The 72,089-nt window shown below is 42.4% G+C and overlaps 1 protein-coding gene and 1 pseudogene across 1 annotated transcript; one reads left to right on the top strand and one right to left on the bottom strand.

The window, feature by feature from the left end:
* Nucleotides 1–12,969: 12,969 nt before the first annotated feature.
* On the bottom strand, nucleotides 12,970–52,219 carry LOC147609339 (Transducin/WD40 repeat-like superfamily protein). The gene is made up of 4 exons (XM_086787909.1): nucleotides 51,761–52,219; nucleotides 51,521–51,670; nucleotides 13,772–14,262; nucleotides 12,970–13,379 (listed from the first exon to the last, which is right to left on the bottom strand). The coding sequence occupies exons 1-4, from the start codon at nucleotides 52,113–52,115 to the stop codon at nucleotides 13,008–13,010; spliced, it is 1,368 nt and encodes a 455-aa protein (XP_086644035.1). The 5' UTR covers nucleotides 52,116–52,219; the 3' UTR covers nucleotides 12,970–13,007.
* Nucleotides 52,220–59,587: 7,368 nt separating this feature from the next.
* LOC147609340 (uncharacterized) lies at nucleotides 59,588–60,414 on the top strand (annotated as a pseudogene).
* The last annotated feature ends 11,675 nt before the right edge of the window (nucleotides 60,415–72,089 follow it).

Raw genomic sequence — 72,089 nt, forward strand, 5'->3', positions numbered from 1 at the left:
AAGTTCATTCTTTTGGAATAAATTGAGATTTATCAGTAATAGCAGCGGAGCTATGGCGAAATTTCTGTAAAAATTACACATAAAACATTTTCATTCAAAGTATGAAAAGAGGACTTCCTACCATATTCTAGGAATTATCATCCTAGATAAACTGATTGATTCTCATTGTAATCATAGAAATATTGATATTTAGGTTTATGCAAAATTAATGAATTTTTAAATAAATTTGTTTATCTATGAGAAATAATTAAATGTTAAAAGAGGAATTCCCATTACATTTGGAAATTCATGATTGGATGGGAAAAGAGAATTTCCTATCATATTGGAATTATAGGATAATTCATTTAATCTCAAAAATAAATTTTTAGATAAATTTATTTATCTATGAGAAATAATTAAATGTTAAAAGAGGAATTCCCATTACATTTGGAATTTCATGATTGGATGGGAAAAGACAATTTCCTATCATATTGGAATTATGGGATAAGTCATTAAAATTCAAAAATAAGTTTTTAGATAAATTTATTTATCTATGAGAAATAATTAAATGTTGTAAAAGGAATTCCCATTACATTTGGAATTCCATCATTGGATGGGAAAAAGAGAATTTCCTATCATATTGGAATTATGAGATAAGTCATTAAAATTCAAAAATAAGTTTTTAGATAAATTTATTTATCTATGAGAAATAGTTAAATGTTAAAAGAGGAATTCCCATTACATTTGGAATTCCATGATTGGATGGCAAAAGAGAATTTCCTATCATATTGGAATTATGGGATAATTTATTTAATTTTAAAAATGAGTTTTTAGATAAATTTATTTATCTATGATAAATAATTAAATGTTAAAAGGGGAATTCCCATTACATTGGAATTCCATGATTGGATGGGAAAAGAGAATTTCCTATCATATTGAAATTATGGGATAGTTCATTTAATTTCAAAAATGAGTTTTTATATAAATCTATTTATCTATGAGAAAAAATTAAATGTTAAAAAAGGAATTCCCATTACATTTGGAATTTCATGATTGGATGGGAAAAGAGAATTTCCTATCATATTGGAATTATGGGATAATTCATTTAATTTCAAAAATGAGTTTTTAGATATATTTATTTATCTATGAGAAATAACTAAATTTTAAAAGAGGAATTGCCATTACATTGGAATTCCATCATTGGATGGGAAAAGAGAATTTCCTATTATATTAGAATTATGGGATAATTCATTTAATTTTAAAAATTATTTTTTAGATAAATTTATTTATCTATGAGAAATAATTAAATGTTAAAAGAGGAATTCCCATTACATTTGGAATTTCATGATTGGATGGGAAAAGATAATTTCCTATCGTATTGGAATTGTGGGATAATTTATTTAATTTAAAAAAAATTAGATAAATTTATTTATCTATGAGAAATAATTAAATGTTAAAAGAGGAATTCCCATTACATTGGAATTCCATGATTGGATGGGAAAAGATAATTTCCTATCATATTGGAATTATGAGATAATTCATTAAATTTTAAAAGTGAATTTTTAGATAAATTTATTTATCTATGAGAAATAATTAAATGTTAAAAGAGAAATTCCCATTACATTTGGAATTCCATCATTGGATGGGAAAAAGAGAATTTCCTATCATATTGGAATTATTGGATAATTTATTTAATTTCTAAAATTAATTTTTATATAAATTTATTTATCTATGAGAAATAATTAAGTGTTAAAAGAGGAATTCCCATTACATTTGGAATTTCATGATTGGATGGGAAAAGAGAATTTCCTATCATATTGGAATTATGGGATAATTCATTTAATTTTAAAAATAAATTTTTAGATAAATTTATTTATCTATGAGAAATAGTTAAATGTTAAAAGAGGAATTCCCATTACATTGGAATTCCATGATTGGATGGGAAAAGAGAATTTCTTATCATATTGAAATTATGGGATAATTCATTTAATTTCAAAAATAAAATTTTAGATAAATTTATTTATCTATGAGAAATAATTAAATGTTAATAGAGGAATTCCCATTACATTTGGAATTTCATGATTGGATGGGAAAAGAGAATTTTCTATCATATTGGAATTATGGGATAATTCATTTAATTTCAAAAATGAGTTTTTAGATAAATTTATTTATCTATGAGAAATAATGAAATGTTAAAAGAGGAATTCCCATTACATAGGAATTTCATGATTGGATGGGAAAAGAGAATTTCCTATCATATTGGAATTATATGATAATTTATTTAATTTTAAAAATGAATTTTTAGATAAATTTATTTATCTATGAGAAATAATTAAATGTTAAAAGAGGAATTCCCATTACATTTGGAATTCCATCATTCGATGGGAAAAAGAGAATTTCCTATCATACTGGAATTACGGGATAATTTATTTAATTTCAAAGATGAATTTTTAGATAACTTTATTTATCGATGAGAGACATTTAAATGTCAAAAGAGGAATCCTTACGACATTTGGAATTCCATCATTTAGATGGACAAAGAGAAATTTCTGGCATATTGAAATAATGGATATTTTAAATGAATTTATTTTATAAGAAATATTTGATGGGAAAAGAGGAATTCCCATGGTAATTGGGATCCTAGAAATTAAATGGGAAGAAGAGAAATTTTTTTTGTATAAATTTGATTTATGATTATTTTACCATAAGAGGAAATATGGGTAGAATTGATTTGTACAAATCCCAAAATTTATTTTATTCAAAAGAAGAATATTGAATATAATTCAATTGAGGAATTGAGAAGGAATACGGAACTAGTTGTCAGAAAAAGAATCTTTAATTAGGCCAAGCAATTGGCTGAAATTTTAAAAAAAAGTCCTATTATCGGTATCAATCTAGAAAAAGCTATTAAAGGGTAATAGCATGTGCATGGATGTGGATGTGGAAATGGATGTATGGATGTAGATGTGGATGTGGATGTATGGATGTGGATGTGGATGTGGATGTGGATGTATGAATGTGCATGTGGATGTGGATGTATGGATGTGGATGTGGATGTATGGATGTGGATGTGGATGTGGATGTATGGATGTAGATGTGGATGTGTATGTATGGATGTGGATGTGGATGTGGATGTATGAATGTGGATGTGAAAATGGATGTGGATGTGGAAATGGATGTATGGATGTGGATGTGGAAATGGATGTATGAATGTGGATGTGGAAATGGATGTATGGATGTGGATGTGGATGTGGATGTATGAATGTGGATGTGGATGTGGAAATGGATGTATGGATGTAGATGTGGATGCGGATGTATGGATGTGGATGTATGAATGTGGATGTGGATGTGGATGTGGATGTGAAAATGGATGTATGGATGTGGATGTGGATGTATGAATGTGGATGTGGATGTATGGATGTGGATGTATGAATGTGGATGTGGATGTATGGATGTGGATGTGGATGTGGATGTGAAAATGGATGTATGGATGTGGATGTGGATGTATGGATGTGGATGTATGAATGTGGATGTGGATGTATGGATGTGGATGTGGATGTGGATGTATGAATGTGGATGTGGAAATGGATGTATGAATGTGGATGTGGAAATGGATGTATGGATGTAGATGTGGATGTGGATGTATGGATGTGATATGGGATGTGAATGAATGATATGTGATGTGAATGAATCTGATGTGACGAGATGGAAAATGATGTGATTGGATGAGAATGGGTACACATACGAATTGGATGAGAATGGGTACACATACGAATTGAATGTGGAATAAGTAATGTGGACTGAGTCCTATGTCACTCTCATTAAAACTACACCCAAAAATAAAGCGGTTGAACACCTTCTTCATAAAATTTAAGGTGCTATTCATAGAGCCTTTTGGTGAATTCGAAGTTCGGAGAACAATTGTGGCAACTCCTGTTTCCAAGTGTTCCAATGTTCCTCCACTCCCATATGTGTTTCGCGTTGGCTCATTTCTTTTCAAAGCTCCTCATTGGAGATAGACCCAAAGGATTCTAGCCTTCTTAAACTAGGGATCACTTTACCGAGTGTTGTTAGTTGTTTGTTGGGATTGAAGACTTGGTGGGTTTGAGGAGGCCTAGTTTGATGAGTTGCAATTAACTATATTGTCATTTCCAATAATTAGTCCAGATTGGGTTCGCATCAAAGGTCCCTAGTGCTTGTAGTGGAAATTTTAGCTAGTACACATTGTATGATAAGAATATCTTTCAAGGACATGGGTAGGTGTGTCCATACGGGTTTTTATGGTTGTAGTAATTGATCCATACTATATTGGATATATCTACCTCTAGACTCATGGCTCATGCGTTGAGGCTTATATCTCCCATGTCCAGGCTCATGGCTCATGTGTCTAGGCTCATGGCTTACGTCTCCAAACTCACGGCATATGACTCACGGCTCCCATCCCTTACCCGAGAGCTGGTTTGGCCTGGTTTTTGGTGGTTTTTATAATATTTTAGATTTGATGGGTATGTTTAGTTTTACTAATCCTAATTAACAGTTATGATACACGTAATTACATATTTTTGATTATTTTTAGATGATTTAACATGCTTCTACTCTAACAATTCAACAATGCCTAAACAATTTATGAAATATTATGAAATGCATGAACTAAAATTGGCAACTTTACTCTAGTTAAACTTAATGGAGCTCAATGCTCAACTTCACTCTAACATAAGCTCAATGCTCATGTTTTCAAAGTGGATTCCTTTCCAGATTCCACTCTTAATTACAATTGCTAAGCTAATTTTTAGATCAAATCAATGAAATCTAAGCCGCTCCAATTTCATGTAAATCACCAAGAAACCAAGGTTTTTCCCTACCAATAGATGAACTTAGACTGTATTAATGCAAAATAAACTTCAAATAAAAATAAAAAGCAACAAACAAACACATCCAAGGCTTCAACTTTCCTAATCAACATCGGGCAATATTAGGTGATCCTAATAGCTTGGAATGGATGGAAAAACAAAGCTAAGCCCTCCTAGACTAGTCGTCGATAGTAGCAGAAGCCGCATGCTAAATATGTTTAAGTCAAGATCTTACCTCAGCCTTGCCGAATCATGTATCATTGGGTCTTACCTCAAGCCACAAATGCAACTTCCCATTGTGGGTGTTCTAGCTTGTTCGTTCCGTCCTCACTCTATTGTCACACTAGAATGCTCCTTTGCCAAAGGGGTGAAGGGAGAGCTCTCAATTCCTAGTGGAAGAAAGCAAAGATGATCATTCACAATGGTTCTTTCCCGCAAAAGAGCTAGGGGAGAAGAAGCTAATTGAAGAGGGAAGCCTAAAATCAAACCTATTCAAGTATGCATCCATCTATCAAGCATGAATTCAAAAGCACACAAGAAAGCAAGAGGAGGAAAGGACGAGAGATCACAAGAAAACTATTGCAAGGGAATGATTGTGTATTACTTAATATCAAAAATGACATATATAAATGACTAGTTTTCACACTAGGCGGGCCAACTTAAAAATGCTCCGGCCTCTCTTCCCAAGGAGCTCAACTTGCTCCAGATAAAGTTGTAAACTATTGAAGCATGGGGCAAGAAGGACCTATCTACCCAATTTGAATCGATTCTCACCACCATGGGCAATAGGCAAGTGTAAAGAGCAAGATCCTACACCACCTCTTCTCATCTATTTGGAATACATTTAAAAATTAGTATGAGCGTACAGATGTTGCATCCCAAAGTGATAGTGCATAAACAACTCACAATAGGATCATGGGAGAGACTCAATCATTAGCCTCTCTTTTTCTCTTGAGGAATGGAATGCTCTAGTTGATCATGTTGTCATGGTCAAACTTGCAATCCCAAAGTCTCTCCCTTGTTATAATGTTATTGTCATTCTTCCTCCCACATGAAGGCCTTCTATCACCACCAATCCTTGCTAGCTAACTTAACACTTGTAGAGATTTCGAGCAAAATCTTGCAAGAGGAGGTTATGTGTAATTCCTTCTCTTCCCAAGTGCCCAACCCATTGAAACTGGTTGCCTGCATGATAAAACCTTTTAGACAACCTTTTGGGTGTGCCCCAATAGAGCATCATACCCTTAATCTTATTGGGCAAGGTTCTCTCCTCCCCCCACAACCAAATGGCTCGAGACCTTTTCGGCCAACTTATGTCCCAAACCCATATCACAATAGGAACCATAGGACCAATTCTTATTGTCCTAGAACCCAAACTCGCACACCTTTCAATTCAAATGCCCATTGTGCCTTTTGTAATAGTGTGGCAGGATTGCTAAACAAAACAAAGGGCTTCCCAATCATTTAATTGGTCTAAAGCATAAGTAAATGTGGCTCTTGGAGATGATATGGAACCTCTTTCAAATGCAAGCCCTTCTCCCGTCATGTAACTATTTGTTACTTCCTTGCAAGATAAATGTACAAAATTTGATATATAGTATTTTGACACCGATGCTACTAAGCACAACATGACTCATACTAGGGAATGACAGACTTTCAACCCTACCTTCCCCATGCAATGTATGACTTGGTGAAAATAGCATTCAACAAGCCATTAGTCATGGACAAATCACCATCTGATGGACAGACACTGCACACAAATGCATAATGCGTGCCACGACTTACCTCAATAAGGGATGAGGGGTAGATTTGCCATAGAGGCAATCTTCATAAATAGCTATATGGGATGCTTGAAAACTTAGACCATGTGTTGGATTATGTTTTTGCATGTGTTTGATGACTTGAACATGAGGATGCCCAAGATGATTATGCCATCTTAGGGTCTCTAATTGTGATGTAGTTTGGCTAATGGTGGACATGGCATGAGAGAGGACCATAGTGACACCTAGAGGATAAAGGCGGCCATGTTGTTTGCATGTGAGATGAATTTTTTTTGGCCATTAGCCATAGTAACTTTAATGACACAATGATTATGATGGAATTCAATAGATGAGACAACCACCACAAAACATCTTTAATTCATTCACTGTGACCTTTGTGGTCAAATGCCCACTCCTTCCCTCAAAGGTTCTACTTACTTTCAGTCCATCGATGACTATACTAAGTTTACCATAGTGTCCATTAAACATAAGCATGAAGTCCTAGATCGATTCAAAACTTTAGTTGAAAATCAACTTGACTTAACCATTAAAACGCCATCAGTTCACAATTCCCTATACTCCACAACAAAATGGAGTTACTAAAAGAACAAATAGGACTCTTCTGAATGCCATAACTTGACTTAACCAAACGCCATCAATTCACAGTTCCCTATACTCCACAACAAAATGGAGTTTCTAAAAGAAAGAATAGGACTCTTCTGAATGCCACAACTTGACTTAACCATTAAAACGCCATCAATTCACAGTTCCCTATACTCCACAACAAAGAAAGAATAGAACTCTTCTGAATGCCACAAGAGCCCTTCTCCAAACTTTTGGTCTACCCAATTCCTTTTGGAAAGAGTCCTAACGACTTCTTATTATTTGAAAAATCGTTTATATAACTCCACCATACATCGTGCCACCCCTTATAAACTATGATTTGGAGCCAAATCCGGCATCTCACACCTTAGGATTTTTTTGGTTATCCAATTTACTCTTGAGAAGCACCGTTAGATTCCCAAGCTTCCAAAATGCTCGTGTGGGTGAGCGGTTTGGCTCGAAAGCTTACCATCTCTACAACCCATCGACCCGCACATTTTGCGTTAATCGTAGTGTATTTTTCAATGAAATGGCATTGATATCTCATGAAGCCAACCTTCCCACTACACTTATTCAACAAATGATCAAACCATAGTTCTAGATGCCTTTCTTAACATGGTTGAGTATATCTTCCATTATAACCATGCACCCTTACCTCCTCTAAGTAACCATGCACATTTACCTCCTCTAAATAACCCTCTACCTCCTGCTCTCTACCCACAATGGTCGGTTTCACAATGAGCTTGGAGTCATCCGTCCTCTATTGTTTGTCACCGCCATACTTTCCCTTGAATCCTCCTTATCCAAGTAGTCCCTCAGTATACCTTGAGATTGCCTATCATCTCTCATACTCTCGCCCCCATCAACCTATACCATTGTGCCCATCTCTTGATGATCCTCCTCTCTAAGTGACGATACACATGAATTTTGAGTCTTCATCTTCTATTGTTTTGGCACGAAATCCTAAAAATCATGAAAGAACAAGCATATGTGTATTTGAAGTTTCATTTTATCAGGTTGTTTTGGCATGAAATCCTGTATTTGAAGTTTCATTTTATCAGGGAACTAGTTGAAGATGACAAAATCTAACATTGGTCAACACACACTAATTAGGCATATGTCTTAAGGGAGTAAAGAAACTAATTGGGTGAGTAAAGAAACTGTTTCGGCGAAGTTAATGACAAAAGCATTTCCTTGTTCGAGTCTAGAGACGGCTCCGACTTCCCTGACCCAGGCTTGAAGAACAAAAAAACTAATCAACCAGACTTTCTCGATAATGTGGTTACTCTAACAAAGCGTGAGTTGTGCTACTCTAACATTGCTCTTCCAGATACAAACACCTTTATAGAAGGGCAACCTTGATTTTTGACGGGCACCCTTGACCCTCAAAGTTGACGGGTTTGGTGAAATATAGCAAGTTTTTATGCATTTTAGTATAATTTTTTATGGGCATTCAAAAATTTTACATGTATTTTACGGCCAAAATACTTAAAAAACGGGCACAATGCCTATCAAAAAGCAACTATATAGAAGGGGGTGTATAAGTGTGAACACAATAATGAATGAATAAAATAATTAAATTACAAATGAACATGACCCTTGAAACAAATGCCATCCCAATGGGTGCATCATCTCTATATAAAGAAAGGCTATCACTTGCGTAATTTATTTAAAAAAACAAATTACAGCATCGACTACTCTCTTGGCTTGTATCTATTGTGTTTTGCATTGAAGTACTATGATTAATTTCCTTACATGATTTTCATGCATACTTCTCACAAATTAGATCTAATGGAAGAAGACTTGGATAAGCAGTTGGAAGATATATTAGAGAGTGGGTTTGTTTAGGCGAGTCACTTTTTCTTTGGTGCATTAATCTTCTTTGTTAAGAAAAAAGATGGATATTATATGTTTACATTATCAAGCTCCCCCCAAGTTGATTGAGAAGAGTAAGTTTTTGATGGCTTGTGTTAGTACCTCTTTGTGCCAAAAATTTTGCCTCTAGCTAACAAACAATGTGCTCAAATACAAATGAACAAAGAGTAAATATGCTTAATCCATAACAAAGCTCTAAGTACTCAAAACAGAGCTCTAAGTTGTATATTCCATGTTACCAAACAAAGAGTACATATTTTTCTAAGTACTCAAAACAAAGCTCTAAGTTCTATAATCTATGTTATCAATCCATGTTACCAACAAAGAGTACATATTTTTCCAAGTCCTTAAAACATAGCTCCAAGTTCTATAATCCATGTTACCAACAATACACATATTATCCCAAGGAAGGGCACATTCTTTGGTCTTGTAAATTTTTTGGAGAGGAAGTGTGCCAACTCTCTACCCACATAAAAATACGATCATATATATATATAGTGCAAGAAAATATTTTTATATGCACAAACCAAGTGCTCAAATCCAATAGCTGAACAAAGAGTACATATGCTTGATCCATAAGCTTATATTATCAAGAACACACATATATTCCTAAGGAAGAGAAGATTCTTTGGTCTTGTTAAATTTTTTTGAGAACTCTCCACCCAAATGAAAATGTGGTAATATATATATATATATATATATTGTAGCACACTAATAGTGCAAGGAACTATTTTGTATACACAAACAAGGTGCTCAAATCCAACATCTGGACAAAAAGAATAGATGCTCAGTCTAGAAATCCAAATCCAACAATTCAACAAACAAAACATGTGCTTAATCTAGAAGTTCTTATAACAAACTTTTACCTCTAGCTCAAAAAAAATTATTTCAATAATCCCTTTATGTCCATCTCACATTGCATTTCACTAGCATTGTGTGCAAAAGTGTTTGTTAACCATTAATCCTTCAAAGTTTAGATTTTAATTTTTCAACAATTAAGGTTAATGTCTTCTCACTCAACTTGGAGGCCTAGCATTGATAATATATTTTCTCTCTCCTAATATTTTGCACTATTTACATTAATTAATTAATGCCCACTATGGCGGGCATTAATTAATTAAGGTTGGTAACCTTATTAATAAGGTTACCAACCTTATTAATAAGGTTACCAACCTTATTATCAAGCGAGACAACGAGTGAGAGAGCAGACACGCCTTGATGGGGGTGTGTGTGTGTGTGTGTGTGTGAGAGAGTGAGTGAGTGAGTGAGAGAGAGAGAGAGAGAGAGAGAGCCTTACAAAAAAACGAGAGGGAGAAAGAGAGAGGGCTCCACGAGAAACAAAGACAAAGGCGTTGCTTCTTTTTTTCCCCCAACTTTCATGGTTACATATTTGCTGCTTTTTCATTAAAAACCCCGTGCCAACTTTCACATCATCATCATCAATCACTAAAATCCTCCAAATCTTGTGTCTCGAAGGTCCAAAACCTTAACAAGCCTAAGGTCTAAAACACATTAAAACCTTAATCTAAAGGCATATTCCATAAAAACTAATCCCAAACAACGATATTGGTGCCTTAATGAAAAAAGAAAAGTTATATAAAGTAGGACTTTGCAATGAACTAACATTAAATTTTTCAAGGTAGGGGTTACACACTATTCTTGTGTAAGGAAGCAAGGACATAGGAGTTGGGTGAATTATTCAAGTCCATTTCCAATCCCCCTTCAATTTCTGATCATAGGCGCCTCCTCATATGTTTAGCCAACTCTTCCCTACCCAAGCAACCTGGAAATGAAAAGAAACAACCTTTCCTCCAATGAAACTAGATATATAACGTAGAAAGTTTTAGGATTATTGATTGAAAATGCTAAATCATTCAATATTATAAAACTTGTCTTATCTAAAAGCATGATTTGTAAATGATACATGCATTTATAAAATCAAAGGTTGTTTTCAAAACTTTGAAGTAATGGAGAAGTAAGAGAAGGTTCTCCATATCACCACATGTATGCACATAACAAGAAAAAGGCATGGCTAGTGTGATCCAATAATTTGAATTCAATTTATGGTCGAAAGGAGTTCATGACAAAATTGGACTCATACAAAGAAGATTGGCATGGCCCATGTCCTTGCATCACATTCTTAAACACTTCTTGGTCCACATACGAGAAAATCTTGTGGAATAGTTGGCACACATCCTCTTCAAATATATAAAACTGAATATGACCCTTCCCTGAAAATTTGAGATGACTTAAGAGCCATGATCTCCAATGCAACATTTTCTTGAGTAGTGGTCTATGCAACTCATAAAATTTCCAATGAATCAAAGATCACCTACCTATTATTGATGGATTGTTTAGCATATACTTTCTTGTGAAGATCATCAGTGTTCTTTTTGCTCTTTCAATAGGATACTCAATATCATTAGATGCAAACATTGCATGAAAAGAAAAAAGTATAATTCTAAAATTTTAGAGCCTCACACAATTCTTGAGCCACACAAAGTAGAGCTTTCTCTCATGGCCACTCTACAAAGCAAAAACTTGCGTCTTGCATCTTGAAGCTCGACCATGGTGTCATTTCTTGTTGCCATAGTGGCATAAATGTCCACCATAGCAGTCTATTTGCAAAATTCTAAAAACCTCATTCAAGCTTCCTCATAGAAAAGTAATGTCCTTTTTTATTTGGAGCTTCTTGTGGCCGTAGCTTTGCAAAGTAGAAAACACTAAGCTTTTGGTTTACTAGTGTAAGGACGACAAGGGCCATGTCCATGTGTGTGTGTGTGTGTGTGTGTGTGTGTGTGTGTAAAAACAGCTTACCAAGCTTAAGCATTGAAGGTGGCATTCAAAAGGCCATCAGTTAGGGGCACCAACCTTGTCATCAATTGGTTTTATCATGAGGTCACACATCTAGGTCACACATCTAGCACCAAAAGTACCCAAAATCATCTCCTCTTCCTATGTGTGGAGACCTCCCCCCTTTAATTGCTGCTAATTATTCTGGACTCCCTTAGCTACCACACCACTCATGAGAAGCCGACTCAAAAGCTTTCAAGAGCTAGTGGGCCTATTGCATGCACAAAAGCACTACGAACTTCAACTAGGTGCTCCTGCAACTGGACTCAAAAAGCAGCCCCTGAACACAATTTCAAATATGCATTATGCAGGGAAACAAAGCCTCAACAGCCACTGTTTATGCTGCTAGCTGAGTCAATGGCCACAAGCATGCCTACTTAGAGAGGCCCATCCCTACAAAAATGTGCTTGTTAATAGTGTTGTCCACATAGAGCTACTCTCAGAGGCACACACAAGCTTGTGGCTTTAGTCAAGAAAGTGAAAGTGTCAGGCTCACCTATTTGTGACAGAGGTCTGCAAAAAAAAAAATTCAAGCAAGGACAAGCAATGGTTGCATGTAAGGGTGGGTTCGCTTGTAAACCACAATGCAAGCAAAAACAAAAGGAAGCTGAACATGAAAAATCCAATATTCTTCAGCCAAATGAGAGAAGACACTTGGCTTCATGAGAGAGCAGACAAATTAAAGATTGGCTCTTCGCTGCCCACATAAAGAAAGGACATTTCCAACAGTTGACAGTTAAGATTTCCTTGTCAATTTCCAAGGGAATGTATAGAGAGGGAAAAGACTTTCCCAGGGATCCTATGTTTGCAATTGCATTCTGCTTTGTGCAATGTGTAAGCCGAAGTGTAGACACTTAGAAAAGCTCTTAGACCAGATGTGAACATTTGATATAGAACTTGGATGTTTGAAATATTTCAAGACATGCATCCATTACCTTTAATGCATCTCATGAGCCCATTTCATGATATCAAGGCTAAACTAAAGGTGCATCCCGTAGTTCTTTATCATGTGTCAAACCATGCTCTTTCTGTTGGTTTATAAAAAGGAGAATCTAAAACCGTGGCTCTTTCTGTCAGTTTTCTGTTACTAGTTAAAAATACAAACATTTCCTTCCCACCCTCCTGAAGCAAGCACAGAGGGCATGCTTGGATGGTAAGAAACGTCAGTGCAAATATGATCATGAGCTTCCAAAACCTTCAACACTTTTGCTGATCTATACTGATAAATATACACCCGACCGTCCGATGAACCAGTGACAATTAGTCCACCATCAGGACTAAAATTACATTGAATGCGATAACCAGACACTTGATGGCTTTCGAACCGCTTGTATTTGTTCATTTTGAAAGGAGGGTGGCCAGAGAATATTGCAATATAATTTCCATTAGACTGGGCCACAAAGACATTCTCAAGAGGATGATAGCGCACGCAAGGGCATGTGTAGGCCTCAAGGTAGACCTGGAAAGCCAACCAAAAAATTGTCAATTACGGCTCCTAGCTAGAAGCAAAACATGCTTACATGCAGCATGCAACACATACAAGCATACATACATGCACACAAGCATCCAAGCACCCACGCGTACAGGCATAAATGTACATACAAGTATGCATGTACCTAGCCATGTACCCACCCCATCCACCCATCCATGTCACCACTCACCCATCCACCCATCCAATCCATCCATGCTACACATGTATGCACACACACAAGTAAGCACCCATCCTGCATTCATCCATGATACATACATACATACATCCATCCATGCTGCATACATTCATACATACACACGCATGCAAACATATATAACACGCAATCTATGAGCATCTAAGAAATACTAATCAAGACTTACTTGATTAGAAAGAGGAATCTGAGTTGCAAAATCCCATACGATAATCGTTTTGTCACTAGCATTCCGATCCGCAATGTCTGAGGCTGATACAAAATGATTTCCCTCCCGGTTGAAATCAATATCCATAACCTGTCCGAGGCCTTTATGATACTCTTGCACCATGCCTCCAGCTCTAACATCCCAAAGCCTCAAAACACCTTTTGACCCTCCTGAAAGAAAAAGGTCCGTCTTGAGAGGATGAAACTTTACCACGTGGACATATTGATCTTCCTTGAAGGCATGGACCTCACAGCCAGTCTCCACATCACTTAGGCGAGATGTCTGATCAAAGCCACAAGTCAAAACACAGGCACCATCTGGGGACCATTGAACATCCTTAATAGCAGCAGTATGAGAAGAGAATGAGCGAGCAGCACCATGCCCAGTCCCTTCAATCCATGTGTTCCAAACATGAGCAATACAATCCATCCCGGAAGATGCTAGAAGCGAGCCTGCTCAACCATGATCCAATGTTAATGATGCCACAGACCTCATGTATTTGGCAAACCTTAATTATAAGCAGGAAACGTACAATCTTTACAAAATGCATACAAGCTATTGCTCATGCTGACATGGAGACTGCTGGAAAAGATGTACTCAATAATGAATAAAATGAAAGTACAAGTGAGTACTAAAAAGACTAGGGCTAAGCGCCCAACACACAAGAGTGTGTTCACACCGGGAAAAAACCTGTGTCCAGCCACAAGGAAAAAGTGCCCCCGTGAGTAAGCTAGGTTCACACCTGAACTAGCCGGGAGTGGACGTGACCAACAAACCCCCCTCAAGCGAACGGTGTGAACAGGTAGCAGAGTGATAATGCTGTGAATGTTGCCCTGCACTCTGCTCCATAGTAAGAGTGATCATCAAGAGAGATCACGATGGCAAAGATGAACTCCAGTGCCAATGGGAAAAGCAAGCACTATATGACGGGGGAAATGAGAAACCCCAATGTCATAGTGCTAATGGTAGAGCACAGTAGTACATAAACGCATCACTTGAAATGCATGTCAAAGATCATGTGGACATCAACTGCATCAAATCAAGAGGCATCACATAATACCCCCCCTAAAGGCAAGCATCCAAATGCCAAACTGAACTGCATGTAATCCACATCAATGACAACAAGAGAGCAAAGCATAGCTCTGTAACTGCACCAGTGATAAGCATAAGAAGATGTAGCAGATATACGCATGTGTAAAGGCAACAAGATCCAGAAGTCATGCCTGTGAGACACGCAACGTAAGCTGCAAGAGATAAACTTATCAATGGAGGGTCCGATGAGGAAAAATCAGCAATGGTAGGGCTGATAAAAGTACAAATTCAGCAATGGGAAAAGCTGAAAATCGGGAGAGAAAGTGGGGGCTCGGGACAGGCATCAGCCAATGCTATGAGAAGATGGGTAAACTCTCAGCGATGCCATGATCAGTGGCATGTATGGCTAGTGTAAAGATGCATAATCCCATAATACATGTAACATGTCAAAACCATGAGGGCAAGCCAACACTGGCCAAGCGTGTAGAAGGTACTCCTAGTAAACATCACATGTGAGAAAGTGACAATGTCAACACTGTAGAAACAATCCCACCGCAAGGGAAAGCAGCATAAAAGGCATCTCCAGTAGACATCACATAAGAGAAAGCGTCTAGCATAGACAAGCATGAGGGTCAACAAGCATAAGTGACCATGAGGCATCACCAACTGCATGTGGGAAAGTAAAATCCCCCCCTCAAATGCATCTACCCAACAATGCATACCAAGAAGTACTTACTATAGTGCATAGTCATCAAAAGCAACGGCATCAAAAGACATCTCTGCAGGTGATGAAGATGTAATCCTCAAGGCTGATACATGTGTGGCCAAATTGGCCTAATCTACACCTGTGAAAGAAGATGCCAGCTTCTTCTTTTTTTCACTCTCAATACGATTCCTGCATTCCTCTATGGTGTGTCCAATTTTCCTACAATAATTACATCGCTTTTTCTTTTCAGGCTTGTCCTCTATCTTGGGAGGATCCGATGGGCTAAGTTTAGGCCCAGATCAATTCCCACGAAAGGGAGCGACCATTGCTGACTCAGCAGTCATCATGTTGTTCCTGTTGGAACGGGATTGCTCTTCACTGTGCAAGAGAGTCACAAGGTTGTCAAAAGTGACCGCATTAGGTGCATTGCCAGCCAACAACCGCCAAGTGGTGCCAAATGTTTGGTAAGAGTCGGGCAAATTATGCAAAACTGTCTGAACATGCCATCTGTCAAGACCTCATCAATAATAATGAGCTGCTCTCAAAGGTCTTTCATATGCATAAGGTATTGATCGATAGAGTCACCTTAGCATGCGGTCAGTCTCAAGCTTGCCCCAAAGGTAAGCTACACAAGCCTCATTGCGACCTGAATACAACGCCGCCAAGGCATCCCAAGCACCCTTTGCGGTCGTGCAAGAACGAATGTGCGGAATGATGTGCCTGCGGCACGAGAGAGCAATCAACACATGGACCTGAGCATCCCTAGCATCCCAAGTACACTGATGCTAGGTAGGAGGTGGACCTGCAAGAGGGTGAGCAGGAATCACTTCACCTTCCACTAGAGCAGGTGCAAGAGGACGCTCCTCAGTGCCATCCACATATAGCCATACATTCTAGGCAACCAATACATGACGCATCATATAAGCCCACATAGGGTAGTATCCCCATTGAGCTTGTCCTCTTGAGACAGCATGCCAAAGAGGTCATTGTTACTGTTGGCCATGACAACATAGCAAACCTGTCACAAGTCACCACAAGAGTAGGCAATGCCCAACAAAACTGTACGAATGCGGGAGATAAATAGCAAGATAATCAATGGACCAAAAGAGAACTCCTTCACCAAAAGAAATACATATGCATGTCCCAAATCTGCGAGTGTACTGCATGATAATGCAAATCTTTCAAAGTGTCCACAATGGCATACATATACTGCAACAAACCACAAATGTATACATGTGCCATGAAAAACACGATCAGCTGACACCTGTAAGAGCTACAAGTGCTCAAATCCTGACAAAATCAAAGGTAAATGGGTTGAATGCTACAAAAATGGGCTCAATGTAAAAAAGCCCCAATTTTTAGGCAACCAATTAGACCAAATCTGAACCGGCACCCGTAAATCTGTACCTGTAATTCTGCAAAAGCAATTGTCACCTATACCAAATGCTGTAATGCCCAAAAAATTGGGGGAAATGTCCCAATGCCAAGTAAATGTGCCTGTAACACCCAAAATGCCTGCAAATGTCTCTTATAGACCTGCAAATAGTGCCAATTTCTACAAAATCTCCAAATTTCTAGTGCAATTACGCACCAAATTTGTTGAAATCAATGCCAATGTTGCAATTGCAAGCTTAATGGTGAAAAGCCCCAAAATTAATGCAACTAATTTGCTAATTTTTTAGCAATTTCAAGTCAAAATCTGCAAATCCCACAAACCTGAAATCTGTAAGGGCTGAAATTTTTGAAAGATTTCAAATGCCCCAAATTTTGCAGATCTCAGAGCAGAGCACAAGGCAGTATGGCAGGCGGTGCTGTGCAGATTCTGAGGAGATGCAGAAGGCGGCAGCTTCGAAGGTACAGTCGGGGTGCTCGACGGGCGGCAGTAGCTTCGAAGGTACAGTCGGCGCCTCAAAGGGGTGCTCGACGGGTGGCGGCAGCAGAAGGTACGATCGGCGGCGGCAGCTTCAAAGTAGCGATTTTTTTAAGGTTTTAAAACCTTACGAAAAGCCTTATTAAAAGGCTTTGTAGTAACCCTTTTAAACTCGACTTGCGAACGGGAAACACGCGGTGCACACCAGCTGCTCGGCAGCGCACAAGAGCTAGTCAAGCACAAGTACAGCAAGTCGCTTCAAGGAGGGGCGCACAACAGTGCAGAGGAGTGTTCAGTGCTCAATGCAACAGGCAACAAGAACCCTAACTTTAACCCTAACCAGGCTCTGATACCAATGTTGCGTAGGAGGGCACCTAGCCTGCACACACACACACACACACACACACACAAGCTTAAGCACAGAGAAACGTGAGTGCTGGAAAAGATGTACTCAATAATGAATAAAATGAAAGTACAAGTGAGTACTTAAAAGCCTAGGGCTAAGTGCCCAACACATAAGAGTGTGTTCACACGGGGAAAAAACCTGTGTCCAGCCACAGGAAAAAGTGCCCGTGAGTAAGCTGGGTTCACACCTGAACGAGCCGGAAGTGGACATGACCAACAGTGGAGACATCATCCATTTCCATTGCTCTTTCCGTTGCATGCAACCATGGCATGATCAAGTAATAGTTTATGGATGACAATCTGGGGTGCTTCCTACACTTGCCATTTCCATGAGATTTGATGTCAACTTGCTCAAAAGAGGCACACGGGACTCTTAAAAAAAGCAGAAAACTATTTTTCTAATAAGTGTTACCATTAAGCAACAACAATGCCTAGAAGAATATATCCCCTTAGGCTTGCAGAAGTAATTGTCTTTTTGAACCTTACATGGTACACCTAGCAATGCCTTTGAATCGTATGATAACCTTTTCTAATGCTTTCAAGAATTCAGCCTGCTTCTCTTCAGGATTGATTGCTCACAATGAAGCCCTAGCTGAGTGAGTCCCAAACTTTTGCAGTTTTTGTTTAACAGCATTGCAGAGCACCACAAAGCTATTGAGATGAATTGCCCAAAAGCCTTGTCCATGCTCATCTTTGCCCTTGTATGCTAATGCTATTGCCCACGCAACATATGCGAGGACGAAAGATGCTCATGCACTTTTCCATTAAGAGATCCTATCAATTGCAAGTGTTGTGAAGCTTTAAATTCTACTACTCTGTAATATTCCCTAAGACATACAAGGTCTATGGCAAGTTGGTTCTATGGCTTCTTATGACTCACATGGATGGGTTATGATGTATTGTCTTATGGAAGAAATACTACATTTGCTATTTGGAATATGGACCACATTCATAGATTATTTGGATATATCTATGAAGCATCCTTTAATTCAAGTGTTAATTATGATGTTAGAATATCTAGGGTGGATAGAAGTGATGCTTAGACTTCACGTTTAGACATGGTAAGCATACGAAACACTATGAGGTATGCTAATGAGACATGATTAAGACTAATGACCAAAAAAATAGCATAATGAGGACAAGATTACAATAATAGTACACACATATAATCTCCGTTGAGTAGAGGTCTTTAAATAGGCATGAGTACATGTGTTTAGCTCAAGGCATTACCACCTAATGGTGGATTAATCATCCCTAAACTTCATCCCATGATTCTAGGCACCTCTCCTACAATTTGGCCCCACTTGAGCTAGGCGCCTTGTTCTAGGTTCTAGGCTTTTCACTTCCTACATTGTTCAGTTACAATATGCAAATTGACTCTCAAGACTACAGAATTTGCATCATTAGACTTACATGGCTCCCCAATGGATGGGTAATTAATGTAGGCATATGCTCACTTATGGTAGTGCTATGTGTGACCAGGGCTTAACCAAGGGCACTTTTTCCCATGTGGTTTTTCCCCTTGGATATCAAGTGTGAAAGGACACTCTACATATAATATTTTGTACTTCTATATTATATGGATGTGGCACACATGCAAGGGTTGACTTGCATTTTGTGGATACCACACTTTTGGCTCTCTCTCTCTCTCTCTCTCTCTCTCTCTCTCTCTCTCTCTCATTTCTATGTGTGAGCTTCTCTATCCTGCACCTAACCCTAACGTGCAGGTTTGTGTGTGTGAGTGTGTGAGTCCAACACCAACAATTGGTATCAGAGCTTCAGTCCAGGGCCTGCAACTGACTGTGGATTTCCGTCGAAAATGCAAATTCCGTCCACCGCCTGGTTTCGCTGCCCATCTGGTTTTCGCCGCCCAGCCTTGCCGGCTTCGTTAGTGGCCCGGTCTCCGCCACCGCCGGTTCCGCCCAGCTCCTTCGGCGGCGCAACTGCGCAGGCAGCCACCTCCCCCCAGCACGGCCGCCCCTGCCGGCGGCGCGACTTCGCCTATCGCCACCTCCGCCCCACTCGGCCGGCACCTCCGCTGGCATTAGGCCCGCCTCCAGGTGCAGCTGCAGCTCCGGCGACTGCCCGTCGGCGCTCAGGCCACCGTTGGCAGTCCACGTCGACCTGCGCTTGCCTACCCCGACACTTGCACCTGGTTGCTAGTGGCCACACGCTGCCCTCCCCTACCGACACCTGCAATACAAGTCTCTGCCATTCGTACTGCACTCACTTGCAGGTACTTTTCATGTGAGTAAAAATATGCATAAAAATATACAAATTTTGCAGACACTACAGTGCAAGTCAGATTCAAAGAAAATTTGCATGTGGTACAGGGTTCAGGCAATTTGGGGGATTTCTCAATTTGAGGCCAAATTGAAAAATTGGACATGTTGCTTTGCTTGCAATTTGGGGGTTTTCCAAATTGAGGTCAAAATCAGCAAATTGAGCGCCTTCGGCTTTTGTGAAAATTGGCCAATTAAATGCACATTGAAGCGATTGGAGTGCATAAAAATTGGGGCTTTTCAAATTGGGGCATGTAATTGGGCATTACAGCTGTGATTTGTCGCGTATGTATACACATTGTGTGTAATTGGACAATTTGGTGCAGGTTTACACTTGCTTCAGTTTGTAGGAAAACATTTGCACAGGACATTTGGTTGCCTGGCAGTGCACATTGGTGCTTGGTTTGCTTGCAGGTATATTTTGTTGACATGGCTCAAAATGCTACAGATGTATTTGGTGTGCTCACCCAGGAGGACAAGTTGGATGGATCTAACTACTCCCTCTGGAGTTTCATGATCCGTAATTTGCTGGTAGCCAAAGGGCTTTGGGACATCGTGTGTGGTGATGACACACGCCCACTTACCATACAGCCAGCCACGCCTCAAAGGGGAGGTGCTCAAAGAGCTCCTGATGTAGAACCTGCTCCCACACAAGAGCAGAAGAGATGGGACTCTAGGGATGCACAGGCCATGTCATTGATAGCCCTTTCAGTGAAAAGGACTATAATTCCGCACATTCGTTCTTGCAAGACATCGAAGCTTGCATGGGACACATTGGAAGCAATGTATCATATACACAACGAGGCAAGAGTTGCCTACTTGAAGAGGCAATTGGATCTTCTTTCTATGGATGAGGGTGATTCCATGGCAGATCATCTCACCAAAGTGAAAGATTTGCAAGAACAATTGCTCAACATTGATGAGGTTATCCAAGACAGTCAGCTGGTCACCAACACTCTTCATTCTTTACCACCTTCCTACTTAGGCTTTCACACACCTCTCAACCTCTCAATGAGAGGAGGTGGTGGTCCCGTCACTTTTGAAGAGCTGGTGGGTTTACTCTTGCAGGAAGAGCAAACAAGCGCAAACTTAGCGAGCAACCGTGGTGGAGACAAGGCATTTACACCCAAGGATAAGGGTAAAGCAAAGAGCTTTAAGCATGGGGGACAACAGCCTAGCAAGGCTGAGCCCTCTTCTGGTGGTGACAAAGGGGATGCAAACAAGCCCAAAAAGAAGGGCAAATGTCACTACTGCCATAAGCCTGGACACTACATCAGTGAATGTAGGAAGCGGATTGCAAAAGAGAAAAGGAAAGAAGCACGCAATGCAGTAGCAGACTCTTCTGATGACAAAGCACAGCAATCAGCTAATGTAATCCAGGAAGAGTATACTTTTTTGGTCACATGCACTAGTGGCACACCAAGTGCTTCAGACAATGATATGTCTTGCATTGCATTTGACAGACAGGATGTATCATGGTATTTTGATAGTGGTGCTTCGAGCCACATCACTTCATGCAAAGATGTATTTCAGCACTTGGTTTATGCTTCAAATGGCCGCACTGTATCATGTGCAGATCATACCACGTATCCAGTAAAGAGAATTGGCAATGTCATACTTATTGCCTAAAGGCAAGCATGTCATTGGAACAAAGTGGGTGTACAAAGTCAAAAAAGTCTAATGGTACTATTGGCAGGTACAAAGCAAGACTTGTGGCTAAAGGCTACTCCCAGAAAAAGGGAATAGATTATGAAGAGACTTTTGCTCCTACTTCGAGAATGACCACAATAAGATCAGTGATTGCATTGGCTGCACATAAAGGATGGAAAGTGCATCAATTGGACATCAAAACTGCATTCTTAAATGGGGATTTACAGGAGGAAGTATATGTAAATCAGACCATTGGTTTTGTAGTTCCTGGTGATGAACATAAAGTATGCAGGTTACACAAAGCATTGTATGGGTTAAAGCAAGCTCCAAGAGCTTGGTATGATAAAATACATGCTCATCTAACCACCCAAGGTTATGTGAATAGTCCAGCTGAAAGCACATTGTATGTGAAGAAAATCGATGCCGATATTCTCATAGTCATCTTGTATGTAGATGACATGCTCATTACAGGTACTAGCAAAGCACAAATTTCAGATTTCAAAGCTGATTTGAAAGCTGAATTTGATATGTCAGATTTGGGGCCTTTACACTACTATCTCGGCATACAGTTTATGCATACAGATGATGGCATTGTTATGCAGCAAACTAAGTACATAAAAAGTTTGCTAAAAAGGTTTCACATGGATGAATGTAAGCCCATTTCTACTCCGGTAGAACCAGGTGTACGGCTTACTATGCATGATATTGGAGAGCCTTTTGAGGCCGGCATTTGAAGCCAGGCAGTGGGATGTCTCATTTACTTGTGTAATACGAGGCCAGACATATATTTTGGGGTGTCTTTGTTTAGCAAATTCATGCACAGCCCAAGCACAAAGCATTGGCAAGCAGTCAAACGCATTTTTCGTTATCTTCAGGGTACCCTGGATCTTGGTTTGTTCTATCCCAGGGAGGGCAGCTTGCAGCTTTATGCATACAGTGATTCAGATTGGGCTGGTGATTATGATACCAAGCAATCCACCAATGGGAATTGTTTTTTTCTTGGCAGTTCATGCATATCTTGGTTGAGTAAAAAGCAACCCACTGTTGCCACATCTACTTGTGAGGCTGAAAACAGGGCAGTCTTCATTTATGATTAGCTTTCTCTTGAGCATGAACCTTAAAAGAAGAAGACATCTTGGAGCTTTTAAAACTGTGATAACTAATCATCATTAGAGCAATACTCCCCCTCGAATGAGATAGGCTAAAAATAGAGCAACTTGGAGGATGCAATTGGCAGCCCAAATGAGAGAGGTTTTGTAAACAAATGAGAAAATATTAAATAGCAACTCCCTAATGCTTCGTTTGAACTCTCATTGATCCAAAAAATCCAAGATGTTTAGCACTAATCTTTTGCTAATGACTGTTAACAGAAAACTGAGGGAAAGCACCAACCAATGGATATGGAGCTTCAAGATTTGATGAGTGTGCTTCTCTTGGACCCAATCGAACAGGCCTAGAAGGGTTTTACTCCTCTTCAACCACATGTGGCAAATTTGTGATTTCTTCACAGAGAGTTTGCGCTGAACTAGGTTGCTATAATGATGTTTTTCTCCAAATTGTTTGAAGCCCTTTGAGATGTTGAAAGTTGACCTTAGCTACATGCCTATGTGCTTGAATCTCAATAGAAAGCCATGAAGAGGGAGATCTCATCTGATTAGAGGAAGAGGGTATTTTTTGCTAAGAGATGAGAGTATTAAATTACTAATGAAGGGTTTAACTATTGCTAATGAGGCTTAGAATCAACCATGTTCTGAAACCAATTGCTAATTATGGTGTAAGGATAGCTTAGGGTGGATAGAAGTGATGCTTAGACTTCATGTTAGACATGGTAACATACTAATCACTATAAGCCACTCAAATGAGAGGTGATTTAAGACTGATGACTCAGATTAACATAATGAGTGCAAGACGATGATAATATCACATAATCTCCATTGAGTAGAGGCCTTTCAATAAGCATGGGTACATACATTTAGCTCGAGGCATTACCATTAAATGGTGGATTAATCATCCCTAATCTTAATCCCATGATTCTCGGCACCTCTCCTACAATTTGGGCTCTCTTTATGGTGATCGGAATCCCCCTAACCCCACTTGAGCTAGGCACCTTGTTCTAGGTAGATTCTAGGCTTTTCATTTCATACACTACTCAATTACAATTGTTGGGAAAATCAATGTAGAAGGACTATTGTGTGTATATGTATGTATCTCATGGGAACAACCCCTTGTAATGAAAGAGTGCTTTAGTGTAGGAACAACCTCTTAGATAGGTTTCTTGTAAAGGTGACACCTCTCCTGGACACCTGGTATTTCTGGTGGCAAGGATGGCAGTAAGCTGCGAAGAGATGCAAATGGGCGGTGCCCGGCTGTCGGGATAGTACGGCGGGCACAAGCTACAACTAGGAGGTGACATGGAGTAGACTGATGGAAGGAGATCCAGTGATGTACAACAAGCGAACAAAGCTGGGACAGCTGGGCATCGAAGATAACGCTCTGATACCAATTATTAGCAATGATTTGGGGATTAATGAAGGAAAAGCATAAAAAGATTAGCCCTAATCTAGCCCTGGCAGCAAGGAAACACGTTTCTTTCGAAAAGAAACTTACGGGACGCTTCTTACAATAAGAAACGTTTCTTTCATAAAAAACATGAGGTAAGGGTTCACTATAGCCTTAGCAAAGGTTTTAACGTTTTGATGTTTTCAATCTCTTGCTCGCTCTATCTCTCTGTGCCGCATTTTTTTTTATTGACTATAGCCTTAGCAAAGGTTTTAACGTTTGATGTTTTCAATCTCCTGCTCGCTCTATCTCTCTGTGCCGCATTCTCTGAGCTCGCAGCGTGAACCTGCTAGAGCTTCCCCATTGGACATCTGCCCGCCAGCGCCAGCGCTTCCGCATCCCTTGCCCTTTTCTCCCGCTTCCCTCTTCCTTCGCGCTATTGTGGCCTGCCTCTGCTAGTCCTCGTCTTCCCCCTTCCGATTCGCCTCCCTCCTTTGTCTCAACCCCCCACCGTTGCTTCACCTCTACGCTATGCGCCACCCCTTGTTCTATCACCGTTTGGTCCCTTCACCAGTCTTGACCAGTGTTTCACACATTGGGCGAAACCAAGGTGTGAACGGGGATTTTCCACATAAGAAAGCTAGTGCATTTTACTAGCATCTGAGCATCATTTGGCCTGAAAGATAGCCACACAGCAAAAGCAGCATGGGATTTATTCATCAAAGTGACTTATAATGTTTATAAGTCGGTGTGTTTACATATTATTAAAGACAGGCTGGACATATTATTATTTTGGGCATGGACAGGTGGACAAAAAGGAGGCGCCTAGATGAAACTTAAGCATCAAGCTAGGAAAAGCATAATAGTTGATATTTTTTGGCTAAAACTTGGAGTACAAGCCAAGAAAAGCATAGAGTTGATATATTTGGGCAAGTTCAGCTATTTTGGGCAAAAAGGAAAAGCGCACATGCTATTTCTGAGCTAATCGACTATATTAAAGTAGGTCTTTGGGACTGATTTGATGTGCATCCTTCTGGAGTCTTCTCTCTGCTAGCCGACTACAGTTCTCTCTCTCCTCTCTCTTGCGCTGGTGGTACAGCAAATTCGGGGGTGTTTCAGCAAGCCGACTTGCTCTATGCCTTCTACAAGGCTGGCCGACTTGCTCCATATCCTCTACTGAGCTGGTCGACTTCTTCCATACCTTCTACAGGGCTGGTTGACTTCTTCCAGGGCAGCCAGATGGCTGGCGCTTTCTCCCACAGCCTGATAGGGCTGTTCAACTTGTTTCTGGGCAGATTTTGGACTGTTTTGGGGCTGATTTGAGAACTCTTCTGGGCTGATTTGAGGCTCAGTTTTTGGGACTAATTTGGCATAGAATTCGGGGCTGTCTGTACCGGGCTGTTTCATGGACTATTTATGAGCTGAATTCATGGGACTGTTTTTGGGACAGTTTTGGACAACTTCTGGAGATGTTTGTTGTAACTTGGTTGAACACAATGCTAATCAATACACTTAAATACACTAAGATTTGATGGACACTTGCTCAAATACAAGAAGTAAATTGTTGAATTGACAAGAGACACACAATGAGCCGGAACGGCCGACCCCTCCCTCAAATAAAGTTGGGAGAATCAAGTACATAATGTCATGGGCATTTCTGACCAGATTTCCATACCAATGCATATGAATACAGTATTGAAAACAAGTGGTTGTTGATGTAGACTTGCAATCCACACTACCCTCTCAAGTGCCCATGTTCCCTACCATCTTCCCTCTATTGTTCCACCAACACATGGTAGCAACAATATGCAAGAGAGCACGTAGGACAAGAGAACACTACACAGGGTATGTGATCTTGTAATCCGGTTCCTCCCTCCTGCTACTTGCTTCCGTATTTAAGCATTAAAGCTTACTTCGCGACAAAAGTCTTCAAAAGGATGAAGGGAACCTTGGGAAAGCTTCCTCTATGGTTCAACTTGAGAAAGAAGGACTAAAATTAGGGTTTTCAGCAAAAATACCAGAAATTACAGCAATAAAGAGAGCTGTTTTGCTGAATTTCAGTCATTGGGAGTGTGAAGGAGAGTGATTAGCATCCGGAAACAGTCTTGGAAGCTTGAGAAACACCTTAGCAAGCTTGGAAATGGAGTTGGGAAGGAGAAAGTGCAGAAAATGTAGCTCGACAGCCCTCATGAAGGAGACGCCCATCTCTAGAGAGAGAAGGAAGAGTGAGGTGGTGAGTTGTCCAGTGTAGGTGGCACGCAGGTGAGTTGTCCAGTGTAGGTGGCACGCATGTGCTTTGTGGAGCAAGCTACAGTGGACACATGGCTGGTTACTCCCTTCGTACAAAGGGGATAAGGTCTGGGCGGTGGACGTTGGGTTATGTCCACCTCGGGACATCAGTGTGTGTGAACACTAGGCTGGTCATAATTTATAAGTGAGTTTTGGTCGCCCAAAACTTAATGAAGTGCGTACACACTCACTTATAAATTAGTCCTAACTCCTAAGGCCAAGTTTATGACCAATACTTACCACCTGTCACATGCCACATAACCATGTCAGCAGACAGTTTCACACGCACGGTTCGCGGGCGGGCGTCCCCTTACCCAGAACTACACATTGGTCAAGCAAGCATGAAAACAGCATGCAATTTCAATTGCAAGCAAGCACATAAAGATGCTATGCAATGCAGCATTGGTATGGACAATCCCCGTTCATGAGACTATACCAAAATAGACGTGCTCCAGGCAAGTACACGAGGTACCAGACCCAATGGAACACCAATCCACCAAGCATTTCCGGGCATGTACGCAGAGGCACAAGTCCCAACGAATAGCTAAGTCCACAGTATCACATGAGTGACAACTGCCATGGACACCAGTCCAATGTACATACATGATAAGAAAGCACGGGTGGACCAATTGGGTGGCCAAATGGTGACATTTGTATCTTGGTTCTAGATTGAGATCTAGGCAAGAGATGTGCTAATGCTTTGTGGAAAATCCGGTGATGTATGCACCCACACCTTAGTATCTTGTAAAAGCTTCTGTGTGAATAAAGAAGTTCCCCTAGGGGGGGGCGGCCATTCCGGCTCAGTGCGGTGTGATTATACTGTTTATAGTTCTTCCGCTCTGTTTTCATGCTCTATCTAGTATTTGAAGTGTTGGTCTATTTATTATTATCGTTCCGGGTCTCCTCCCCTACTTGTGACATTGGTATCAGAGCATAGGAAGCAAGAGGCTTCCTTCCAACAATGAGAAAGAGAAAAGATCAGAAGTGGGGACTACAGTGACCAACAGTTTTGGATATTGAGCTTGTGGAAGCAATCATGAGCATGAGCAGTAGACAGCTTGGTCTATGGATTTATGGATTCACAAATTTTAGGGGCTAGATCCAGAAGAGCCAATCACAGAAGATCCGCCCGAGATTGATGAGCTTGAGGAGATCCTCCAGCCAGAGCAGATTGTATTTAACAAGGAGAGAAAGCTACCACATGGGAAGCTTTCCAGGAGATACCTTGTGAAATTCAAAAACTATTTACCCATTGATGCAAAGTGGGTAGATGAGGATTATTTCGTTGACTACCCGCAGCTTTTGCAGGCATTATCTCGAGGCTTTTCAGTTGAGGTCAACTGTTTAGAAGCCGGGGAGGGATGTCACCATTTGGTCCATCTCCATTTCTGGAGCCACTTCTATGGGACTATCACTCCAAAGAGCGGCCACATTTGTACCATGTTCACATGTGGCCAGGCCAGTGTCCCATGAGAAAGGGTCAGTTATCTTGTGTCACATGGACAGGAACCAGTTTTGTGCCACCCATGTGTGACCAGTATTGTGCCATATGGACGGGAGCCTGTTTACTACCACCTGTGTATGACCAGGATTGCATCTTATCCATGGGATTGTCACTCCATGGTAGGACTCATATTTGTGCCGACCTTGTCTATGGGATTGTCACTCCATAGGAAGGGCCGTGCGTGCCAGGATGTGTGTTTTGCCTACGGGACTGCCACTCCATAGGAAAACCAGGAATTCACATTTCTGTCGTGCCAATTTTGTGCCCGACAAGAAATCCTTGTACAAGTTTCATGAAAGGGAGATTTCGTCCATTACATGTGCACATGCATTTATGTTTGTATGCATAAACTTGTTTTCGCATGACTTGTTTTCGTGTGTTTGCCTGCTATGACGTGCCAATACACTGGTCGGGGACGCCCCAGTGTACCGTGGGTGTGCTGTCTACCGACGAGTTATTGTGGCGTGTGAACAGGTGGTAACTTGTAAGTATTGCCCTTTTCGGCCTTTTCAAACGTAAAATCCATGAAGTAATGTAAACTTTAATGTTTATAGGGTTGGATGTTCACACACATTTAAAATAATGAACGGACACTTTCTAGTGTGGGTGCCCATGAGCTAGCCTTTGAGTAAGATTTAATAATATTTAAAGCATCTATTGCATGGGCAACTTTTCTTTCCCCACACGTGGAAGTTATTGAGGGGGGTGGTTGATGAAAGGGAGGCGACTACAGAATTTGGGAAAAAAGTTGATTTTTGGCTTTTGTTTTTGCACCCACCTGCTGTCCTTGTGCTCGCCTACTGTTCTTGTACCTTGCTACAGCATCAACACCCGGCTGCCAGCATCTATACCTGCCTGCCAGTATTGTACCCGGCTGCCAACACTGTACCTGCCTGCCAACATATGTACCTACCTGCCAGCATTGTACCCGGCTGCCAACACTGTACCTACCTACCAATACTATACCTGGCTGCAACACTGTACCTGCCTACCAATACTGTACCCGGCTGCCAGCATTGTACCTGGCTGTAGTATTGTACCTGCCTACCAGCACCTGTACCCAGTTGTCGGCATCTGTACTTGTCTACAACACCTGTACTTGCTTGCTGAATACCTGATTACAACCCTACAACACATGATTATTACTAATCTGCAATTACCACCACTGTACCTGTTGATTGTCACCTTTGTACCGGTTGGCTGTCCTGTTGGTACCTACTGTTTGTACCCATTAGGAGTACAACAAAAAGGGAATGATCTTCTCTGCTGAGATTTAAATTAAAACCTTTGCCAGGTATTTGTTTCTATATTTTATTTCAAATTCACATAAAAATTAAAGTTAAATGTTGTTTTTACAAGCTTTGTGTAGGCAAGCATCACCCCCAACTACCTTCACCATGGAAGGCCGCCGAGATAGAGATTTTTTTCCCATGATTGCCTTGACCGCGCCCTCACCTTTAGAGGAGCCAATGAAGGTCATGTGGGTATGAGGAAAAACAGGGAGCAAAGCTAACCTAGGAGCACCAGGTATTTCTCCCTCCGCGGTGCTTCACCTTACCAGGCGTTAGTACGGGCATGCCTGTTGATGCACGGTCTCAAAAGACCAGTGAGGGCAGGTGTTCACCTAGTGAAGATGGGAGACTGCCTGTGATTTAGTCTACTACGACAGCTGATTCTTCATCGACAAAATCTTATTGTATTTCGGTTGTTCTCACTCCATGTTATGGAGGAATCTAGCCATGAGGCCCGTGAACACTTGCACATTATAAATACTCGAAAAAATACAAACTGTATTGAGGGGGGGGGGGGACGCTTTCCAGCCCTAGTGTTGGTGTCAAGTGTTCTTGGTCATTTTCAGTTTTAATGTTGCTAATAATGTCCATTGTTGGTATTAGTTAAGTGATCTAAAAATGTGTATTTTGTCTTCCGATTTGTAGGCCTCCTGTAGGGAGCGGTTACACATTGGCTTGGAAATCTAGTCAGAAATGCCCATGAGACTATGTACTTCATTCTCCCAAGGAATTACACTGGTGTCAAAGCATATAGTTCTCTTTCACTTCCATTGTGAAAGACGATCACCATGAACACTAGCTATATCTACACTTAGAACACTATGGACAGCCGTAGAGTGAATGTTGAATATGCCAACACAAAAGATGGGGACAATGAAATGCATACTTCCAATGCTTTACATGAAGAACAAACTCATGTGGTGCATACCAGGGAGCAAGGACATCTGGGACAGCCATCCCCTGGCAAAGAGAAAATGCAAGAAGAAGCTTAAGGGCTGAACTTACTTGTATGCAAGCTCTTCTTTATGCACAAGAAGAAGAATTGAACCTCTACCGCCACGATCCGTGTGTGTGTGTGTGTGTGTGTGTCTGTGGAGTGTGTGTGTGAGAGCATATCTTGATACAGAGTTCTACACCCACTATTGGGCACTGATGACGTTAGTGGGTATGTCGTAGTATCTAGTCCATACTCTGCATAATGGAGTTGATAGTTATATAGTCTTGTGGGTTGACTACCATGAGTATATAACATGCACGTTCCTAAAAGGTGAATTTGGGCATGTTCCTGGATTCATCTAGGTATATATATATATATACATTTTGACCACTGCCATAAACATTGTATCTTTCATGGGCTACATAAGGTACACTTGCATAGTGTGGAGTCGCTGATGGTTCCTCTCTAATAGCATGAGGATTCATCCTTTTAGCCATATATTCTTGTTTAACCACGTGTGGGGATACCAAGACGTGTGGATATGCACGTGCTGCATCCCTCGGTTGCATGTGCAACTCTTGAGCTATCATTGCCATGGCATGATCCATAAAAGATTCAGCTTTCTTGGCTTCAAACGATCATGTACCAATCACACACACACACACATAAGAGCATATATTCACACAAAGGCCTTCATACTGAGTTTCTGTCAAACCTCCGGAGATGTAGGGCAGACTCAAAATGTATGTCAAATGCCATTGCTGGCTGAAAATGTGCATGCACAACACATGCAACATGGGCTGCAATTTTCTATTAGTGCAAGTCTTTCGCATATCTCTCATGTTACTCATGCCCTCAACTGTGCTCGTGAGGGAGAAGTTATGGGTGAAAATGCACCAATGTATGTTGAGGGGCCAGCCATGCCTCATGCTTACTCAGCACATGCTTCTATGCCCAATGCATCTCCTTTTGTTTCCAAAATGATGCCAATCCATAGCTACCTATATAACCTTTTCAACACCACATATTCATGGTGTAGGCAGCTATGGTTTCTTTTTAGTTTTACCCATTGATCAGATTTTCATGGAGCTATTGTATTATTCTTTGGTCTCATAGACCATTTGGGTCTTTTGAAGACACTCTTTCATCTGCATTCGGCAGTCTACCACCAAGCCACCTTGCGGTTCCATGCCCCAGAACTGTTGGTATGATGACAAATGTTGGGCCACACACATGAGGTACGAAATCAAGAAGCACCAAGCGCAACAGATTTCTCAATACGTCACCCAACGCAAGAAATGGGAGTTCTACACTTGGAAAGAGAATGAGTTATACCGACTCTTCTTGGGGCCGGACTGCAAAGAGGCTTGGAGGAAACTCCGAAAACATTGCCCCCCAACACCTATCATCTGCCCGAACACATGGCACTCCTGTGCACACTCCCTCTATCATATAGCGCATCAGCCACCTCTAGCCCCACCACCAGATCCCCACCCCACCACCTCCACCTTCACAAAGGGCATGGTCCTCAAGGCCATCTGCAGAATATGTTATGAGCAGGCCCAGGATCACAAGGGACTCCCTGCCAAGTACATCTCACATGCCGATGATACCCTAGCACCCCTATTAGCCTACATGTTCAATAGAGCCCTTTGTGAAGGATTTCCACCCTCTTGGTCTGCTAACACCATCAACCCCATCCTCAAAGATAGAGATCTACTTGATCCTAATAATTACAAGACAATCATGATTGGCCACATTGGCCAAACTCTATGGATTGCTACTAGAGGCAAAGCTTAGTTCATTCACAAAGACCTGAGCCCAACATCTACAAGAGATAGGAGTTCCATCTAACATGATTTGGAGCATCATCGCCCTCTATGAGTCCATCACCAGACAAGTGAGAGCCCCAAGAGGTACAACACATGAGATTTCCACCACTATTGGGGTGAAACAATGTTGCCCTCTATCAACCACTCTTTTTGGCCTCTACATTGTTGAGATCTTGAGCTTCATTGACAAATTGGACAAGGCTCGTCCCACACTGGCAGGCATATCGATCCCCCCCCCGTACTCTATGCAAATGACATCGTCCTCCTTTTAGATTCAACCGAGGGGATTCCAAGACATTTGGATGCCTAATAGGATTTTTGCACTCAGCGGGACCTCATTGTTAACCTGGGTAAAACCAAGGTAATGGTCTTCAATACCTCATGCCCCTTCACATGAGCTTCACATACAAAAGGCATCCTGTGGAAATTGTCTCATCTTATATCTACCTTGGTTATGCTTCACCATAGTTCCCTCAGCACATGCTAGAGTAACACGGGGATATGCAGCCTTGACCTTACTTGAGCGACACTGCTTCTAGTACATTTCCAAGAGCTCAGGACAGAGAGTTGGCCTTTTGACACTTGTCGCACCAGCCTTGATGTATGGAGCAGCTTTCTGGGGGCCAGATTTATCCGATGAGGATTCGGAGCACAACCATAGTACCTAAGTGTTCACATGTCCCATGTCATGCGGATTGTGATTGGCCAAATACGAGTTTCATCCCACCGCCTCAAGGTGGAGACAAGGAGAGATGAGCATGTCTTCAGCGCCAGGGAGCTCATGCAGAGACCAAGAGAGGAGAGCATCTGCCGATTATGCGACACAAAGGTTGAGAAAGAGGAGCGCTACATATGTCGTTGCCTAGAATACTATGACATCCGCGAGAGGTTTCATTGTCTATTACCTTAGAGATTCGGCCCACTTTCCATGATCATTGACTTCGCAAACTAGCACTACCTAGGGTTCTTTCTGCTTGCACAGGGACACTTTCTTGAGAGAGCTTCGGCCCCAACTGTCACATGCACTCTGCACTCATTGCATGGTGACAAAATGGCTCATCATCAACAGTGCAACATTTGTACATTATTAGAACCCAGTAGGATGATATTTCTCGTACGCCGTGACCCCATTGTACATCCTCAGTCCAAGATAAGTCAGGCACGAGCTACGTAGGTCATTCCTCAGCCTTAGTGGGTCAGCCAGTCAATCAAGTCCCTTCACCCACTTGGAGAGAATCATTCATGCATGTAGAGTCGGTAGAAGCCTTAGGGTTTGCATCAAAAAACACTCTACATTTTGCATAATGTGCATTCATATGCCTGTGCATCATTTAAAACATCTTAGAAGCCTTAGGAAATTTACTGGGATTTATCTGGTATTTTTTCCATATTTTATGGTATTTATTTAGCATTTCATGTCATTTATAAACATAAAGTTTATTAAATTATGACCAGCCAACTTGACCAACCCCTATCTAGTATAAATAGACTTGCATAGGGCTTAGTTCTTCATTCAGTCTTTAGAAGCTAGGTGCCTTCATCCTAGCATCCACGCCTTCAGCCCTAGACTAATCCAGCCATATTGGAGCTTCTGTGTTTGCTTCACCACCCTGGAGATCTTGCGTTTTGCTTCAATCAATCCCTGCAGTTCAACGCAGCAGTCCAACAGCCACTGCAGTCCAACGCAGCAATTCAGTACACTGCCCAGCAGACCAGCCGTACCTACAGATTATAGGCGCCTGCATTCAGCACCTTTTCAGGCCCCAGTTCAGCAGGCATCTCTGCGTTTTGTGCATATACCATAGCCAGCAGGTATTCAGTCCAGTCCTACCCTGCGTTTACAGTTCCACAGCAGTACTACCTTGCGTTTTCAGTCCTGCAGCAATACTACAGCAGTTCCTCCGCCTTTGTGCATCATCCATACATGCTACAATCATCTGGTGAAGGTAACATTTCATTCATAAGCATTTTTCAGCATATTTACATAGCTTAGAACAGTCCACCGCAGTCCCTTCTCAGCCTCAGGTGTGCAGCCCTTCCTCATGCCCTTGGGAAGAGTGCATAGGCTCGAGATCAGTTCATTGAGGTGTTTCTAAAGCCGTGTACAGTTCAGCCAGGCTTCCGATCCTCCGAGATCTTGCGTTTGGCTTATCTACAGTCCACAGTCATTCTCTCTAGAGTAATAAAGCAAATACTATCTCAGTAACGAGATAAGGGACCCTTCAGTGGGTAATTTGGGACCCAATCTGGTGTACAGTTCTCATATCTCTCTCTCTCCTATCTCTTTAAAGTTTGAAGTATTAAAGTGGATTGCTAAACTCCCGAAACTCAGGATACAGAAGACGGTGTGAGAATTTGTGTGACAGGATCCTCCAATACGAAGACTTCCGCTGCATATTACATTGGTATCAGATTCAGCTTGTCCACACACACCGTATCCTAGCGTGGGGGCATCCTTGGATGGTCAGATTGCGTTCCGGCACAACCACCGACTTCAGCATCATGTCTACAGAAGAGAGTACTCATCAGCCGAAAGACGTCTCCCCCAAAGGAGACCATGTTCTTCCGTCTACAGTAGACACCATAGCTCTTCTTAAAGCTCAGAACCAGCTGCTCATGGAGCGTCTCCAACTCTTGGAGGCAGCAGTAGCACGTCGTCCTCCGCCTCCAGCAGCACCCGACTACATCTCCCTCTTCTTTCAGATGGAACAACAAAGGAGAGAGGATGAGGCCCGAAGGAGAGAAGAACAAGCAGAAGTAGAAGCAAGAAAACAACAAGAAAAAGCAGAAAGACGAGACTATGAGGAAGCCCAACGCAGGATCGACGAACACCGGCGTCAGGCTGAACTCGCCGCTCGGGAACACCAACGTGAGCTTGATCGAGAACGTATGTTACTCGAGCACCAACGGGAAAAGGAGTCCATACACTGGAGGTATCAGCATCTCTCCTGTCATGTGCATCACAGATGCCATGGACATTCTCAAGGCTAGATCCAGAAGAGGCAACCAGATCAAGAGTATGAACCCAGTAGAAGAACCAGGATGACAGGGCACAGAGCACTGATGGCAGTGTAAACTGGAGCAGGACTTGGAGCAAGGAGTTAGAAGGACCAAAAGGATGCTCACAGAACCAGGCGGCTGAAAACGCATCATAAGATGGTGAAGGTCTCACTCGGCTGCAGGCACATGAGGGTGTGAACTGGAGTCCAGTCGGGCAGCAGCATGCGCATCAGGAGCCAGGAGCAGAGCTGGTCGGATTTGCAAAAAAAGGCATTAAATGAATTCTGAACTAGCCGACCAGCAGTCGGCCAGCTCCTACATTGTCCAAGACCCATATATAAGGGCTCAAGTGCTCATCATTTATCTCATTCCACCCACTAGGGGTGAGAGTCATAGGGATCCTAGTCTAGGGCAAGTTTTAGGTGTGTTATCACCTTTTCAAGAGGGCAGCCAAGGGCTGCAAAGACATGTACCTTTTTGTACCATAGTATATACTGAAATTCCAGCACTTCTCACTCTCTCTCTCTCTACTCTCTCTCTACCTGCGTTTTTGCATCAGATGGTGCGTTTTTGCATCAGAAGGTTTTCCAAGAGTGTTTAGGGCTGAAAGAAGACTACCCAGAGCTTCCGCGCGTTACATTGGTATCAGAGCATTAGGCTCAGCAAAGCTAAACACTGATTCAGTCCCATATGATGGTGTACAGGTCCAAGGTACAGGAAAGTACACGGATTCGAAGCCCAAGGCAAGAACACAGATCGGGAAGAACTCCCAGGAGGTTTGTTGGTGGTGTTCCACAGTGCCAGATGGGGATGGCAGTTCCGTGAGCCAGATGGGTTCTAAGGGAACGGTCCCAAGGGAGGTTGATCCTCCAAGGGTGATGTGAGAGTGCCAGACTCAGTTCCAGGAACGAAGACCAAGACGGTGTTCAGAGCCAGGGCAGGAATGGATTGTGGACTAGAGGAAGACCAGATGCATAGATCTTCATCAGAGACAGAGTGGTTTGGAGAACAGATCGGATTTTCAGAGAAAAAGGTTTGCCAGGGATGGATGATGACAGAGGGACTTCGGGACAGGATTGGGATGATGACAGTCATCCAAGAGCAGGTTGGATTCCCGTCATCAAGTTTAGCAGAGGGGGATGTCATGTGCATCACAGATGCCATGGACATTCTCAAGGCTAGATCCAGAAGAGGCAACCAGATCAAGAGTATGAACCCAGTAGAAGAACCAGGATGACAGGGCACAGAGCACTGATGGCAGTGTAAACTGGAGCAGGACTTGGAGCAAGGAGTTAGAAGGACCAAAAGGATGCTCACAGAACCAGGCGGCTGAAAACGCATCATAAGATGGTGAAGGTCTCAGTCGGCAGGCACATGAGGGTGTGAACTGGAGTCCAGTCGGGCAGCAGCATGCGCATCAGGAGCCAGGAGCAGAGCTGGTCGGATTTGCAAAAAAAGGCATTAAATGAATTCTGAACTGGCCGACCAGCAGTCGGCCAGCTCCTACATTGTCCAAGACCCATATATAAGGGCTCAAGTGCTCATCATTTATCTCATTCCACCCACTAGGGGTGAGAGTCATAGGGATCCTAGTCTAGGGCAAGTTTTAGGTGTGTTATCACCTTTTCAAGAGGGCAGCCAAGGGCTGCAAAGACATGTACCTTTTTGTACCATAGTATATACTGAAATTCCAGCACTTCTCACTCTCTCTCTCTACTCTCTCTCTACCTGCGTTTTTGCATCAGATGGTGCGTTTTTGCATCAGAAGGTTTTCCAAGAGTGTTTAGGGCTGAAAGAAGACTACCCAGAGCTTCCGCGCGTTACATCTCCTCAGTTTCCCTAGCCATAGGTGTCACCAGCCCGCAGGCCGCAGCATCAACCACCGTCATTCGCAATCAACCAAACTTCAGTATGTAAGATGGTAAGTGTGATCATTCAGCAGTTAATCAATTCATTCATCAGTTTAATGCTCATTTTCCACTAGCTAGGATCACAAACCCACACGATAAAGTCCACGTAGCGGCTCCCCATCTCACTCGTGAGGCAGTCACTTGGTGGCAACATTGGTCTAGTCTTCATACAGACCAAACCACAGGTGTCACAGCCTTTGACTGGGACATCTTTGTCCATGACTTGAAGACCAGATTTCTCCCGCCCCAGTACATGACCAGTCTGGCAGATGAGTTCTATGGACTCAGACAAAACGGATCCCCAATGCTTCAATTTTCCGGCAAGGTTATTACTTTAGCACAGCAATTAGGGCTATCTGTGCAGGCCAAGATGGAGAAATTCATTCGTGGATTGGATCCTAACATTCGATTCACAGTTTGTAACTTTGAACCCAGTACATATGACCGGGCTCTGACTCTTGCTAAGAATGAAGAAATGAAGATGAACGGAGACAAGCCCAAGCAGTCATCACAGTCCAGTACCAAACCCCAACAGGGGAAGGGTAATTAGTCTTCTAAAGACACTAAGACAAACAACAATCCTAGCTCTAGTTCAGGGGGTAAGAAATCCAAGCCTAAGAAAACCCCTGAGGAAAAGGCTACAGCAGGCATTACTGGAGGCTATCTTCCTCCGGAGGAGCAAAGACAGTATCAGTCAGAAAACTGATGTTTTTTCTGTCATACCATTGGGCATGGTAAGAAGAATTGTCCAAAAAGGCAAGCGGAGCAAGCCTCCAAAGAGCCTTCTGCCACAGTTGCCACAGTATCCCCCACTCCTCCAGAACCAGATCTTACCTTCTATGCATCCCATGCCATTCGTGGTACTTGATGCTACGCAAGAGGGTGAGGCAACAACCACACAGAAAAGCCTGATCCAAGCTTATGGCTCTGCCAAGGGCCGCCAGTTCATAATCCTTTTTGACATGGGCAGTTCTGAGGACGCCATCTCTCCCCAATTGGCTACCAACATGAGTTATACCTTAGTGTCCTATCATTTGGAGGTAGACGGGTTTACACCTCGTCTCTGCACCCACACATCCCAACAGGCACAACAGTTTTCTTTTCAAGTTCAAAAGGCCTCATTCCAGCGAGATTTCATTGTCTCTCCTCTTTGTTAGTCATGTCCACTCCCGGCTAGTTCAAGTGTGAACCCAGCTTACTCACGGGCACTTTTTCCCTGTGACTGGACACTGGTTTTTTCCCTGTGTGAACACACTTATGTGTGTTGGGCACTTTGCCCTAGGCCCCTTGTACTTTCATTTCATATCATTATTGAGTACATCTTTTCCAGCACTCACGTTTATCTGTGCTTGAGGTTGTGTGTGTGTGTGTGTGTGCAGGCTAGCTTCCCTCCTACCCAACATTAGTATCAGAGCCTGGTTAGGGTTAGGGTTAGGGTTACACCATGTTGCTCCCAAACATTAGGGTTAGGGTTTGCCCCTTGCTGCAGCCTATTGCACACTTTAGACACCACACACTCTCTTATGATTATTATTATTATTTTTTTTAACAGTCGTATTCTTCTCTCCCTTGCTGTTCCCGACCTGTACTGCCTGGCTGCTCACGACCTGCTGCTGTTGTGCGCCGCTGCCCTGCTGTCGCCTCTACCGTCGCCCTCACAGCCGCCACCACCATCGTGAGCCGTAGCTGCCTTCAAGTCCGTTGTAGTTCGCCGCCTGTCAGGTCCGCATCGTCGTTGACGGTATAGCAGCCGCCTGCACCCAGATCTCACAGATCTGCGTTGCTTGCCCGCCATCGCTGCCTTCGATTTCACCCTTGCCCGCCGTCGCCGCCATCGCCGCCTTCACAGATCTGCGCCGCCCTCTGTGTGCGCCGACTGTACCCGTCGCCGCCTGCTGCAGCCCGTACACTACACTGACCATTTCGCCTAGCTGGCGCCGCCCTGTACTACCGCTTCAGATCTGTACGCTCTTGCCTCAAATCTGTCAGATCTGCATGCCCTTGCCTCAGATCTACCTGCACGATTGTAGCTGCTCACAATTTGGGGTATTTTTGTATTTTTTTTTTCAAATACTCAGAAATTGCTAAATACACAGCATTATTTTTGGGGCTTTTCAACATTGAGCTCAAAATTGCAAATTTTTGACCTGAAATTGCACAAATTGCCTGCTTTAAATCTCTCATATTGTAGCTTTACTAGATGATTAGTGGGACTTCTCTATCTTTTGGAGTTTTTCTTTTGCTGGACCAGATATTCAGCTTGAGACCTTCATATTGTGTATTTGATCTCGTAGGCCATTTTGGCCTTCCAAAGATATAAAAATTTTTCTTTCTTTCTTTTCTTCTCATTCAGTGCGTTGCAACCTTGGCCTCTCCTAAATCATCATTACTTCCACAGTGCATGTAACAGATTGATTGAAAATGATCATTACAAGTATGGCAACCATGGGACCTTGGACAAGCAATCTTGATGGCACAACCATGTGATTGGTTTCATCGCCAAAATCACCCCAAGAATCAGATCATATTTCATTCATAGTGGTGACGCACCACTATCACTATTAGTTTGCGATCCTATTCTTCCCCAACCGCAACCTAAAGTGTTTCTCACGCTATCCATCTCCATGAAAGAAACAACCAACCTAGATTGTACATCAAAACGACATTTACATTATTGCTGCGTTGTTCTTGTAAACTGAAAATTATTATGCTTTTTTGTCTATTGACATGGAATATGTGGGACCTCAATGCCGGATTAAACCATGATAGTGGTGTTCTGTGTGAAAATATAGCCAAAAGGTATTTTATCCAGCCCAAAAGGGCTATTTTGACAATTTACTTTGTCCTTCTCTGCTGGCCAACCAGCACCTTTTCAACATATATATATCATGCGCATAATTTATCAATCACGCAACCTGAACACACACAATCAGAAGAAGATCATCAGAACGCTGCTGTGTCTGCTGCTGCCGGCGCATCACCATCAGCACTCTCTTCATCGACTTCTAGCCTCTGTTGCTGCTGGCGCTGCCCCTTCAACAGATAACTCAGCATTATATGCTCCTGCTCCCATCGGCTTCTGCAAACGCAGCACTCCTGTGAGCAGGTCCCTGCGTTTTTCAGGCAGGCCTCCTTTGCATAATCATCGACTGCTTCTCAGCGCTCCAGGTCTGCCTTCATCACCCCTGCAGCCCCACCAGAGATCTGTCCCTGCTCTGCAGCCCGGTGCTCGTGCTCTTCGAGTGCCCTGACCCCTGCCCTGCAGCCCGGTGTTCGTGCCTTCGTCAGCCCTCTCTTGGCCCTGATCTGCAGGCTTATTTCAGACCTTATCTGCAGCCTTTTCTCAGTGCCTGAAGGTCTGCGTTTTATACCTCGACATCAACATACGACCAGCCCACTCTGCTACACAGTTGAGACAGCAGCCCTCTCTACTTATTCCTCACCAACCGTGCTTCACCTCACATCAGTGGGCTTTTGTACTGGATTTCATTCATTAGTATACAGACACGGACCATGCTGTATTGATTTGCTCTGATCTCTCATATATCTGGTTTTTTCGTCCTTTTGCCCTCACATGGTATCAGAGCTATTGTGAGCAAAAGGAGTCAAGATCTTGAGAGCTTTTTCCACGCCAGTACTGGACCCTAGTATTCATCCGCAACTGGAGAACCCTCCTGCTCAGTCTAGCCCACAGCCTGGACTTCAATTTGGGACTTTCTCTCAGGGAAGACAGGTACCATCATGGTCGTCCGGAGTTCCATTGTCATCAACTCTGAAGTCGTCAGGTTCGTATGTACCTTTGAGTGCTTATATTCTAATTATAGCCTAGACACTGGCAATGTTAAGTCATACAAGTTGAAATTATGCGTGTAAAACTCCAAAAATATATATGCATCTCTCACATCTTTCTTGACTGCTCACAACATGACACAACACATTACATTGCCAACCACATTGCGGTTCACCTTCTATTCCTGCTCCTATTGTGTTTTGGAATACTGCTCAATCTCAAGCACAAAACCCTCCCACCAAACCCATATTTTTTCCTTCTGGTGTTGGCATGCAGCCATTACTGGCCGCACCCTCACATGGACAAGCGTTTGGGTTGTACCCACCACAGACCCCTCTCGGCACTTTGCCTCCTGGTGGCAATGTGTTGCCACCCAGCATACTGGGGTATCAAATAGTTTACCAACCCATCTCAGGCACTACCTTTGTTCCTGCAAACGTACCTCCTCGAGGTTTTGTGCCTCGGCCAGAGATTCCACCTATGCAGAGTCCCCAATCTTATATCCCATCCTATGGAGTTCCTTCTCCCAATCCTACACCTGTGCCGGGTATGAGTGGATTGATTGGAGTTCCTCCTAACCCTCTCCACTCCAGATATGGGTACCAGCCATCTTGGAGCCCCCCACCTCCTTCCTTTCATGTTTCCATGTCCAGAAATGCTTTCACAGAAAAGACTCGTTTTAACGGGTCTAATTACACCACCTTGGCTAATCTTATGGAACAGGTTTTTACTTCCCAAGGTTCTTGGAAACTAGTAAAGGGATTTGAACCAAAACCCCACCCCTCCCTAGCACCTCCTGAAGTCATCCACTATTGGGAAGCAAAAAATGCCACTGCCAAAGTGGAGCTCATGCAAGGCCTTATGCCGGAGTTTCATTCTCAACTCCAGCACTTCCCCTATGTCTAACAAATGGGCGCACCTTGCAGAGAGATATGTTGCACGTGATCGCACGCATCGCATTGATCTCGAGCATCAAATTCAAATTTTCTCTATCAAAGAGGGAGATGACCTGACCGTTAAGGTTGTCGACTACCAGCGCCTTAACGCGGAGTATGCCACCACTGGCTCCGCCAAGTCACACGAAGACCAGGTTATCACTTTACTGAACAAGGTGCCGCCTAGTTTCTTTACTTTTGTCACACTGACCATTAGTTTAGAACCTATGCCTAACCTATATGAGTGTGAGTGCCAACTCTTACGCTTCGCTCGGTTGCATGACCAATTTCATCCCATGAAGTCATCCTCTTCCTCCTCTACTCAAGAGGGGGCCCTCGTGTCCAATACCACCTCTACTCAAAAAGGGCAGCAAGGGAAGGGGAATGACAACTCAGGTAATCAAGGCAAACCTCCAAGCAACAATACTGATCCCAAAAACCCTGTCTCAACACCCATTCCCCACTGGTAAAATATTTTAATATTCCCAAAAAGAATAGATTCTGCACTCATTGCCAAATGCCTAGAAATTTAGATAATGAGTGTGTCTTTAAAGCCAAGGAAAATAGAGGCAACACCTCCAACACCACTAACTCGAACCGCCAAAACAACCAAGGAGGTAGCAATGCCCCAAATTGGTGATCAATAGGGGATAATAATCCAGCCCCTACTCTGCAGCGTTCCCCACCAAGGAACCAGCAACAAGGCAATGGTACGACTTGGCCTAGATCCTCTCAGTGCCCCAAATTGGTGATCAATAGGGGATAATAATCCAGCCCCTGCTCTGCAGCGTTCCCCACCAAGGAACCAGCAACAAGGCAATGGTACGACTTGGCCTAGATCCTCTCAGTGGCGATCCACTAGTCAGGTTGCTCAAGGCCCCCCCTCCCAGTCAATTTCTTTTACCACCCCTAAAGAGATGTCTGATTGGTCTTCCCTTACACCTCATCCTGGCCCCTCGGCCAATGTCGCTCAGGTCACATTTGAGGTTGGCCACTCCTCTAGAAGGAAGAAGAAACAAAGACCTAGACGAGGCCATCAGCATGTGAAAGCCTCTGTCCTCATTCAGATCTGTCAATTACCTGACAATCCTCCTGTGCCCATCATCGAAGCCCACCCAACTCTTCCCTGTGGTCATCCGGTCACTTGGGTTGTTGACAGTGGAGCTACACACCATATGGCACGCAATGCTGACATTTTCATCTCTCAGCGTCCTGCTAAGAGTGAAGTTCGATGTGGTAGCAACACACTGATGCCCATCAAATCTGTTGGCACCGTCTTATTTGACACTAACACAGGCCCCAACCAGGCTACCTTGGACAATGTCTATCTTGTCCCTAACTTGGACCTCAACTTACTTTCTGTATCCCAACTGACCCAACTCGATCGTGGAGTTTACTTCAACAAGCGAGTTGTCTAGGTGATTGATGAGAGTACCGGTCTTGTTGTTGCCAGAGGTCGGGCTTAGAAGGATGGCTTATACGGGATGTCTACTTTTTTATCTCAGCCCTCCTCCGAGGGGTCTGAGTTTCATCAGGTTCGTGCCTATGTGACCCAAGCTCCCTCGGACACGGAACGACTATGGCACTATCGCTATGGTCACCTTCCCTATGACATGCTCTATGAGTTGTCTAGAGACCAGTTGGTCGAAGGCATATCGCACCTCAAACTGACAAAAGATGTTTGCCAGCCATGTCAAATGGGTAAGCAGCATCGTTCACCGTTCCCACATCATGCTACTCATCGTGCTAAGGGAATACTCAAGTTGATTCATTTCGACTTGAGTGGGCAATCCCCAACTCCCTCCTTGAATGGGTCTCTCTACTACATGCTAATTGTAGATGACTATTCGAGATACATGTGGGTGTATTTCCTAAAGCATAAGTCAGATGCCTTCCAATACTTTTCCACGTGGGTTCGGTTAGTTACTAACCAAATGGGCATCTCAATTGGGATTGCTCGCAGGGACAATGGTGGTGAGTTTATCTCCCATCAATTTACCGAGTTCTTGCAAGAACAGGGCATTCAACGCCAACTCACCTCCACCAACTCCCCCTCACAAAATGGAGTGCTCGAGCGCAAGAACTACACCGTTATGGACATAGCTCGATCCATGTTCTTTGGAGCAGAACTGCCTGAACGCCTTTGGTCAAAATCGGTCAACACTTCTTTGTACCTTCTGAACCGTTGCCCCACGATTGCACTCCCTCATAGGACCCCGTTCGAGGCTTTTTTTTGGCAAAAAACCAACTGTTTCCCATCTCCGTGTATTTGGGTGTCGTGCGTACACACACACTCCAAATGACACAAGGGGCAAGCTTCAGCCAAGGTGTCACCAACTGGCCGACCATTTGGTCCATCTCCAGTTTTGTGTCTCGTTCACTTAAGGCCAGGCCGGTGTCTCATGTGAAGAGGCCAGTATTTTTGCTTGACATGGACGAGAGCCAGACTGGTGCCACCCGTGTGTTAGAACTTAGCAGGAAGGTGTCGTATGGACGGGAGTCAGACTGGTGCCACCCGTGTATGACCTGGACTGTGTTCTATCCATGGGATTGTCACGCCATGGAAGAGCCAGTATTCGTGCCGTGTCTTGCCTATGGGACTGTCACTCCATAGGAAGACCAGGATTTATGTTTTACGTCGTGCCATTTTTGTGCCCGACAGATATTTTGTACTTGTTCCATGAACGGGAGAGATGTCCATGATACTGTTTGCACATGCACTCATGTTTTGCATGTTTTAAACTGTTTTCGCATGACTTGTATTTTTGTGTTTGCCTGCTTGACGTGCCACTTACTGAGCGGGGATGCCTACCAGTGAGTCGTGAAGTTTGCTCTGTCTTCTGACGAGTTTTATTGCGTGTGAACAGGTGGTAAGTGTATTGCACATGTTGGTTTAATAGTTTATTTTCTAACCTTTTGTTTTATAAGGTTGTATATTCACATTCACTTAAAAGTGGGCACCCACTTTGGGCACCCACATAGGGGCCAAGGTGGGGAGCCACACTTAACTCGTGTGTGTGGGGGTGGGTGCATGGTCACCTACCCACACCACCATGAAGCTGGCCGCCCCCATGCAAACGTGGGGAGCCGGCCAGCTGTAAGTGTTTAACTCCACTCTAACCTTTACAAAAGAGAGCCACCACCTCTATCGTAGGTACCCCGGCGATCATCTCCTCGGTTTTCAGGCTGCGCCAACTTCATCCCCTCAGCTGACGGCGGCTCCCTATGTCCAGCACGCTGACGGCTGCCTATGCGCTTCATCCCTAGCGGCTGTGTGACCAACTTCAGCCGGCTGTTCTCTCTGCTCTACAGGCGACCATACAGGCTACGCCTGTCTACTGCAGACGACTAGGCGCCTCCCATCTCCTCTCTGCAGCAGTCAGGCGGCTGTGTGTGCATCTCCAGTCAGGCGACCATACAGGCTGCGCCTGTCTACAGCAGGCGACTAGGCGCCTCCATCTCCTCTCTGCAGCCATTCCGCTGTGTGTGCATCTACAGTCAGTCGAAGATACAGGCTGCACTGCCTGCCACAGCAGGCGGCTGTGTGTTTAACTTCGGCGGCTGTGCTTTGCATACAGGCGACTACCTCTCCATCTCCTGCGGGCTGCTCATCCTTTCCATAGGCGGCATCTCCCTTCTTCAAGTGGCTACACTTTCAACACAGGCAGTTCCTCCCCCTTCTCTTCGACAAGCTGCTGTGTCTTGGTTTCCTCCACTCGTAGCTGCACACAGACAGACACATCCGGGTATTGGTCTTCCATCTGCAATCTACAAGTAAGTAAATTTCAGATTTAAGTAAAGAACTTTGTGGTAAATCTGATAAGGGATTCTCTCTACGGCTAACACCCGTTCGGTGCCGGGTAGTCCAAGCTTTTGGAGAACCGCGGTCCAAAGGTGCCGAGATCGGGATAGCCAAGTGTTAGTACGGGAGCGCCTATTTGTGCGTGGTCCTGGAACACCAATGGGGCGCTCTCCGCGGAGTCCAGTGAAGGCACAAGACCGTAGAGACTGGACCACTCAAGTGGTCGCTCTACTTCGAACTTCGACTTCGAGCCTTTTGTTTGGTACTGTATTCATTTGTACATGGACATCATCTGGTTCTATGAACCCATGGAGCATTGTATTTGTTAAATACTCCCAATAATATATCATATATTGAGGGGGGGGTCGGCCCGTTCCGGCCCCAGTGCTGGTGTCCATCTATTTCATTTCATTTCATTTCAAACTTCAGTTGTTATTAAGTTGTCCATTTCAAATTGTGATATTAAGTTGTGCTATTACGCGTGTGGGTGTCCAACGAAGTCTATTCCCACTTGACGGGATCGGTTTCATTGGTATCAGAGCACGGTTGTTTCCCTCTTCTTAGTGGGGAAACGAACCTGTGTATTGGACACCCCGCTTCTAGCACACTTAACACAATGGACAGCCAAGGCAACCCTTTGGAAGTGCCTAATTCAAGGGGCCCATCTAGTGCCTCGCGTGGTTCTGATGCTCTACGAGGAAGGCACAAGCCCCTTGAAAGGGTAAATGATAGTGATTCAAAGGGACAATTGTCTCGAGGAAAGACAGTCATACAAGAAGAAGAGCCTGATGCAATGAGGGCTGAAATGGAGCATATGAGAAAGCTTTTGCAGGCACAAGAGCAAGAGCTGAAATTTTTGCACGAAGATCCCCATGTGCAAAGTGCCATTGAAGCAAGGAAAGCTGATGCAATGGTAGATGTGACTTTTGAGTCCATGGCACGGGAAGTGGGCAAGAAGCCAAGGGAGTTGGCACTTTCCTACCTCCTCCGCAAACGTGACATCAAAGAGGGGGAAGACGGAGAGCTGATTCAGAAATCCACCTCGCTTGAAGCATGGAGATCCCGCATCTCAAAGGTTGAGGTCATATATGCAAAAGGAAGAGGTGACAGTCACCTCTCGTCATGCATCTTCTCCACAAGACACAAAGCCTGACAGGTATATGTATGCTAGTAGTCATGGAGGGCATGAAGGTCACATGCATTCAAGACATGTATCCCATGGTAGGGGTAACAGGTCTGCTACTAGAAGAGCTTTGCCTTCTAAGGTGTCTCATGGAGAGACATTGTCTTATAAGTCACATGCATCTGATTCTCAAGTTCGTGGAGCACATGCCACCGTGCTTCATGAAACTTCCATGATGGTCCATGGAGCCCATACAGATAGGGCTGCTCCGTTGGATAAGGGAAAAAGAAAAAGAGAAGACCATAAGCCTCATGCCAGAAAGCTCAAGGAATTTAAAGCAGGTGACAAGTCTGTTAAGTTTGATGTTTTTCAAGGAGAGCATGATACTTCCAAAGTGTTAGCATTTGTGGCACAATTTGACATTGCTTTTAGCGATGAGGACTTCACTGAGAAGTCAAAAGTACGCCATGCTAGCATGTTTTTGAAAGGGACCGCTGCTCATTGGTGGATCACTGAAAAGATCACCAAGGACCCCATTTGCACCTGGAAGGAATTTAAGGATAGATTCTATGCTCAGTTTTTGCCACCAAATGCAGAGCAAACTCTCACCCAAAAGTGGGACAGACTTGAGCAAAGAGATAATGAAAGCGTGCAACAGTATGTCAACAAGTTTTGGAAAGTGTTGCTGGAAGTAACTCCTTTCATGCAAATCACTGAGGATGAAAGAAAGAGGAAGTTTCGCTCCAGACTGCAACCAGCATATCGTTCGGGCATTGAATTGCACCCGAAACATACTTTGCAACAGCTCACAGCCTCTGCTCTTGCTACGGAGCAATTGGTGCTCAAAATTAAGCAGGATCAAGGCGGTTCAAAGGGGAAAGACAAGGCTGTCCCAAATCTGCAAAAAGGTGGACAGCCACCTAAAAAGAACTTCCGGGAGACCCACAAGGGAGGTAGAGCTGAAAATATCTCATCTAAAGATCAAGGCCCAAAGAAGAACAAATTCGGCTTGACCCCGGAGCAAAGAGAGCAATATGCCAAGGAGGGAAAATGTTTTTCTTGTGGTAGCAAAGACCACATGTTTTGACAATGCCCTGACCGCAAACCAAAGTACGAGGACAAGCAGACCAAGGGTAATGTACATGCAATTCCCGATGTGCAGGGAAACACTGAACATGATGCAAAAGAGCGAATGGTATGCAAGGCTTGGGGACAAATCAAGGATCGGCCCGCCTTATTCATGTTTGATGACTGTGCAACCGATAACTTCATCTCTATGCAAACAGCAGCTGCCTTGGGTATTGAGGTTGAAAACATGGGACCTCAGATTGAAGCCGAAGCTGCATTTGTTGGTAAAGAGGTGCAGGTTACCCCGCTGATAGGGAAGTTGTGCATACATATCCAGGGCTACCTTGATAATGAACATTTCTTAGTTGCACCACTAAATGGATGTGATGTATTGTTGGGCAAGCCATGGCATCATAGGCTTGAGCCCCGCAAAGAGTACAAGACCAATATGATTTCTTTTAGGCATAAAGGCCGCATGCATTTTATTGATGCTGGCAAAGAAGGGGATTCCATCCCACTTGTATCACACATCCAAATTAATAAAGCAATCAAAAAGAGTCTTTCTGCGTACTTGGTTTTTGTTCGTGATAGCCTTGTGCCAAATCATCAAAATGTGGATGCTATGACTAATGATAGGCTGAATTTTCTTCATGCATTCAACGACTATTTTGCTGATGCATTGCCACGTGAATTACCTCCCCAAAGGCCCGAAGATCATCGCATAGATCTTATGCCAGGTAATTCTCCTCCTAACAAACCCGCATACCGAGTGAGTGCTGCACAACAAGAGATCATGAAGCAGGTAAATGAGCTTTTAGAGAAAGGTTTGGTTCAACCCAGTTCCTCACCTTATTGCTCTCATGTACTTCTTGTTCAAAAGAAAGACGGCTCATTCCGCATGTGCGTGGACTATAGAGCTTTAAACAAGCTTACCATCAAGAACAGATTCCCAATTCCACGTATTGATGACATTTTGGATAAGCTTGATGGTTCGGCTTGTTTTAGCAGACTTGATTTGAAGAGTGGTTATCACCAAATACGAGTGGTGCCACAAGATGTTCATAAAACTGCATTCAGGACAGCCTTTGGATTATATGAATTTTTGGTAATGCCTTTTGGTCTCACCAATGCTCCTGCCACGTTTAATCATATGATGGATAGGATATTTCGACCCCATCGCAAATTCACAAGAGTATTCTTTGATGATATCTTGGTTTTCTCCAAGAATGAGCAGGAACACAGAACTCATTTGGTCACAGTGTTCGAAGAGTTGCGGAAGCATAAACTTTTCATTAATGCCAAGAAAAGTGAGTTTTTCCTTTCAGAGATTCATTATTTGGGACACATTGTATCCAAGGATGGAGTAACAATGGATCCTGCAAAGATAGAAACCATTCGGAATTGGCCAGAATTGCAAAACGTACATCAAGTACGTAGTTTTCTGGGATTATGTTTGTATTATAGGCGTTTCATAAGGCATTTTACTATGATAGCCACCCCTCTACATGATCTCACAAAGAAGAAAACCACTTTCAAATGGACTTCAAAAGAACAGGATGCTTTCTTGCAGCTCAAGCATGCTATCATATGTGGTCCAGTATTGATTGTTCCTGACTTGCACAAGTCATTCGTAGTTGAATGTGATGCTTGTGGTGATTGTATAGGAGCTGTCCTAAATCAAGAAGGACATGCAGTTGCATACGAGAGCCGTCGTTTGCATGATGATGAGCTTCATATGGATATCTATGAGAAAGAGCTCTTGGCTGTAATTCATGCTTTAAAGATATGGAAACATTATCTTCTTGGGACTGAATTTATAGTCAAGACAAATCATCAAAGCTTGAGATACTTTCTATCTCAAACAAAGCTTTCAGAGAAGCAGCTGAGAATGGCAAACTTTCTTTCCATGTTTCATTTTCAGATTGTGCATACTTCAAGAAAGAAAAATGTGGTGGCCGATGCATTATCCAAGAGGCCTTATGTAGCTGCAGTCTCAGTGGCCTCTCATGGCGACTTATCTGCTATGCGAGATTTGTATCATTTGGATGCTGATTTTTGCCATATATGGACTGATTTGTTGGCCAAGCATGCGTAAAGACATTGAGGCTTATGTACGTGCATGTATTACTTGCCAAAAGGTGAAATTTGACAGGCAAAAACCTCCAGGTTTGCTTCAGCCATTGCCTATTCCCTCGCAACCTTAGGAGAGTATTACTATGGATTTTATCATGGACTTGCCTAGATCCCAGCATGGAAATGATGCTATTTGGACCATTGTGGACAGGTTTAGCAAGCAGGCTCATTTCTTGCCCGTCAAGAAAACCATTAAAGTTGATCATATGGAAAAGCTTTTTCTTGCTAATATTTTCAAGCATCATGGTATGCCTAAATCCATTGTTGGGGATAGAGATCCTAGGACTACCAGCCTCTTTTGGAGGGCTTTATTTGATAACTTGGGTACTAAACTTGAGTTTTCATCAGCTTATCATCCCCAAACGGATGGCCAAAGTGAAGCTGCAAATTCAACCGTCTTGGATTTGTTGAAATGTTATGTGGCAGATCAAAAGACTGCATGGGAGAAGTATCTTCCACTTGTTGAGTTTGCCTGAATGAAAACCCAAAAATGGGCATTCATGCATGTGAAAACCTCTTGCATTGTGGCATAGTTCTAGCACCTCCCAAACTCAAAAGCCTTTACTCAAGTCAAAAAGCACATGATCTTACCATGCAAGAACGCGGAGCACGGAGCACCAAGCGAGCAGAGGCACAACACGCGGAAGATGGGAGCACCAAGCGAACAGAAGCGCAGCACACCAAAGACAGCCATCAACCGGCCGGTCCCCCCCCCCCCCCCCCGACCCAAACATCCCATGAGACCACCAATAAAGGTGGGGGATCAGGGGAGACCAAGGGCATTTTTGCCCTATATAGAGGGGTTAATGTAACCCCAACCCACCATGTGGGATAACAGACTACCATGTGGCAATGTGAGAAGCGGAGGAGTAAGAATCCATTCCAACACCCCCCCTGGATGCGAAGCCTGAAGCCGAGCAACAGGAGCCGACGAGGCTATGATACCATGAAAGAACGCGTAGCATGGAGCACCAAGCAAACTGAGGCGCAACACACGGAAGATGGGAGCACCAAGCGAACGGAGGCGCAGCACTCCGAAGACGGCCATCAACCGGCCGGGTAGAGACCACCAATAAAGGTGGGGGATCAGGGGAGACCAAGGGCATTTTTGCCCTATATAGAGGGGTTAATTTAACCTCAATCCACTATGTGGGATAGGGCATTTTTGCCCTATATAGAGGGGTTAATTTAACCCCAATCCACTATGTGGGATAACAGACTGCCATGTAGCAGCGTGAGAAGCGGAGGAGTAAAGGTCCATTCCAACACCAAAGACCTCCAAATCTGGACCACTTTTGGTCGCTGATTTTGCCTCCGTCTTTTGTTGCCCAAGTGTTCCTGATTGTCTCATCACATGCCTGCTTCCTGTTTAGCTGTGTGCAGACCCGGATTACATGTCCTGTAGTTACCAGATTCACCTCAGGGTGGGTGCATTATTAGGAAATCTAGAGGGCTTAGGTCCATGAGGAATGCTAAAGAGACGTCCAAGGCAGTAAAAGTGAAAGGCCCAAAAGAGGGTTATGCCGGAAGAAGGAATTGGCCGCATGGCAAACACGTTTTCAGCCAAGTATGTACAGAGAAGCCCAATTGTGAACTTAGGGTCTTCAGGAAGAGGTATGTACATGCGTGGAAGAGGATTTAAGTAACATACCGTGAGTGGGAGACCAGCGTACTGCAGTGACAGCTTTTGTGTGAGCTTTTAACTGTACAAAGAGGCCCTTGGGCAGCTGGCTGCGATAACCTACACCTGTCTTCTGCTGCACACTCCATGGCACCTCTGTATTGATCACACTCTCGACAACTGCAAGCCAGAACAACGTTCTAGTCAGTGCTTTTCTGGCACCAAATAGCCATCACATACATCAAAAAACACAAAGCATGAAGTACACACCGTGAGGGAGTCGAAACGACTGCTGGGTAGAATTTGCCACGGGAGGTAAGCTTGCGGCTGCAGCCCTCTCTCGTTTTGACACGTATCGGCCCACTATAGTCGGTTTAGGGCTCCTGGGGAGAACTGTTGTGGGTTGTACTGAATCGCGAGAGCGGACGAGGCCACCAGGAGGTTCTGCGGGGCCGATGAAAATGCCGGTGGTGGTTTCAGAAGAAGAAGAAGAAGAAGCAGCAGGCGGAGGAGGCGGAGAGCATGCCGAGTTTTTGTATTCTCCTGTATTCCTCTTGTGCTTGTGGGACGTTTCCTCCTCCTCGTCGTCGCTCTGTGAGGCGTATGCTGACACCAACGCGTCCATCGCCGTGCTCGGTCTGGGTATACGTGTACAATGACAACGTGTCTTAGGGCAGCTTCAGACTCGTCCGTCTGCTTGTGGGGACCAAGATGCCTCTCTAAAGAAAAGGTCTTGGGTTACCCTAGTGCCAATACATTCGTTACCTTGGGTAGCCTAAGATGCTTGCACAAAAGCAAACATCTAGAGAAAACCACGTGGCTACCCAAGAAAGAAGACCACGTGTAGATACCCAAGGTTTAAAAAAAGCGTGCGAAAAAAAAGTACCAAGGCAATAGGTAGCACGCTTAAAATAGACGCTACGCTTAAAACAGACACTAGTAAAAACAAGGTAAAAAAAGGTCACTTGTCCTTGTCGCAACTTGATCGTTGTTTCCAGGATGGTTGTATGGCCTCTCCTTCAAGATGCTTGCAGAGGTGAGATGATGGCCGTTTGCGATTGACGGCAGCGACCGTTTATGGGTGACGATGACTGCCCCTTCTTCGAATCGTGCACAACCTCTCAACGCCCTGCAGAAGAGCATCGATATCTATTATGTGCCAACTATCGAGGAATGTGCTTGTTGAGCTCTAGCTGCTGCAGGTGGCTTATGCTCCACTACACAGCTCTTCTACAAGCACAAAGGAGGGGCAGGCAATGACGTTATGGTGGCTATGGATGGGTGATTAAAGGCATTGTTGGGAGGTAAGCTGCCCTTCTGTGTTTAGTATAGGCCACAGTGCACAGCACCACCCATGACTCCATGCCCTTCATTGATCTTGTGATGACGAGTGTAGTGGTTTAGCCCACCGCGTCTCTCTGACTAGCTCCGACTGGGTGAGTGCCAACACTAGCTAGGTTTATGGGCAACCTGGCTGCAAGTGAGCTTCTTCCCTTTAGATGGCGGCCACGGCCCTGGGGTTGCACATGCCTGGTGTGCAACTGAGTGTTTTTCTCCTAAAAATGGCCACATCCTTGGCTAGTGGGCATTGCACCACTTTCTCCCTCAAACTCGCCTCAAATTTGTCATTCAAATGCCCACCTACTCCTCCCTTACTGAAATGGCTTGGTGAGCATTCTTCTCTGATGGCGGCCACGGCCGCAGGCGGGGCTTCTACCTTATGCTTTACAACTGTAGCCAATCTTTTTTCACATACATTCTCACCAACTTCTTTTGATGGTTGCCCTTGCCTTCTTCTTAATCTAGCCAAAACCCCTGTTGATGATGATTCTATTTTTGACAAATGTGCCTCCTTGCAAACTTGTCTAGGCAACGAAACCGTTGTTAAGCCACCAGTAAAAGTGCTCTAGTCCATGTATTTGTGGGAGGCCACCCTTGTCTCTGACCAAAACCCTTGTCCATGGTGTCTCCTTACAAACTTCTCATATGTTCTATTATCTACCTAAGTTCATTTAGCATCTACAAAGGTGTAGGGAAAATTTTACAAAGCCCAAATGCAAATTCTAAGATTATAGTGTATGCTCAGAATTGTTGGAATTAGGGTTGCAGGAAAGCACACAAAGCTTGGAGAAGAAGAAGCAAGAATGCACACAACACAAAGTGTATTAGATTGTGTCAATGTACAAAGATAAGTTAGCCCTAGAAGGATGGGCGTATATACAAGCCGGGGGAAAAAACCTCCTAAAGAGGGAAAAAGTGCCCCGGCAGTCCTAAGTGTGTTCACACACATCACTGCCTATATATATGGCAACAAATCCCCCCTGGGAGTGATGGTGTGAACGAGAGCTGGCACTCATGTATAGGGGAGTGCCATGCCCGAAGTAGATCAATCCACAAAGGGGAGCAAGCCCAAAGCTTTGCGGAAAGCTTCGAACTTCTCACGAGGAAGCGCCTTTGTGAAAAGATCGGCGAGGTTGTCCTGTGTTGGCACATAGGCCAAGCTGATCTCTCCTGCTGAGAGTCTCTCCCTGACATAGTGATAATGCACCTCAATGTGCTTTGTGCGAGCATGAAAAACTGGGTTTTTCACAACTGCCAATGCGCTCTGACTGTCAGTGAAGATAGAGGTGGCAGACTCCTGTCCAACACCCAAGTCAGCGATAAGCCGTCTGAGCCACACACACTCAACCGTAGCTGTGAAAGCTGCCCTGTACTCAGCTTCACAACTAGAAGTGGCCACAGTAGGTTGCTTCTTGCTCAACCAAGATATGCATGAGCTACCGAGCATGAAACAAAAACCACTTGTGGACACTCTTGTGTCATAGCAACCAGCCCAATCTGAGTCCGAAAAAGCATGTAAATCTGGCGGCAACGATCCCCCCTTGGGATAAAACAACCCAAGATGTATGGTGCCACTCAAGTAGCGAAAGATGCGTTTAACTGCCTTCCAATGCTGAGACCCTGGGCTATGCATAAACCTGCTCACCTGTGAGACTGCAAACTGAATGTCCGGCCTCGTAATGCATACATAAATGAGGCAACCAACAGCTGTCTGATAGAGTGTGACATCAAAGTGATCTCCAGTATCATGAAGACTCAACTTCAAACCTGTCTCCATTGGAGTAGCAATAGGCTTGCAGTCTTCAAGGCCAAATCTCCGCAACAATGTCTCAATATACTTTGTCTGACACAAAGCAATACCTCCATCACACTGCTTAAATTGTATCCCCAAATAATGATGCAAATGCCCCAAATTTGACATTTCAAAAGAGGCATTCAAATCAGCCTTAAAATCAGCAATATGACTCTCATTTGGTCCTGTGAGCAGCATGTCATCGACATAGAGAGCAATGATTAGATGTACACCATCCACACGTTTAACATACAAAGTGCTTTCTGTTGGACTATTCTGAAACCCATGTGCAATCAAATATGCATGTATCTTTTCATACCAAGCTCGTGGAGCTTGCTTTAAACCATATAAAGCTTTTTTCAACCTGCACACTTTGTTTTCCTGCCCTCTTTGAACAAAACCACGAGGCTGCGATACATACACCTCCTCATGCAAATCTCCATTCAAGAACGCAGTCTTTATGTCCAACTGATGTACATTCCAACCATTATGAGCTGCCAATGCACAAATGCTACGAATGGTAGTCATACTACAAGTGGGAGCAAAGGTCTCATCAAAATCAATGCCCTTTTCTTGAGCATAACCCTTTGCAACAAGTCTAGCCTTATAGCGATCAACACTACCATCTGGCTTTCGTTTCAATTTAAAAACCCACTTACATCCAATGGCCTTTTTACCAATAGGCAAATCACACAAAGACCATGTACCATTCTTCATTATAGCATCATATTCACTTTGCATTGCAGCCAACCAATTTTCTGAATTTTGTGCCTCATCAAATGAAAGAGGTTCTTCCTCTTCACACATACTAGACACAGCCAAAGCATAACAATCTAATGCATAAGAGGCATGCTGAAAACCTGAACGAGTACGACTAGTCATAGGTGCATCAATCTTACTATCACGCAAGGTTTGCACCAGCCATTTAGGCATACCTCTAGCCTGCTCATTTTCAGCCCTATCCTCATGAATTACATCCTGTAAATCTGCATCAGAAATGGGCTGATCTATGATGTCGTTTGAAATCTGCATAGGCTGAATATTTGCCTCATTAGGACTTACATTTGAATTCCCACCTGTAAAGAGAGGCAACAACGTATCAAATACATCCCGTGAGCTTACACCTGTCTCTTTGGTACATGATAACAAGGGCTGCACAGCATCTTCCACAAAAACAACATCTCGACTAATCAAGATACGCTTTGACTGCGGATGATACAATCTGTAACCCTTGCTCTCAGCACTATAACCAACAAAAATGCATTTGACAGCCTTATCATCCAATTTTCTGCGTTGTTGCATAGGCACTAAAGCATAGGCCAAGCAACCAAAGACACGCAAGTGACCAATAGAAGGCTTCCTGCCATGCCAAGCTTCGTATGGAGTAATAGACTGCAAGGCCTTAGTGGGACACCTGTTGAGTACATATGTAGCACACATGACAGCCTCAAGCCAAAACGCATGTGGCAAAGCTTGGCTCTTGACCATACATCGTGCCATCTCCATAAGTGACCTGTTCTTCCTCTTAGCAACACCATTTTGCTGAGGGGTATACGGCACTGTACATTGGTGTTTTATTCCACGACTAGCCAGAAATGCATCAAACTCTTTAGACATGTACTCCCCCCCTCGATCAGTACGGAGGGTGCCCACAGTACAATTGGATACATTTTCAGCCATAAGAAAAAACTGTTTGAAGCACAAAAACACTTCGGACTTTGCCTTCAGTGGATATACCCATGCATGCCTTGAGTAATCATCAATGAAAGTCACGAAGTACAAGTGTTTACCAAATGACGGAGTCTGCATAGGCCCACATACATCACTATGTACAAGCTGCAATTTGCGAGTGGCCCGCACAGAACCATCCTTTGGAAACGCAGAACGCTGCATTTTGCCCAAAATACAGCCTTCACAAACATGTTTCAATGGTGCCTCAAGAGGGGGCAATGAAGCAACCATATCAAATTTCTGCAAACGCAGCAAACTAGCAAAGTTCAGATGACCAAAACGAGCATGCCATAGTTTTGCATCTGAAACTGCCTTTTCATCAGAAACTGCATTTGCTAAATCTTCCACACACTTGTCATAAGAATTGAGCCTATACAGCCCACGAAACAAGGTGCCAGATACAATAATCGTATCACCAGAAGTCAAATCATGAACAGTACATCTGTCATCCACAAATTTGATTACAAATCCAAGTCTAGCAAGCGCAGAGACAGACAATAGATTCTTCTTTATCCCTGGCACATACAAAGCATCTGAAAGTGTGAAAGCGCTGCCATTTGCAGCAGTAAGCATAATTTTACCAATGCCCTTCACTGGGTAAGAAGCATTATTGGCACATGTGACAGTATTTCCATTAGGGACAGCATCAAGAGAAGTGAACATATCACGATACGAGGTAATGTGCTTTGTAGCACCACTGTCAAAATACCAAACATGAGAGTCAACAGAAACTGCCAAACATGCATCATGTACAGATGGGTCATACTGGCAATACACGCTAAACGCCCATTCTGTATCCTGCACAACATTTGCAGAATCTGCATTTGTAGAAGCATCCGCTATTATGGCTGTATTTGACTCTTTCTTCTTTGCCTCTTTAGCCTTTAGCTTAGGGCAATTCTTAATGACATGATCATTTGCCTTACAATAGTTGCACCTGGTCTTTTTCTTGCCTTTATCAAGAGCCTTCTCAGACTTATTGTTGCTACCTGTGGAAGGAGAAGAAGTTGCAGACCTACTAATAGGAGAAGAAACAGTGGAAGGGGCTGCCTTACCACTTCTTCTCTGTTGCTGGGCAGCAATAAATGCTTGATCAACTGCACGCTGCCTAGCCCTATTTTGCCTGGACTGCGCTTCTTGCAAGAGCTTGCTGACTAAAGTATCATACTTGACAGCATCAGGTCTGTCCTCATTAAGAAGTCTCCACGTGGAAGCAAAAGTCTGATATGTCTCAGGTAAAGCATCAAGAACAGTCTGCACAAGAGCTTGCTGACTAAAGTATCATACTTGACAGCATCAGGTCTGTCCTCATTAAGAAGTCTCCACGTGGAAGCAAAAGTCTGATATGTCTCAGGTAAAGCATCAAGAACAGTCTGCACAAGAGAATGATCAGGAATAATCTCACCTGTAGAAATCAACTGTTCTTTGAGATCTTTAATCTCAGCAAGAAAAACATTCATGTCATCATCTTCTTGCATAATCTTCAATTCTAGCTCTTTACGCAGGTAAGCGATTTTTGCCTCGTTACGACCTGCATACAAACCAGCTAGAATATCCCAAGCCTGTTTTGCTGTTTTAGCTGAACGAATATGTGGGGTGATGTTACGTTTGACAGAAAGTGCAATCAAGGCATGAGCCTGCGCATCTTTACCATCCCAACGAGCTTGTTCAGCAGTGGGTAAAACAGCAGCAACAGTAGAGCTGCTAGAACCTGCAACATCCTCAACAGATCCTACATCCACAGAACCTGGACGTACATCTATACCCTGCACAATGTTCCACACTCCTTTTGCAACCAAAACATGCTGCATCATGTATGCCCAAAGTGAGTAGTTGCTATCAGACAACATGCAAAATACATCATTGCTGTTATCAGCCATGGCCATTGACTGAAACTGATGCTGCCTGTAATGAAGCAAAGACTGAACAAAAAACAACTCGTGCTATGTAGCACGGTCCACAATAGAATACGTATGTCTGTTTTGCAGAAAACTGCACTGTCGAAATTTCTACAGAAAATGACGAAAACACCTGTGCAGAACTTGAAATGCAAAAACGGAGCCCGAAACGACCTCAGATGCGAATTCTGAGAACGCAAAGCCCCACGGGCCTATTTGCAGAGTATAGGGACCTGCAAGCGCTCGTGAAAACTCACCTCAATCGGAGAACGTGAGTCGGAGGGTGCTGGCGGTGTTGCCCTGAGAGCCGATGCCTGCTCTGATACCAATTGTTGGAATTAGGGTTGCAGGAAAGCACACAAAGCTTGGAGAAGAAGAAGCAAGAATGCACACAACACAAAGTGTATTAGATTGTGTCAATGTACAAAGATAAGTTAGCCCTAGAAGGATGGGCGTATATACAAGCCGGGGGAAAAAACCTCCTAAAGAGGGAAAAAGTGCCCCGGCGGTCCTAAGTGTGTTCACACACATCACTGCCTATATATATGGCAACAAGAATGGGCGTGGTCAGGATGCACTAAATTGTTTTAAACAGATGGAGCATGAGGACCTCTCTCCGGATGTAGTGACCTTGCTTGTATCAAGAAGCTTGTGGCAGCATAAAGGTAGCTGACAAAGAGAAACAAATTCATGATAAGATTACTAGACAAGGGTTGTTTGGAAATGATATGGTGCTTGGCAAGACTGTGCTTGATATGTATGCCAAGCGCGGTGCTCTCGCCAAAGCACCACACTTGGCGATGTTGTACATATCTTGCAATCAATGCACTCCAAGAAGAGACAACATCCCGAGAAAGAATCTCCTCAAGCATGCCCTCTTTAGGCTTAGCTATTTGATCAAGTTGCCTTGATAGTCACTTGCTTTGCTTACATCTTAATTTTATTCCTGATTTTGGATGTTTTTTATAGATTGCGACTTTGGTTATGGGGTTGAAGATGACTTGTGCGCACCTTATAGCTCTACATTAAATAGCGATCGTGAAACAATATCACATGAGACTCGTCACATCATGGGCACATTTCCTTATGTTTATAAAATTTTGGGGAGGACTGTGCCAACTCCCCGTTATACTTTATGTATGGTTTTCTTTTTCACTTGCACAAATAAGCACAAAGTTCGTATGACTTGAGGAACGACGTGTAACTCAAATTCATAGTGCTAACCAATTTGTAATTATCCTTTTTGTTGCAAGGTACTTCAAGATCTCCATCAGTTATAAGTATAGGCATTGGTTCCTCGATAGCGGACATGCCTCGATAGCACCCTTTCCAAGTATGTTTACAGATTCATGTTCTTTTGATCAATTCAAGATATTCTATTGCCACCATCACAACCTACTCATCCGCCCCGACGATGTCTAGCTCACCATCGTCATCCAGTTCGAGTTCTATGTTAATGCGAATGCCGAGGCCTCACGCTCCATCTTTGTCACCCACGAAGGTAAGAAAGAGCTTATAGTCTACCAGGTCGGATTGCTCAATATTGTCGATTACGGGCACTTTGCACACGACATGACCTCCTAACTCAAAGAAAACCTTAAGGACCCGACGTTCTGCGATTGGGTGTTGCCTCGCTTCTCCACCACCACCCACAACGACACCATCGTCGTCAGTGTTGCCCTCATGGCCACCATGAAGTAATACTTTAACTACAGTTTCTGTATTATGTGTGGAATCCTTGAAGTGATACTGACAGGCTCATTAGAGGACTAGGAAGAGATTGACATGCAGGTAGAGAAGCTGCAGGTGGGGGGGCTATGGCAAGGTTTGCGCCTCGTGGGCTGTGATGCTGAGGAAGATAATCAGGTAATTCCTTCAGACGAGTAGGAATGCGATCAACATGGAGTTTTAATCGAAGATTTGCCATTACACGTCGAGAGGATCAGGGCCAAGCTATCCGAGCGGGTAGATAATGGCCTTCTGTTTAATGGCAAGGCAACTGGCAGGCAGACAACTTTAGCCATCGACCAGGACATCTATGGCATCACCACCACGGGCTTAGGAGCCTGCTCCGACAAGCGCACTTCACAAGTGGAGGGGAGTTTGTGAGGTTTCTAACCGTCATCTTGTTTAGAGTTGATCCTCATGAGGGAGGGCCATGACACGGGTGGCCATGGTTATCCTACTCAATTCTCTGTTGTTGGGTCTCTCTAACATCTGGTGGAATGTTCATCACTATCTGCCACTCGCCCGTCAACTCCCTTAACATCCCAGGTTAGTCATTGCCCCCTTCGACAAAACACACACTCACACGTGCACGTGCACCCCCCCTCTCTCTCTCTCGCTCCCCCCCCACCAACATCATGAGGTTTCCCTTGGTCCCCAAAACCCTGATTTCTCAATGCTTTTTTCTCATCGCAGTTGTTGTGTGTTTTTTTTTGGCATACCCTGATTGCGTTTCAGAAACCTCAATTTATCTTGCCTGTGCTTAATTTTAAATCTGTTGAAATTATGTTATTTATGTGTTTCCTAAAATGGCTTCAGAGGTCTTTGGAAAGGTTTGGTGATTTCCCCTTCCTTGCAGCACTGGGGTTCATGGCCAAGTGCACCGTGCCGTATCCACTGGGTACATTTTGCAAGCTTGTATATGCTTGAGAATCCCCAACTACCTCATGCACAAGATGTCTTCGTGCATAAATGCAAGCAGGTTCTCTCTCTCTCTCTCTCTCTCTCTCTCTCTCTCTCTCTCTCTCTATCTCTCTCTCTCTCTCTCTCGCTCTCTCTCTCTCTCTCACACACACACACACATCATCATCATCAAAACCAGGTGTACTCCATGCTCTGAAGCTTGCAAAACAAGATTGGTTTTTTTATTATTCTTTTACCATGTTTTGTGTGAGTGCTTGGATAGCATACTTCGTGTAGTGTAGAGAATATTTGGAATGCTTGAATGAACATGAATTTGAAAGCATACTTGGAAGCAATGCTAGACTGACATCGAGATTGATGAGCTTGAAGCCTATTCTTATGTTCGATGGGGATTCAAAAGTACCTCCCATTACAAATTCATTACCACATTTGAAAATGAGTTTTGTATCATGAATCAATACGTAGGACTACTGGCCACCTTCAACATTGAAAGTGTTTTGGTCCACTTTCGATATCGAAAGTGCTATTTGGGAAACAAGGGAAGGGCATGTTCTCCTATGTTTATAAGATTTCGGGGAGAACTGTGCTAGCTCCCCGCTATACTTTATGTATGTTTTTTTTTTAAACTTCACTCACATAAACGAGCACGAAAATCCTATGACCTGATGAATGACCTGTAACTCTAATTCAAATGTGGTAATGAATTTGGAATTATCAACCTTGCGATGTACCCTGAGATCTCTGTCACAATGTCCATCGATTCCTCATGTCGAATATAATCATAGCCTTGATGTTCATGCTCGTTCGAGCTATCGTTCGAGCTCTATAAGCTGTTCATATAAACTTGAGAAAGACATGCAGACGAAGAGAACGTGCTGCAAAAATGGTATGGGTTGCAATATCCATCTTCATTCAAGTGCTTCAAGATGTTTATACATAAACAAAAGGACACATGTTCTTTCAAAGTACGTTGACAATGCACAGGTGCAAGCAATCAAGAGGATAAGGGTACCCAAGAATTCTAGTTTTTTTAAAAGGAAAGCATCTATGAAAACAAGTAGATGGAGGAGGATTGGAGAGAAGTAGGAGGCCGATCAAAACACCTAGAGGCAATCCTTACCAACCTTTGTTTCCTTGACCACTCTGAGTTAGCAATCCATACTAACTTTTGTTCCCTTGACCACTCTGAGTTAGCAATTCATACTAACTTTTGTTCCCTTGACCACCTTGGCTTCTGAAGTAATGAATGAACGCATCAGTCAGTGTGCACCAAGTCAAAGTCTTTGTATGAATCCACCCTTAGGGTAGAGGTACCAATAGAAGGATACTTTCTACATCGAGTGTTTGGTAGGAGAAAGTGAAAAACTAGCAATTTTTTTGTTGTTTTATAAGAAATATAATTTATAATTAAAAAAGAACTTTTTATTAAGGGTTCACAAATGTATCAATGAAGTATCTTTCTTCATCTCATGAATATTTAAGGAAGATTCTTTTTTGATTCCTTATTGGTGCATCTGATACACGTGCCCTGTTTAAATTTTAGAAAAAAAAAGTTTTATGACGGTGAGATCCTTTTAGTCCTTACTAGTGCTAAGCCACATGTTTAATGATGCTTCATTCACAAAAGTTTGAAAAGTTATGATGAAAATCAAGAAGAAATGGTGGAATTTGCAAGAAGTAGTCTTGTTGCATAAGTAGCAGTCTTATTGCATTCCGATTAAGAAGATACAAGGTGCTCTTGCAAGCTCATAACCACTCAACCACCCTCGAGCTGACTCTCACTCTCATTTTTCCATATTCAAAGAATTTATGATAATGAAATCCTTTTCTCAAGAAGGATAATGAAGTATGGAGGAAATGATGTCTCTGCAAAAAGGTATAGCTGTGCTGAAATTTTGAGCATAAAGAATCAAAGGAAAAATTCACTAAATTAGTTGCTAAATTATTTGTTTTCCTTCGTGAATCATAAATAATCAAAGAAGCAAAGATACATGAATTCCAAAATTAAGAACATAATAATATTGCACCTCATTCTTAAGAACATAATAATATTGTACCTCATTCTCAAGAACACAATAAAGAACATCATATGAAGCATTTCCACACTCATAGTAATTGTGAGAATTGCTAGCTAAACATGGGGTAATTGGGTAATTTGATCCACATGATTTAATATGTATGTCGGGTGAAGTCATGGGAACCCCTATGCATGTATTATTTGCTAAGGTACTCATAAGTGTATGCCTTGGAACAAACGCTTCCACCACATACGCATTTTTGAAAGCTTCCCAAGTTTAAAATAACTTTTAAACAGCTTTTAAGAAACATATATGCAGCCATAGTCTTGTACCACTTTAGACAGTTCATTGTGACGAAATGTGCCTCCCACCTAGTCAACCAAGCTTTAATAAAATCTAGGTGCCTCTCCTTATTCTCCCTCTAACAAATCAAGAGAAAGGAGGATAAGCAGCTAAAGAACTAAGTGGTCCTGCTTGTGGGGCGGTCTCCAAGAGCAACCCTAGCTTACAAATCTCAAACTTGTTGAAACAAAGCTCTTAGTTCAACATGATCCACATTTGTGGTTGCAGTTGGGGTCCATGGCACCCATAGAGAGACATCAAGGAAAGGACCATTAGTGTGGATCTATGACAAAGATAAGTCATAAGACATAGCTTCCACATCTTTGACAAATACAGTTGGCATAGTTTATTTTATTGGTTTGCATTTAACTCATCTAATTTAACCCAAAAATTTTCTCAAAAGATTAAAACCAATAGAAATTGGAACTCCATGTGCCATGGCAATTGCTTCCCATAAGTGGTGACCTAAAAAGAAAGATCCACCACTAGTTAAGTGGAATAGTTCAACACACAAAATAGACCCCATTACAAAATGGAAAACAATTAATTGATGCTACACCCTTCATCTTTCCAAGAGAAGGAAGAGAAGAAATCTCATTGGCATTTAAACTTGCCAACTATCACTCTGTGATGGTGAAAGGGGTATACAACCTTGTAGAATAAATACATGTCAACACTTCAAAACTTGTAATTCAATAAGGGCTATTAGCACATGATTCTCCAAGAACTTCTACTTTGACATCTAGAATACAAGATCAAGTGAGTGAGAACTTCCAGAAAGTTCTTATGGAAAGAAAGAAAATCAGGCAACCTGTTCAGCCGAAATAACCCAAGGATTGGTAGTGAAGGTCCAATAAGTATTTATCGCTAAAAGAAACAAGAAGAAAATTATTTGATTGATCTTTTAAAGGAGCTTAAGGATTGTTTGACTAAAAGTATAAGGATATCGCCTGAAGTGAAGGTCCTATAAGTATTTATCACTAAAAGGAATAAGAAGAAAATGAGTTGATTGATCTTTTAAAGGAGCTTAAGGATTGTTTGATTAAAAGTATAAGGATATCGCTTGAGGTGGTCAACATATTTAAGGATCACGCGACGACGATGACCATCAAGACAACTTCCTTATTAAATGACCATCAAGACAACTTCCTTATTAAATGAATCTAAAATATTCTACAATAAACTTATTGCTTTAGGTTTCATCTATGAGATTAAGCACATCAATAGGTTACCAATTGATTGTTGCCAAAGAGGAGATAGATAAACTTATTGCTTCAGGTTTCATCTATGAGGTTAAGCACATTGATGGGTTGTTGATCAATGTGTGCCAACAATTGTTATTGTGCTAATGAGTATGTGTGGATTTGAAGAGAGTTAATTCTGCCACGTGGAGAGACAATTATCCACTTACACTGAACAGAGAGACAATTATCTAATTCCATACATTAAACAGAGAGACAATTATCCACTTACACTGAACAGAGAGACAATTATCTAATTCCATACATTGAATGGAGAGACTATTATCCACTTCCATACACTGAACATGTGTGAATTTGAAGAGAGTTAATTCTACTACAATTATCCACTTACATACATTGAACACGTGCTAGAAAGAGTAGAATTAAAAGAAGCTTGTTGCTCCTTAGATGGGATACAATCAAGTATCCATTCCTCCTAAATAAAGACCAACAGAAGGTAGCATTCATAAGAATTTGGGGAACATATGCCTACAGGGTTATGCCTTTCGACTTAACCACACACTGACACAACCACCACTGGTGTGTACTACTTTTAGAGATTACCTTCGCAAATGGCTTGAGATCTTCATTGATGAACTTTTCACCCATTCTCATGATCATTTATCTTGCCTATGTTTCACACTCCTTTCTGAGGTGTTTCTAAAATGATTGTATTAAATATCCTTGAATCCTTTAAAGTGCCAATCATGGGTTAAGCACACTTACATGTAACAGAAGCCCAATTCTTGTAAGACGGAACTGAACCTTATAAAGTGTTGTGAGCTTAAGCCAAATGGGAAGTGATAAACTTCATGTACATGTTTCTTATGACTAGAACTAGTGTTGGAATATTTTTAAATTTTGACCGACCTAGTGTGAAAGCTAGTCATTTATATATAAGTCAAGTTTGACATTAAGAAATACACATTTATTACCTTACAATAGAAGACTTATGAGCTCTCCCTCTTCTCTACTCTTTGCTTGCGTTCCATTGGATTCTTGTATGCTAGATGGTTTACTTGCGTGAGTAGGTTTTCATATAGGCTTCTTCCTCTCATTAGATTTTCTTCTCCTTCCACCTTTTGTGTGAGAGAACCACTATAAAATTTATTCTCTTTTTACCTTCATCTAGATAAAGAGGGCTCTTCCTTTACCCCCTAGCCATGGAGCATTCAGGTGTGATAAATGGAGTGAGGACATGATAGATGGGCTAGCATATCCACATTGGGGAGTTGGATTTACGACTTGAAGGTAAGACCAAATGACACTTGATTCGGCAAGGGTTAAACTCTTGACTTGAACATGTTTGGGGCTACTCAAGATGGGTACTAGCCTAGGGCTTAGCTCTATTCTTCCATTCATTCCAAGAAATTAAGATTACTCAATATTGCTTGGTATTGATTAGGAGGTTACACTCCAAAAAACATATGGTTTTGGAGCTTTGGATGTGTTAGTGTGGATTTTTTTTTTCTTTGTTGTTTTGAAGCTTGTTTACATTCTAGTTTCATACCTATAAGGGGAAACCAAAGTTTCTTTGGTGAATTGTATGATTTTAAAGCCCACAACAGGGATTTAGGTTTTGTTGCATTTGAATCAAGAAATAGGTTAGCATTTGTGATTTAGATTATAATCCCCTTTGAAAACATAAGCACCTTTAAGCTCCATATGGTGTGGATTAGAGTATAATCCCCTTTGAAAACATAAGCACCTTTAAGCTCATATGGTGTGGATTAGAGTAGGAAAGTTATTTTTGTTCATGCATTTCATGGTTTTTCATGTATTGTTAGAATTGGTAGCTTAGAAGTATCTAAAATCAACAAAAAAAAAACACTCAATCTCATGGATAAACACCATTAAATCTTAATTATCCCCCATCAAGGCTAAAAAATCTCCAAAAACTCCAAAAACTGGGCCAAACCATATCTCCATTTGGGAGACATGAGTCTAGCAAACATGAGCCGTGAGCTGAGAGTATACAAATGCGAGCTATGAGTTTAAAGGCATGAGTATAGATGTGAGCCTAAAGACATGAATCTAGAGGTAGGTTTACCTAATATTGTACCAATAAATTAAAACTGCCTTGAAGACTTGTAAGGACATACCTAATATTGTACAAGTCAATTAAAATTGCCTTAAAGACTTATAAGGACATATTTACTCATGCCCTATAAATACATACTGTATAAGTCAATTAAAACTGCCTTAAAGACTTGTAAGAACATACTTACTCGTGCCCTAAAAAGATTTTAGGCCATACAATTCGTACCAGCAAAACAAAGTCCAAGGAAAATTCTTATCCTTTATAATTATTGGAGCATTAAGTACAATTATTGCAATATTTTCTCACCAACCTTGTCATAGGCTCGAAGCCTACATGTACTACTTAGAATTCATGCCCAAGTAGGCCTATTTCATAAAAAGCAAAAAATGTGAGCAAGTATTTCATAAAAAAACTTGTGAGCCCAGCAAAATGTGAGTTGTGAGCCTAGAGACATGAGTTTTGAGCCCATAAGATATGAGCCTAGAGATATGAGTTGTGAGCCCACAACAAGACGTGAGCCTATGATGTGTGACACGAGTCTAGCTCACCAAATATGTATGAGCCTATTCCATACAAAAAAGGCACGAATCCATCAGATGTGAGCCTAAAGGCATATGCCTACAAACATGAGAGGTGAGCCCACAACTATGAGCTTACAGATGTGAGCACATAAACGTGCGCCTAGAAAAAAAAAGGTTAAAAAAAACTCAAACGTATAAAACATTTATTTTTATATCTTCAATTTAGACCTACTTCATGAAGCACTAGAGAGATTAATTCACATAGTGAAATCCTTTATCTAGACATACTTATTAGAAATGACAATTTAGTCAATTGTAATGTATCAAACCATACCCACCTGGCCGTCGATAGAGGCTTTTGCGTAACCATTTCCTCACATTCCACTACTATGTGAATATGCAGAAGACATGCTTAGGATGGTGTTTGAAATCAAAAGGGGATTCTTCATGACCATGTGAATATACAGAAGACATGATTAGGATGGTGTTTGAAATCAAAAGGGAATTCTCCTTGAACATAGCACCTAGAGACCCAGATTTGGGCAAAATAAAACTAATCCACATCTCAAAGACAATGTGACCAAATTCGATGGAACCAAAGATACCATTCAATATCTAGAGAAGTTCGATCAAGTTTGTGAAGCCATAGGAAGGATTGATGATCCCACCAAGATGTGTTATTTAGACTTTGCTTTGTTGGCGAAGTAGGCTAGTGGTCAAGGGCTAGCTATGAGGTCTTGAGACACACCTTAATTATGGTATTCCCACCTAGTGGAGATGGAGCCCCATTGCACAAATTTACAACATTTTAGGGCCCTAGTAATGCTTAATTGGTTGAGTAGATAGTCTACCAACTCATCCATACTCATATCCTTGACTAGGTCTCTTTTTGGTGGGTGATTGGGGCTTCCTAATCATTTGCTAAACTTTAATATTTTTGATGTTTTGGAAAAATTTTATCGTCCGTCTCATTGCCTAGCTCATGTTGAACCCTTTTAAACTATCTTATCAACATTACAACACTTTCTCACACTTGGATACATGTAAAATTATCAACTTCATAACTTTACAACACTTCCTCACACTTGGATACATCTAAAGTTATCAACTTTACAACACTTCCTCACACTTGGACACATAGTTATCAACTTTACAACACTTCCTCACACTTAGATATATTTATCTTTGACCAATGAGACAATGTTTATTCCCCTAGGCCTAAAATTTAATGTGGCGAGTTCTCAAATTGTAGTAGCTCCCTACTAAGAAGTATTTAAGAAGGAAGAATTCCAGTTTCCACTTCCCTACCAATTTGCTTACTACCTTGTTAACATATAAGAAGATAGTTAAAACCAAGCTTATGACTTGTATAATGCCGGTAGTATATACTTAGACTAGGAAATTAGCCTAGACTTGTATAATGCCGGTAGTATATACTTAGACTAGGAAATTAGCATAGACTAGCTTTTGGCCCCCCAAACATTACTTGGGCAATAGCTAGGCATTATAAATATGAGTCTTGTATATAAGACATTTTGACTAATGAGAAAACACATAATACCATTCTCACAATTGAGTTTGAGTCTTTCTTGCTCTTGTGATTGATGCTTGCTTGTGTGCTCTCATCTCTTTGATGCATGCTTGCTTGAGGATTGTGTGTGTTAGTGTGATGATGCTAGCTCTTCTCTCTCTCTCTCTCTCTCTCTCTCTCTCTCTCTCTCACACCAAGGTATTGAGGTAGAGGTTAAGCTTTCCATAACTCTCTCCCTCTTTGCTCCCCATCCATTTATAAAGCTTCCTTGCGGTGACGAGGAAGGCAAGATTGAGGACCCTAGCTCTCCACAAGAGAGGGTTTCTCTACCAAGAGTGGCTAGAGGTGCAAGCTGGCAAGACCCTTACATTCTTCATCTTCTTCTCTCCCTTGTGCAAGGCTCAAGTATTCTTGAATTAATCCCAAATTGATGAACATATTTGGCACCATTGTCGAGGAAGTACCCTAGCTTAGGACTTCTTTGCTATACTTTGCAATTAAGGATTGGCTCTAGTTGATCATGTACTTGAGCTTGTTTCACTCGCTCCCTCTCTAACACCAGGTTGGGGTGCTCTTTCACTTACTTCGAAAGGTTAGCTTAGAGTATTGACATAGCCTGTTTGGAATGTAAATCCACCGGTTAGTATTACTTAACTCATGTTTTTCTATTTAATTGATTACCTTAGTGGTGCAAGGGAGCATGGAGAAACCTTTAAAGCTTAAGTTACATGCATGCAAGCAAGTATTCTTATCCATTTCCTTTGATTCAAGATCTTTCTTCTTACATTTGCTAAGTTTTTGAGTTTTGGTTCATACTAGGCATTAATCTCATCATTAAACCTTGTAGAAACACCATTAGGTTGTATTGCACATGTTATTAGGTAGATTAGGAGTTCATTAATCATTTTATAAAATAAAAAACCCAAAAATGCATCATTAAGCAAGAATTAGAGGAGCAAAACTTAGATTTTTTGGCCAAAACTGTGACAATAGCTCTCTGACTGGTTTGCATATATACATGCTCGATAGAGCCTACGAATGTATGTCCATAAGTATGAAAGTACATTTTTACATCTGACAAGGGAAATCTAGAGAATATCCTCATTAATGAAAGGTCAAAAATTATTTTCTCCATAAATGGCCATAATGATAAAAATGGCTAAAATTTGAACTATCACATGGCCCAAAATTCCACCACTACAGTTGGCAGAGTTGGCAGACTAACATACACATCTTGTGAATGAATGTTTGCTAATTAAATAGAGACCTAGCCACACATGTTCCCATCTCACTTGGCCACGTACCCGTGGGAATGCACATTCTCATCTTGTGAATGCACATTTGCTAGTCAAATAGGGACCTAGCCACACACATTCCCATCTCACTTGGCCATGTACATTCCCATCTTCCCCACCCACGCACGTTCCCATCTCACCTGGCCATGCACATTCCCATCTTCTGTACCCATGCACATTCCCTAACTTGTGAACACACGTTCACAAGTCAAGTAGGGAACTGGCAACACATGTTCTGTTGGAATTATTTGAATTATTTGACATTTACGGATTTATTTGATGGATATTTATTTTATGTGCAAGCGAGACTGATCACCTCTAACTTGTCACATATTTTGAGCTTATATTGTGAATGTCAGTGTAGATCAGTGGTGGCAGGGTTAGTGTGCGGGATGTGCATAGATCCACTGGGCATCGATAGAAATTTATTGACGTATGGCATGTGGCGATTATTTATGATCGACAATGGCAGTGATATTTTATGTGCACATTAGTGTGCAACATTTTGATATACATTATTTATATTTCATGAGTGAACCTTAGAGTGTTCACACTTTTGTATTAGACTTATGCAAGCCCAAAGTGGAGATCCATATTTTTTGCTACATGTATTTTTGGCTCTTACTTTTTATACAAGGAAATATATTTAAATACACCATGAAGAGGACGTGAGCCACTCTCATGGTGGGGGAGATTTAACTTATTCTTGTGTCGCGTGCATAAGCTTTCATCTATTTTAAGTATTCCTTTCAAGTTTATTTTAATGGAGAGCCTATCGTGAGCTTCCAACATTGGTATCAGAGCCTTTCGATTCCTAAAGCTAAAAGTTGTGATTTGAGAAGGAGATAGCTTGCTTATTTACACAAGAATCGGTCGCACGATTGAGTTGCTGTGCTCAATGGCACTTTTTTTAAAAAACTACGATAGCACATTAACTCAATCGTGCGATCGATTCTTGCACAAATAAGCAGGCTATCTCCTTCTCAAATCACAACTTTTAGCGTTAGGAATTGAAAGGCTCTGATACCAATGCTGGAAGCTCACGATAGGCCCTCCATAAAAATAAACTTGAGAGGAATACTTAAAATAGATGAAAGCTTATGCACGCGACACAAGAATGGGTTAAATCTCCCTCACCAAGAGAGTGGCTCAAGTCCTCTTCATGGTATATTTAAATATATTTCCTTATACAAAAAGTAAGAGCCAAAAATACATGCAGCCAAAAATATGGATCTCCACTTTGGGCTTGCATAAGCCTAAATACAAAAGTGTGAACACTCTAAGGTTCACTCATGAAATATATCAAAATGTTACACACTAATGTGCACATAAAATATCACTGCCATTTTCGATCATAAATAATTGCCACGTGCCATGCGTCAATAAATTTCCTTGATGCAAGCCAAGTGAATCCATGCACATCCCGCACACTAACCCTGCCACCACTGATCTGCCCTGACATTCACAATATAAGCTCAAAATATGTGACAAGTTAGAGGTGATCAATCTCGCTTGCACATAAAATGCATATCCATCAAAGAAATCCATAAATGGCAAATAATTTGAATAATTCCAACATATTCCCATCTCACTTGGCCATGCATGTATCCAAGTGGGAATGCACATTCTCACCTTGTGGACTACATGTTCTTGCAAGTCACACTACGACTAAAAAAACTTAAAATATCCACCCAAATCCATAATTTTGAGGGCCACTCATGACTTGTGTCTGAGGAGGGTGTGCCCTAAGATGATCACCATTACATGTACACCAGATCAGGAAGGATTTTTAGACTCAATCCCCCACTATTACATGATCACCATTACATGTACACAAGCTTAGGAAGGATTTTTAGACTCGATCCCCCACTAGAGAAGAGTGTCTCAAATGACAAAATCAAAAGCACCATTTGAAGAGGAATTGCTACATATTTCACAGTCCCTGGGACCTCATAAGAGCCAAGCAATCCTAGTGAAAGAGAGTATTCAAGAGATAGCAAAGATTCTACTTGAGAGAGGCCTATTGTTGGGAGCCTATCACACTATAAGACCTCATATGGACCAGTAAGTTAGAGTACTTGACTTCCTTGCAACCACTCAAAGGAGTTGAGTTTTGTAGACATAATTAGAGACATTCTCATGGGAGGTCCAACCGATGAGTGGGAGTTGAAGAATCACCAAACCGTTAAGTAAGAAACT

Source organism: Cibotium barometz, chromosome 51, assembly GCF_041138505.1.
Source record: "Cibotium barometz isolate CiBa-2024 chromosome 51, ASM4113850v1, whole genome shotgun sequence".
Classification (NCBI taxonomy): domain Eukaryota; kingdom Viridiplantae; phylum Streptophyta; class Polypodiopsida; order Cyatheales; family Cibotiaceae; genus Cibotium; species Cibotium barometz.

Bases quoted from the DNA above. Each gene is read 5' to 3' on its own strand.
- LOC147609339 (XM_086787909.1), bottom strand. From the start codon at position 52,115: ATGGACGCGTTGGTGTCAGCATACGCCTCACAGAGCGACGACGAGGAG. The intron at 51,671-51,760 runs GTGTGTACTTCA...TCTGGCTTGCAG, and splicing joins GTCGTTTCGACTCCCTCACG to TTGTCGAGAGTGTGATCAAT. The intron at 13,380-13,771 runs GTAAGTCTTGAT...TTGGCTTTCCAG, and splicing joins AGATTCCTCTTTCTAATCAA to GTCTACCTTGAGGCCTACAC.